At 46.3% G+C, this 69835-nt stretch overlaps 6 protein-coding genes across 11 annotated transcripts in view; 2 read left to right on the top strand and 4 right to left on the bottom strand.

Annotated features, from left to right (window-relative positions):
- lrrc24 (leucine rich repeat containing 24) overlaps positions 1-7431 on the top strand; it is a 12355-nt gene extending 4924 nt beyond the window's left edge. Inside the window, exons 2-4 of the mRNA XM_084481201.1 lie at positions 3219-3497; positions 4632-4800; positions 5982-7431. Of these exons, the coding sequence (XP_084337327.1) occupies positions 3219-3497; positions 4632-4800; positions 5982-7294 (1761 nt within the window). The 3' untranslated portion in view covers positions 7295-7431. The remainder of the gene's footprint in view (positions 1-3218; positions 3498-4631; positions 4801-5981) is intronic.
- A 13919-nt stretch (positions 7432-21350) lies between these two features.
- Positions 21351-28710, bottom strand: pigr (polymeric immunoglobulin receptor). Of its 2 annotated transcripts, none has more exons than XM_084480706.1 (8): positions 28623-28710; positions 26636-26968; positions 25571-25652; positions 24233-24459; positions 23241-23319; positions 22105-22193; positions 21864-22004; positions 21351-21580 (listed from the first exon to the last, which is right to left on the bottom strand). In XM_084480706.1, exons 1-7 carry the CDS (start codon positions 28669-28671, stop codon positions 21886-21888), a joined length of 978 nt encoding a protein of 325 aa, XP_084336832.1. In that variant the 5' UTR covers positions 28672-28710; the 3' UTR covers positions 21351-21580; positions 21864-21885. The 2 variants fall into 2 exon arrangements, with proteins under 2 accessions (XP_084336832.1, XP_084336831.1); XM_084480705.1 differs by having other exon boundaries at positions 21864-21913.
- Positions 28711-29592: 882 nt separating this feature from the next.
- Positions 29593-32092, bottom strand: dad1 (defender against cell death 1). Its single transcript, XM_084481571.1, has 3 exons — positions 31771-32092; positions 30987-31157; positions 29593-29791 (listed from the first exon to the last, which is right to left on the bottom strand). The coding sequence occupies exons 1-2, from the start codon at positions 31979-31981 to the stop codon at positions 31027-31029; spliced, it is 342 nt and encodes a 113-aa protein (XP_084337697.1). The 5' UTR covers positions 31982-32092; the 3' UTR covers positions 29593-29791; positions 30987-31026.
- A 118-nt stretch (positions 32093-32210) lies between these two features.
- Positions 32211-35870, top strand: abhd4 (abhydrolase domain containing 4, N-acyl phospholipase B). Its single transcript, XM_084480683.1, has 8 exons — positions 32211-32371; positions 32851-32936; positions 33037-33141; positions 33290-33581; positions 33938-34119; positions 34418-34529; positions 34914-35100; positions 35330-35870. The coding sequence occupies exons 1-8, from the start codon at positions 32328-32330 to the stop codon at positions 35417-35419; spliced, it is 1098 nt and encodes a 365-aa protein (XP_084336809.1). The 5' UTR covers positions 32211-32327; the 3' UTR covers positions 35420-35870.
- A 387-nt stretch (positions 35871-36257) lies between these two features.
- Positions 36258-55269, bottom strand: tgm1l1 (transglutaminase 1 like 1). Its single transcript, XM_084480473.1, has 14 exons — positions 55084-55269; positions 51222-51517; positions 50591-50782; positions 47462-47713; positions 44360-44478; positions 43409-43516; positions 43037-43214; positions 41767-41905; positions 40104-40296; positions 39596-39749; positions 38880-39164; positions 38373-38533; positions 37910-38046; positions 36258-37626 (listed from the first exon to the last, which is right to left on the bottom strand). Exons 2-14 carry the CDS (start codon positions 51514-51516, stop codon positions 37482-37484), a joined length of 2358 nt encoding a protein of 785 aa, XP_084336599.1. The 5' UTR covers position 51517; positions 55084-55269; the 3' UTR covers positions 36258-37481.
- A 1859-nt stretch (positions 55270-57128) lies between these two features.
- On the bottom strand, positions 57129-67393 carry nop9 (NOP9 nucleolar protein). 5 transcript variants are annotated; one of them, XM_084480550.1, is made up of 12 exons: positions 67353-67393; positions 66711-66975; positions 64739-64984; positions 63648-63824; positions 62936-63046; positions 62513-62654; positions 61970-62162; positions 61635-61775; positions 61310-61429; positions 60673-60885; positions 58404-58509; positions 57129-57447 (listed from the first exon to the last, which is right to left on the bottom strand). In XM_084480550.1, the coding sequence occupies exons 2-12, from the start codon at positions 66961-66963 to the stop codon at positions 57293-57295; spliced, it is 1857 nt and encodes a 618-aa protein (XP_084336676.1). In that variant the 5' UTR covers positions 66964-66975; positions 67353-67393; the 3' UTR covers positions 57129-57292. The 5 variants fall into 5 exon arrangements, with proteins under 5 accessions (XP_084336676.1, XP_084336679.1, XP_084336678.1 ...); XM_084480553.1 differs by having other exon boundaries at positions 67372-67387; XM_084480552.1 differs by having other exon boundaries at positions 66711-66970; positions 67353-67386.
- Positions 67394-69835: the final 2442 nt, after the last annotated feature.

Raw genomic sequence — 69835 nt, 5'->3', positions numbered from 1 at the left:
CATGTTATTTTTTATTTTTATAATATGGAATTATTTCAGGGGAGAAAATGCCGTGAAACAATGTACGCACGGTGTGTTCAGAATTAGGACTGATATAGCATATGTTGGCCTAAACCTAATCAATTGTGTTTTAATATTTGTAGCATTCATATTAGTCTATTCTTTTCATAGGCTACTCTGCTGTTGGCCTTGATGGGGAGATATTTTTTTGCTGCCACAAAATATAGTTTAATCCAACAACATTCCTGCGTCTCCCCCTCCCACAGAGCCCATTTCAGCACCGTGTCAGTGGACAGCTACAATCCTACGACATCGTAAGAGCAGAGCATGCGCGTTCATGTTAAGAGGAGTTTCGGGAAACGCTCGCAAAAAAGTTACGATGCATCGTAAGATCCATCGTAAAAAGGATTGTACGAGTGTGGATCCATCGTTATCGGGAAACGGGGCCCTCGAGTTTATTATTGTTATTATTATTTAAACACATGGCATAGCGTACTCTACTGTGTTCATTCAAGCAGCCCTATGGATTTTTTTTTTCCACAATCCAAATGCTATTTCTATGCAGTTTCACTCATATGAACAATCTTTGACATCATAATATTTAAATCAGGCTAATCGTTTGCATGTTTGTGCTGTGTATAGCCTACGTGTGTGTAAGCGTATGTTGCAGTTCCGACCTACCATGGCACGTCAAAATAGCAACACCAACTGCGCTATCCGCTAGTGAATTTAGACCAGGAATTTTTCGTTCAGTTGCGCAATTGCATTGGCGCAATGTTTAGATCGGTAAAATAGCACCAAGTATCATTTGCGCCAGAACACGCCTCTGCTTTTCGCCGACACGCCTCTCCAGGCGCAAGTGTAGTGGTGCCTGGTTGATGCGGGGGAAAATCAGCTTTGTGCCGGGTGCAAACTAGCAACGATACATGCGTCTGTGTAGAAAGTAAATTGCGCTGGGTGCAAGATAGGGCCCCATGTCTTTAAGGAACACGAGAAATCACACAGCTTTCCCCTGTCACCCTGCAAGTCCTGATTTGAATACAGGACTTGAAGTTCAGACCTCAGGCTCCCTGAATCAAAGTAATGGCCAACCTCCAAAACGATATTAAACTTGAACAAGGAAATGTGGGAATTATGTTAAACTGAAGCAAGGAATTGTGTGAATAAGTGTATGAAATGTATGATGAAAATTGTCTAGCAATTTCGCTAAGCAAATATCAAGAAATAGGTTGCAGTTTGTCTTTCGACTTGCTTGCAAAATCTGCGATGGGACTGAGGACTGAAGAGAGCTCCGGCGACATTTTATAGTTCAAAATCACTGTAACTCAAACGGCAACTCAGTCTTTTGCAGACCCTCCAATCGTCACACAGAAGCCCAGCATCCAGGCCAGCCCACTCCTCCATTCACCCCCAGAGACGCTGAGTGTCCGTGGGAGGGACATAATCACAGTATTATCCAATGACCGTCGACTTTCGTCGCACTACAAAAAGCTGTTCTATGCAGCCCCATTGAAGCGGATGGACACTGAGCTTCAACAGGCAACTGCACTGTGACACTACGGGAATGTATGAGAAGGAAATCGAGTCAGTCGACCTGCTATAAGCAGCTGATTCTGAACAAACTCGTCTTCAAGATGGATGTGTTCTAACACATTTTTAGTCAATGAAAACAGTATATATTTGACCATTTCATTTTTGAAATTTTAGGGGAAGCTGAGCTTCCCTTGCAGTCTTAGAGAAATCGCCACTGCCCCCCCCCCAGTCTGCTCCTTACCGATGTATCTCTCAGCGGCTGTCAGCTGATAAAAGCCTCAGCTAAATGCTAGAATTTGCACAACACGTGATAAGCAACGACTCGCCTGATGGAAGCGAAAGCGGCATGTTGGCGGTCATGTCAGCGACGCCCGGCGAGGGATAAGGGTTTTAGGGACATTGGGGGTTTTAAGGACGTAGAGCTCGTAAGTCCCGCCCCTTCCGGTGGTCCCCATGGGACCTATGAGATCGTAAAATATGAATGGGTTTCAATGGAGAGAAAGTCATTATTTTTTATATGCCCCGGATTACACATATTTTTTTGTGGATTTAAATGATAATTTTTCATGTCAAGAGTTTGACCGTTTATTGTGCAATTGTTCAGTTGAAGGCTGTTAGAGAATACACAATGAGAAAGCCTACATGCATGTGACGTCACGCTCCCTGCGACTGGTGTGGACAAGACCGACAATCTCCCCTTCGGCATAACTGAAACTCTCCACATGCCCCGAATTATAATGGTCTTCACCTCTTTCGATGCTGTTATCCTCCCCTTGGAAAGTGGAAGTGAAGTGGAGCAGAGAGATCACCATGTCTGTACCAGAGTTCCAAGTGTGGGTGGTGGTGACGTGTATCATTCACGTCGAGAGCAGCAAAGGATGTAGTTCACAAAGCGGCCTCACACAAACATTATCAAACTTCTTTGCGATAAATTGTGGTTTTCTTTGCATGAAAAAGTATCATTTAAATCCACAAACAACATATGTGTAATCCGGGGCATATAAAGACTGGGACCAGAAAATAATTACTTTCTCTCCATTGAAACCCATTCATATTTTACGATCTCATAGGTCCCATGGGGACCTCCGGAAGGGGCGGTACTTACGAGCTCTGTTGGGGGTTCCAACACGGTACCCTTGGGCTGGGAGGGGGGGTCAAACACCCGCCCAGAGTACACTGGCCCACTTTGACTCCTTCCTACACAGCGGTCAGGGGACGACGGCTGCTCATAAATCTGAGCCCTTTATTAAAAAGGTTAATAAGTGGAGTACTCCTGTGTAGCACTAACCAATACACTATCCTACCACACACACACACACACACACACACTACCCCTGGGCGACCCTCCAGCACCATGAGTGCTTGTGCATTCTGCCACTCTCAGACTCCATCACTGCCCTGAAACCTCTTTTCAAAAACCCATCTGTTCAAATTAGCCGGTACTCAGTTAAAAACACATTTGCATTCCCACTTGTCAGTTCTCCCCCCCCTCTGCTCCTGCTGACAGTTTAAAGTGTCTCCGTGTCCAGCCTACTCTGTTCCTTTTACCTAATATGTTATTGTTTCTGCACTTTAAAGAGATCCTCATTGAGATCCCTGAAAGTGTTATTATCATTATTACGATTCCAGTCATACTCCTCTCCCCCCCCCCCCCCCCCCCCCCTCCCCCCCTCCCCCCCTCACAGACCTTCTTCCTCCAGGACAACGCCGTGGTCCAGATCCGCCTCCTGGACCTGTCCCGTCTGGGGGTCCTGCACTACCTCTACCTGCAGAACAACAGCATCTCGGCTCTGGAGCCCGGGGCCTTCCTCAGCCAGGGGGAGCTCCTGGAGCTGGCCCTCAACGGGAACCTCATCCACCTGGTGACCGCAGACGTCTTCCGGGGCCTGGACCACCTGCGCATCCTGTACCTGGCCGGCAACCAGATCACCCGGCTGCAGGACTACATCTTCAGGGGCCTGCACGTCAGTACACACTCTTCTGTGCACCCTTCTGGGAGTTAGTCACACTGGGGGAGCTCAGACCCAGAGCCGTTTGGCTGGGAGTCAACCCACCCTAACCCGCCCTTGCATAGCAATACTCGCATCGCTAGGCATCCATCCATCCTTTAGCAACGAGCTCCAGAAGGTGTGCTTAAGCCCAGTTGACTCATGGCGGGGGTGTGTGTGTGTGTGTGTGTGTTTAGTGTTGGATCGTACCCTGGTCCCCGAGGGGAGCTGATGCTGAGGCGTCAGGAGTTGAGGAGTCACTTCGTGTGTGTGTGTGTGTGTGTGTATGTGTGTGTGTGTGTGTGTGTGTGTGTGTGTGTGTGTGTGTGTGTGTGTGTGTGTGTGTGTGTGTGTGTCGGGGGGGGGATGACGCACACTAGCATGCGAGTCACATCGCCGGGAACATGTAGGGGTATGAGTTAATGCATGTTTTTATAAAGAGGCTGGCGATGAGGCTGTGAGAGTGGCTGCCAGGCAACAGGGTAATGAGACACCATGTGGCTGTAATGACGCCGCTCCCACAAACACACGCGGCAGGGGGTCCGAACCGGAAATACCATGATTGGACCACTTGAGGGCGAAATGGCCGTGATGCAAGATTGCCCCGCAAAACTACAGTCGTTCAGTTCTGCCATCATGGCCTTTACTTCTGCGTGCCATTTAGCTCTGCTCCGCACCGCGCCCCCCCCCCCCCCCCCCCCCCCCCCCCCGTATCAAAATGTCATCGGCACGAAAGGGTTCCCTCCCGCCCTGATTTATGAGGTACGAGGATGTACACCTTCCATTATGTTCACCCATGTTTCCGCAGGGTCAACCCACCAAGGTTTTGGCAAGGAGAGCCGATAGGTTAGGGTGTTAGGACTCCCAGCCCGGAAGGTTCCGGGTTCAAAGCCCGGCCTACCTATGGGCATCCCTGAGCAAGATGCCTTACCACTCTCTCCTCCTTCCTTAATAACATGCATCTTAAAAAACCCTAAAATCACTGTCAAGTCGCTTGGATCAAAGAAGCATCCACACGAACGACCGCATAGTGTTAAAATCCTTTTCCCCTCCATGTGTTCACCTTCTCCCCCCCCCCATCCCCCCCTATCCCCCCCTATCCCCCCACAGCGTCTGCAGGAGCTCCATCTCCAGGACAACAGCATCGAGCTGCTGGGGGACCAGGCCCTGTCCGGCCTGACCTCCCTGGCCCTGCTCGACCTCAGCCGCAACCACCTGCGCACCCTGGGGCCCTCCTCGCTGAAGGCCCTGGTCAGCCTGCAGGTGCTGCGGGTCACAGGTGAGCCCGACCGGGGGCGGACGCCGAAAAGCCGCCGCACGCCGTCACTCCGTCTGCCCGTCTGTTCGTTCCTTCGTCCGCCTTCCGTGGGCCCAACCCTCCGTCCTCCTGTCATCCATCGATGTGTCTATCCACCCGTTCGTCCTCAATCCGTCACCCGCCCATCCATCAACCTTTCACCCATTTAGTATGGCTCTTTTAATCCATCCGCCCATCCATCAACCTTTCATCCATCTAGTGTGGCTCCTTTAATCCATCTACCCATCCGTCTAGTTTTCTATCTGTTTCAAAATAGAAAAATACTTTTTGGTGTGGGGAACTTTCTTTCGGGTCTATAAATGATTGGCCGGGCTTGTGCAATACACCAGAAATCCATTGAGGTGGAAAGACATTAAATATTTTTTATTCAAGCACACAACGCCCGGTTCCTTCTTCCTGCACTGCAATGCGTTTATTGTTTGGGAAAAAAAAAAAAAACACCCACAATTATACAAGAGCACTGTACACTTCTAGAGCACTTTCTGAGGCTCTCACATGAACCCGTTTTCATGCTGGAATGGCCCCTTTCAACTACAACATACTCATTAGAGCCAGTAAGCCCTGAAGCTCAGAGGACAGCTAATTAGTGGCCCATTACCTCCCCTATCTATGGGCATACTGCTGGTGATCAACCAACCTTTAGTGGAACAATTTGCAACCAATCAACCAATGCAACTGACCCCGGGACCAATCAGAAGGCACTAAAGCCCAGAGACCCTTGGTCCACTGATTTCCTTAATGTGTTTCAGCCATCGCTCTCTAATGCCGCGCCGCACTAACACGTCTTCCACCTTTAAAAGGGTTGGTTGGCTCTTCAACCAACCACGCTCCCCACGACTCCAGAGCAGTGATTATTTTTCCCTCACAGATGTCTTGTACTGCCACCGACTTACGCTCAATTCAAAGCATGCGGCTGAACTGCAGAAGGAAAGCCAAAAAATCTGTTTGAGGTCAGATTCTAAAATAGGCCACAGATATCTATGGCAACGTAAGCACTGATAAAAGGTCCAAAAAAGTTTTGTGCAGTATAAGATCAGTGCAAGTGAATAACTATTCAAAACCCATCCAAAGGCAGAGGAAACATTTTTTTTTTCCTCTCGTCTCATCACAAAGTCAAATGGCCTGTTGTGTTCCTCCGACAGAGAACCCGTGGCGGTGTGACTGCGCGCTGGGCTGGCTGCGGACCTGGATCAGCGAGGAGGGCCAGCGCCTGCTGAGCTCCGCCGAGCAGCGCCGGCTGATGTGCGCCGAGCCCCCCCGCCTGTCCCACCTCAGCCTGGTGGAGGTGGCCCCCAACAGCCTGGTGTGCATCCCCCCTGTGGTGCAGCTGGAGCCCAGCCACCTCACCGTGCGCCTGGGGGAGAGCCTGCGCGTCTCCTGCCAGGCGTCGGGCTACCCCCAGCCCCAGGTCACCTGGAGGAAGTCCTCCCACGGCCGCACGCAGCTCTCCCCGCGGGGCCTGGTCCAGGAGCTGGGCCCCGATGGGGAGCTGTTCGTCCCGGGCCCGGCGGGCCCCGCCACCGCGTCTCCTCCTCCTCCTCCTCCTCCCTCCCCTGCTCCTCCCGGGTCCGGAGCGGACAAGGCGGCGGCGGCGGCGGGGAGCAGCGGCGGCCTGGGCGGGCTGGTGCGTGGCGTGGAGGAGGGCGGCGAGCGGGACAGCTTCGACCCCGACACGGGCAGCGGCATGCTGTTCCTCAGCAACGTGACCGTGGCGCACGCCGGCCGCTACGAGTGCGAGGCCTGGAACCCGGGGGGCGTGGCCAGGGTGACCTTCCACCTGGCGGTAAACATGTCCTCCTCCTCCTCCTCGTCCCAGTACTGGCCCCGCCTCCACGCCCACCCTCCGTCCTCCTCCTCCTCCTCCTCCTCGTCCGGCGGCTCCTCCTACTTCCACCCGGAGGTGCTGGACGTCAGCCAGGAGCCCCTGTACGAGCAGGACAGCATGGACTTCAACGCCCTGGGCGCCGCCACGCAGACCGCCATCGCCATGGGCATCTCCCTGCTGGCGCTCACCGCCCTGCTGCTGCTCGTCATGATCTACACGCGGCACCGCCAGCGGCGCAAGGAGGAGCGGGGGTCCTACTGCACCAGCAAGGAGGAGAGCATCCTCTACGTCAACGACTACTCCGACGGGCCCACCACCTTCTCCCAGCTGGAGGAGTACCGGGACAACCAGGGCCACGAGATGTACGTGCTGAACCACGCCCGGCCCGTCCTGGGCCCCAGGGCCGGGGCGTGCCCCATGGTGGGCGGGTACTGCCAGCAGGGCAGCATGAAGGACGCACTGCTGGACCACGAGATGGTGCAGACGCTGAGCCGCTCGGGCGTGGTCATGGGGCCCCGGAGGAACCCGGCGGAGGGCGGAGAGGGGCCCCCGACGCTGGACCCCGAAGGGCTGTTCATGGGACAGAGTCTGCTGTTTGGATCGCAGGTCGCCTATGAGATCCACTGCTGAGGCGCTACGAGCGCTCAGCTGCTCCCGGAGACATCGGCTTTTTTGCGTCTAGAGAGTGTTCCGACAAACTGCCACTGCTGTAATAATCAGCGCAAGGTGCTCCGAAACGGTGCGTCCGAAGAAAATAATGAGCTTAATCTCCGGAAGGCAAACACCGGTGTTAACATACAGCTTTCAATCCAGAATTAGGACATCATTGTTGTACATTGATTGTTTTTCGACTTGTTGTGTTTCGTGACGCCAAAAAAAAAGGCAAGAACAAGTCACACCGATGCCGACTTCCAGTGGAACCCCCTGGGTTTTATGGTACTGTACGTACATTAGGTTGACGGAGTCGTGTACATCACGCTGAAAGACTTGACTGAATGTACTTTACATTGACGTATGTAAAGCAGGACGGACAGACTTATGTACATTGTGTTGACAGACTGGTGTACAGCAGGGTTGTCAGACTTATGTACATTGTGTTGACAGACTGGTGTACAGCAGGGTGGACAGACTGGTGTACAGCAGGGTAAGCAGAGTATGTTTCTAAGGATTTCGGTTTTAATGATACAGTATACTGTGAAGGCACAAGTAAAGACTGATGTAGACGTTTATGAAGCGGATGGGAAAACAGAAATACTTTGATTTGAGCAGGATCCTCAGAAAAGCCAGAGTCACCGTAAAGGAGTGAGAACTACTGAGAATGGGTTTTGGGTTGTAAATCCAGTTTTGTAATGTGAAGTATTGATTTTGGACCTTGTGTATCTTTGTGTCTGTGCTTCAACTGTTTTTTAAATTTAGTTTTATTATTATTATTATTATTATTATTATTATTATTATTATTATTTATTATTTTTACTCTTTATCATCTTTCTTACGGATTTGCATTTGTACGGCGTTGAATCGCAAGCTTTGTCTTCGTTCCATAAGCGTGAGTAGGCGGTGAGGGCTGTGTTTTTACCGCAGCGAGTGCGGGTCGTAGCGAGTTTCAATCATTCCTGTTTGCAGTTTTTATAGTGCTTTCCGTCTCCTTTTTTTTTTTTAATGACATTGCCGCGGTGAAAATGTATTTCTGTGTCCGACTAAATCTGGTGTTCTGTGTGTGGAAAATGACCCCAGTAACAGTCCGCTTCTGATGATTACATGTTTTTCTGTCTACCGTCTTCAACTAATAAATTGTATTTTAAAACAGCTTGCCACTATGTTGTTTGTGATTGCGGCCCCCGCTTTCAGGCTGTTGCTACGGGGACACGAGGAGTCGGTGTGTGATGCCAGCCAAAAATAATTTCCCAGCAGCAGTGATCTTTTACAACCTTTCATTAACTACCGTTATCTACCACGAGAATAAATGTTTGTGGTAGATATGTCATAACAACCGAGACAGCCTGTGAATTGAACTGTTGCACTATGGCACATCATTTGCGTCATTTTTGGGATATGTTACATTCTCATGCAGAACAAACGTATGCATGTGACATGATGTGTCTCTTGTGATCCCATGGCAACACGTTGCCTACCTACTGAGGGTTGAGGTATTCGCAGGGCCGTATTTACACTTCAATGAGGCCCTGGGCACCTACATTCAAGGGCCCCTCCACCCTCACAATATTCGTGTTGTGGACATAATCAGTGCTGAACACATGGAGGCAAGTTCATTTTAAAGATAAATTATGATGAAATGTTCAACAATTTAGCCTATTTTATATAACTCCATACAGAGGCATACTGTTGGCCTTACTATTCAATGCTTCAACAGTCATCAAGTGCTTTTTAATAAGGGCAACTTATGATTTACAGAAGCACAAATGCCTAACAGTAAGAGTATTTCATTCGGGCCACGTAAAAGAAAAAGGCACAAAAGAATACCAATTTTATCAGATTATTTGAAGTTCTCTTATCTTTCTATTGAGGCTCAATATTCACTGTCTTCTCCTCAAAAGGAAAAATGCCTCGGTGATAGAATCCTCTCGCCAAAGACTGTCAAATCATTGACGAGCGCGAGGCAATATGCCAAGCACCAGGAAAGTTCACAGAGCGGATGTCTCCCTCCTATCATATAGCCCGCGGCGGTAGCAAACTGCTCTGCTGAAGGCAACCCTACCTAGAACTCTGCAGCCTATATCTCAGACACTGAAAGGTGAACATTTTGATGAAAATGCATTTTTTTGCTCCATCCAGTGCCATTATGTTTTCCTTTCAAGCCCCACAAAGGGCCTTTTTTTTGTCTTGTGTGATCAGACGCTTTTCACTGTTCACAATGGTTGTCATTGGTTACCTGGACTCCTGTGTATTTTCATGGAGTAAGTAGTAATCTGGTCAACCTTGTGCCTGCAGTCTAATGCCTGAGTCTTGGAAGTCAACATGGTTTTTAAATGCAAACTGAGTGCACTCTATTGTTTGTCAGACTCCAGTCCTGGCCGCCTCTGGGTTAGTCATTCAAAAGCATGCAAACCTGAAATTATTATCATAATACGACTGATGGCACAGTGCATTACGCTGAAATTGGGGCTGTAATTTGAGGGTAAAAGCAGTCCTTTTAAAAAAAAACTTTTCTATTAAAATAAAATATATGATAGAGAGACAGAGAGACAGTGATAGAGAGAGGCAGACTCTGACTGAACATAAATGTAAATACAGGTTAACGGGGGTGGGTTATTAGTGATAAGTGAGGCGACCTCGTCTCTCCAGGTGAGTGGGCCATGGAAGAGGCTGGCTCATGATGACGTCCGCCTGTTTCCATTGGGTTTTATTTAATTATCCTCCTAAGAAGAACCACTTTGTTAGAATAAAGGCGGCCTGGCAAAAGTCAAAGCCTCACCAGGGACGAGGAATAATGAACTGAAAATGAAAACACAGCAGCACACATCTGACCATTTCCAACACACACACACACACACACACACACACACACTACTTACTTCCAATTACAGTAGGCATGACATAAATGGCACAAAATCGCAACAAAGGACCAAAACACCCAGCGGCCGTATCGGACATAGCCTCCCGACACCCATTCACACAAGCACAGTAGCAACAGCAGGGTAGCAGGCAAACAGTGGCACCAAGCAGCATGACCGCAGAACCACAGCCGCACACACATGCGGTCAGACAAACAGGCAGGTAAGACAGCAGCAACAGGGCAGTCAAAACATGCAGGAGAGAACAGTAAGCAGCCGAGAGTGCGACTCGTAACCGTGTGGTATTCTTCCGAAGAGAAGCACTCTGTCGGACGCCTGTCGGGGGGCTGCAGAGTGGCTGCAGAGCGGCTCTAGGGAGTCTACATCTGTGGCAGGGCCCCCTGTAGTGAGGCTAACTTCCCTGTTGCCCTACAAAACCATGCAGCTGGCTCACTGGCTGGAACTAATTACCTGGGTTTGACCGCGGCAATTTACCACTTAATTAGACCTCAGTGAGGAGGGAGGAAACCGAGGGTACTTTCTCAATAATTACATAGTAACAAACCCCGTCTCAAATACCTATATGATAGAGAAAATACCTTTTTAATAGAGAAAATAATCAATTATTTCTACTGATTCCGTTCAATGCCATCACCGTACCACTAAGACTAATGAATGATCTGATAAAAAAGTAATGAATGATCTGTAAAACTTCATGCTTATGAATCGTGACTAGCTCATGATGTATTTATGTACTTGTTACTAAATCAATTTTATGATATCTAAATCTTACCTAACCTTGGTTTCTGCTTGGAGAAGCCCTATGAGACTGGAACTGGGATATAGAGTGTGTGTGTGTGTGTGTGTGTGTGTGTGTGTGTGTGTGTGTGTGTGTGTGTGATGGCTGGTTTAAGCAGCCTCACCTGGCCCGAGGGAGACTTATGGACTCTGGGGGTGGGTGAGCCTGCGCACGTGTTGTGCATTGATTAATCAATGTGCAACAGGTTAAACCAGCCGTCCGCACACACAGTCAGGCAGAAATCTCCTGCATGGCAACATGGAGCACCAGGTCATGTTTCATTGTCTACAATCTCAATAAAGACAATAAATCTGTCTTCCCACATCACCCTCCTGTGTCCTTGTCTGGAGGAGGCCAGGTAAAGTCAGCTAGGTGGCGTGTAGCATTGTCCCTGTTCCACTGCGGGGCAAAGAAAGGACAAAGGGTGATGGTGCTGGAAGAGGGCTGATGGCTGGTTTGCCCAGTGCACACTGATTGCTCAATGTGTCTCGGGTGTGCAGACTCACCAAGCCCCAGAGTCCATTTAGTCTGACTGGGGCCAGGCGAGGCTGCTTAAACCAGCCATCCTCCACACACCCTCCACACAAAGGGCTATACAGATAAAGTTGATATTGGCATCCCATGGCAGAAGTGGCCATGGAAGTGCATTCTACAAACAACTAGCTTCAAGGTGATCGAACAAAAAAATGCAACTGTTTTGTTACTTCATGATCCACAGCAACATTTACAGGGTGAACAAGAAGAGAGATGGCAACCAGTCGCATAATAACAAAAATAAACCAAAGGAATCACAATTCCCTTTCACTTTTTTTCATCCACACTATTAACTGTCGACCTTAAGCTTTTCATGAAAAAATTACAAAAAGATTCCCGCCGTAAAGCAAAGCCGTCAAGCTTGTACAAATCTCCCCAACACATCAGTGTCTGAGGCATAGCAGCACTTGGATCTGTCCCTCTCTCTACCTCTGTGGCTCTCCGTCATTGATATTGAAGTCTGTCTTTGATCCTGTCAAACAAGAGTTGGACCAAAGGCATGAGAAAAAGAAAGAGAGAGAGAGAGAGCAGGTAGAGAGACACAGGGGGAAAAAGAGAGAGAGAGCGAGACCTGGTGGATCTCATTTACGGACAATGGATACATACGCTGTTATTCTTTTCCCTTGCTTTTCTTCTCCAGCCACTTTTCCTTTTCGAATGGCTGGGCCCGGCTCCATGCACGGGAATGAGATTCTATATGAGGTCAGACATGAACTATCTCGTGGATGAATGATTTATGCGATTGCCCTTCACAGCAGTCCTTTCTTTCATCAAAACAAAAAATAATACAAAAACCTTTGTTTTTTTTTCCCCCCCGATTTCCTAGAATGCCCTCTGTAGTGCGCACGGAGAGCTTTTAGAGCAGCGTCGTAGTTCTCCTGGCAGTATTCAGAATTACCGGGAAGCCGTTTGAAATTGAACGCCGGTTGGTCACACACACGGCGCAAACAACATAATAAAGCATTGGAGACACAAGCCTCTATTCACAATGGCTCTCAAGGACAACAGTGTGAGGCTTAATTACTGTTAGGAATTATGACAGCCACAACACATTGTGTTGTGGCGCAGAACATCATTTTGTTCATTTTCAATTATTCACTATGACCCTTTTGAGGATGAGTCATTAAGAGAAAATAAGCATTGAGCTAGCTAGCTGGGCGAGAATGTTCCCTTAACAGAGGGGATGTTAAGAAATTGGCTTTTTGCACCACAAATCCTCTTAATAGGTTCACAAAGGCACATTTAAGGCATCCACTTGGCTGTAGCTAGAAGTCTAAGATGGAAAGAACTGGGGATAATAATATTTTTGTATTTTTGTGGGAATAATAAATCAAGTCAGAAAGAAGCGTTTAATTATTTAAGACATAGAAAAAATCTAAGTGCTACCTGACTAAACCAATGGGGATAAACTGCCGTATAAAACCCTGCCTTGCAGGAAGATAATTAAGTTAGCCTCCAAGCATTGCTCTGGGTAGAATATCTGGCAGCCGACCAACAACATATTGAAATAAACAAAAAAATAAATCTAATAATGTCAACAATGCTCACGCCGCGACTAAACTCCACTGGGAGATAAACAGATTTTCAACGGCTGTTTTGTCAACCTGCATTCATAAAGTCCTGCTTTCCAGGCATAGAAAGCATTTTCTGAAAATATTGTGTTTCGGGGGGCAGAAGAAATGTATTTATAATACACAGGTAAAGGAAAAGTAGCCGTTAAAGAACAGCATTCAGACCCCTCACTCACCGCTAACAGTATAGCATTCTCCAACGGCTCCCGACAGAAGAGACATTTGCTTGTTGTAATAAAAACATAAACAGCTTAATGGAGTAACTCCAGTAACACAATGAAGTTTTATTTCAGCTGCTCATTGTTTAAACATTTCCGTCATGGCATGTCTGTTCCAATCACCGACCGCAGAATAGACACTTTGTTGTTCCGGTGAACGTTAAGGTTTAATGGAATAACTCGAGTAACAATTAAATTGCTAATGTAGTCCGCTTATTATTTAAACATTTCAATTAAGAGTTGTCCTTTTCAATCACCGACTGCACAACAGACATTTTGTTGGCATCATGAACGTCATTAACAGAAGGTTGAATGGGATAGTTTTAGTGAAAGTGAGGCTCCTTAATTTCTTCCGTGATTCAATCGGCTCAACCACTAATTGTGCAGTCCAATTCTGTTAATGTCAGGTTACCGTTGAATCATGCGGATATTAGATTGGGGTGCGAGGGGGTTAGACTCCCAGACAAAAAGATACGCTGCTTCGAACCCCGATGTTACACAGCCTACCTGTGGGCATCTTTGTGAGCATCTACCCACTCATTGTATCACATGGTATCTATATTCACTCCAAGTCCCTTTGGACGGAGCGGCATTATGACGGAATATACACGTGAATATAAAAGATTCACAACGGGAATCAATATCGCCTTGTTAAAATCCTATTGTTTTTATTGTATCGTCCACTGAATGTAAAACACCCTCACACGCATACACGCACAGTTCTCCTCTGGGGTGTTTGGGTGTAAAGTGTAGAGCCAGTGGGGGGTCTGATGATAGTACAGCGTTGACAGCAGGTATGAACATGCAGACCTGGCTCAGGGACCGTGCCGTCTGTACACCAGAAGGTGTGAGGGCCATCTCGGTTTATTTAAGCAATATTGATTTTCCTTTTGGAGCCGGTCCGTTGTCCCCGGCAACTCGCGGGCTCAGGAGCTCGGAGGCCCCAGAGTACATTCCAGTGCGGTGCCAGTTTGCCCTGCTGTTGCCTAGCAATAATATCATAAAGCCTACCTGTTGGCTGGAATTTTAATGGGGGAGTGATGGATACACATGGAACAGATGGGCTAATGAATAAGCATTAATTTGAACATCTATATACATATCAATCTTTATATAGATCACACAACTGATTAAAAATGCACGCAATGGCTGCAAGGTTATTCTTTTCTTTTGCTCTGTTTGTACTGCTTCATTTTTACCGGCTTATTAATAAAGGATGGGATAGAGATTATCTTCCTCCTCGTGCTCTTGTCTAACATACAATGCGCTCTCAATTCAGTCGGCTACACTGTTGTTTGGGTTTCAAGTCGTTTAGATTTATTTAGGCTTATGGTTAGGGTTACAGTACTGCTGCCTGCACACATCGTCCTCCTGTTCCTCCATCTGAAGGCGGTGCCCACAGACAAACCCAGCCCAGGGTACGTAAACAAGGTCTTGAGTACTGAGCGAGATAACTTTGTTTCACTTCCATTGTGCGGTAACCACGCTCCACAAAACAAAGAGGATTGTTTTCCAATTCAACCTCTGGCCCTCAAAAAGAAAACATAAAACACAAAACATAACAAGTTTGTCTGGCTTTGCTGCTGTGAATTGTCAATAGGCAGCTCTTTGCCATAATACATAGGCTATCCACTCGCAGTGCTGGGCATTGTTCAGAAAGTATGGATAAGTGGTTTCACACTGGCAGCTTATTCTAATTAGGTGATGAAGACAATCCTATTAATAGTTACTTTTTGGTCATGAATTCATATGAAATGGATAAATACACAAAAAGTGTCTCTCAGGAATGTTTTCAGTTTTTCGTCTCAGAAAGTGATTCACAGATTTAAAGCCACAGACAGGTCAAACTTGAATCCTTGAAGCAGAGAAAGGTTGTTTCACTCCCAGTTTCATTGATTAAAATAATGTGTATTTACCACAATGTAAAAAAACAGGCCAACAAACCACAACAGGGCACAAGTCTGACCTTCGTAGCAAAATAACTTAAACTCGGATAATAAAATTATCCGAGTTCAAACGAAAAATCCATTCAGAAACCGTGGCACGGTGTAGGAAATGGCTACGACTTACACAAGACCTTGGCTTTCGTTTACTGATGGTAACTACAGAGAGGGATTCAGCGAGAATACAGCCGGCGTCTCCACTTGCCTTCCCTGCCAAGGCGTTTGCCTGCTTCCAGGACATCTTGAGCACTGTCCGGCTGTCACGCTTCAGTCAAACTGTAATGGTCTCCATTCTTCTGCATCGCTGTCTGCGGGAAGTCTTTCTGAGCGGAGGGCTTTGAACTTTTGAAGCACAGAATTGTTTTGGCTGATTGGATATATGATGTGGGCAATGCTATACAACTGAAAGATAACGTGAAATTTAATTTTTTTTTTTTTTTTTTAAGTATATAAAATTTAAAAAGTTGTGATGGGATCTAGCCAGTTCTAAACCCCATAAGATGTTAAAAACATGCTTAATACCCCAACATGCTCAGAAGCCCATAACTATAATGTCATGTACAGAGTTCTCTAGCCAAGTCAAGGTACATGATATCATGCTTGGAGACCTCATATGGAAGTCTGTGGAGGTACAGGAGCAAACCAAGACGCCAGAAGGAAACATGGCAAGAACTATTTACAGCTTCAAACCAACAACCTTCCTGCGTGTAAAAGAGTGTACACTCTTGAGTGTGAAACCATCCGGAGTGCCCTTTCTCATGAATTGAAAACAACATTGCGTCCTAGAGGGGACATTCAAATGACTCAAGGCTTACTGCTGCTAAACCTGCAGAACTCCTAGATCACAGCCCGGTCATTGATTTGCATTTCCTGAGAAGTATATGTTAACGATTTTCGTGCAGAGAAAACAACCAAAAAAGCAATTGCCATGGTACCATCACCAGGCCCACTGCAAGGTTGTGACTGTACAAGTCCCCAGGGCAGCATTCGGTGTACAACGTGTCTTTAGTGAGTCAACCTGCTTTTTGGGCCAGAAATACATTTACATATAAATAGCTAATACCCCGGCCTCATATATAATTTAAAAAAGGTTTCTGGGAAATCCAATTTGATTTGTGAATACCTGAGATGGGATAGCCTGAGACAGAACTAATCAGTCGGACATCTGTTGGTCCTTAGATCAATTAATAAAGATGAAGAATAGTGTGCTCCCAGGGTATATTACAATCATATCCCATCTCTACTGAAGTGGAACTGCGCTCGCTGTCCATATACACAGAATTGTATACTCTGTACATTGTTCTCATTGTAGTCCTTCTTGTTCGTCTGGACAATGGCTGCCCAAATAACGGTTGAGATTTTAATGGAATTTGGCACTCATGACCAGGGAACGGTGCACAAATCACTTCTCCAATTCTTGAGGTTAGGGCCTTTATCCTCTGTAGCGAGACCCGCGGAGCAAAGTTGGACTCTGGACTTGATTGGATTCTCCTTGCCACTGCTGGCTTGGGTCACCCTTGAGTTCAATGCACCCAGTCCAATTTTAACTGTATTGCATTGTTTTGTTTTTTTGGGAAACAAAACCAATTGTACACCAATTTATTCCACCCACATATATACACACAGAGAGAGCCCTAGGGCACAAATGTGCATGTCCGTTTTTATGAAAATGTTAAAATCATAATTTCCGGTTTTTTGCAAACCGGACATGAGGTCATTAGCTCGGCAGTACGTTGTGAGTGTGTATTGAACCCCCTGTCCCCTACATCCATCATGCATGGGGGGGGCTGGCTTCTAGTGGCTCTTTTGTTGATGTAGGTTAACACCCATCATATTAACCTCACCGTTTCTCTCTGCCCTTTCAAACAATTTGGAAAATATGCCTCTAAATGTTACATATTGTTCAACCCTGATTATGCAATGGGAGAAGACCCAAAGACATAAAATCTATACATCTAACAAGAGTTTAGATTGTAGATTGCACCGCTTGGTTAAGGAAGAATAGACTTGTTTCCTGAATCGGGATAATAAGCTTTGTTCTATATTAATGAAACCCCGGCCTGGATACTGATGAAACAAGCAGTGTCTTTCTCAGGCGCCATGGGTCGGATAAGCGCTCAGCACTGCACCCAGCTACATTGTTATGTGTTAGTCATTCCACTTTAAATTGGTTACTTGTTTTCCTGTCGGTCTGCAACCACATGGCGATGTGGGAGGAAGTCGAAAATGAACATTTAATTCAAAACGTGTTGCTTGGTTTGGCCAGCTGACCCGCGAGAGAGCAAGTCCAACACAAGTTAAGAGAAGTAAAGAGAACGTACCAGCATTTGGCTCAAGATAATGAGCTACACCAGGCTCTGTGTGAGAATAAACCACTGCGGGGTGTCCTGTTATAGGAGGACGTCCCCCTGGAGGGGTTTAATCCCCTTATCACACAGACCAACCAGGGTTGCATATTAGTAACTTTCATCTATAACCGTATGGGGTTTTTATCAACCTAATCGGCTGCAATTAAAATATTCCTCCAAGGCACTATGGTCATTTCGTTTTTTTTGCGTTAGTAGTTGACCGTTTAAATGTTGGATTTGTAGCACATGCATTCAAGACTGTCGAAAGGCAGTGCACACCAATGCATACCCTTGGACCGTCATTGACCCTGATCAGGGTCAGGTATCAACACTGCTTTGGCATATATAAATATAAAGAGCCCAGTTCCAGATTCAAACCCGGGAGAGACTAACTTCAGCCAATGTAGCTTTATAAGGCTCATCTTTTAATGTGGAAGCCAACGTCGAATCGTCTAAAAACTCCTCTGAAGGAGAGATTTTTTTCAAGTAGTTTGTAGCTTGACTCCTTCTGTGCCAAACAAGGACCCCACCCGTGCCGCGGCTCCAGCCAATGATTGCCTCCAGATTGAATAAGAGGCCCCCTGCTCACCGCCTGCACTCCCTCAGCACTCACCGGGAGGTTTGACTGACAGGGAAGCGGGATGGAGGCGGAGGATGTGCGCAGAGAGGAGCAGCAGTTTAATTTGAAAACCATCGGTGGAGACAGAGTTTCACTCCAGGCCCCTTTCAGATGGACCGCTGGGCCCGCTGGCAGATTATACGCCGGCCTCGGCACATGAAAGTTGAATTTAGACCCAGTATAATTGACCTGTGTGAATGCAGAATATATATATATATATATATATATATATATATATATGAATTAGATGTAAAGCCACATGTAATGTAATCGCTTCCAAATCTATGAAACCGACTATCCTTTATACATGACATTACGATATGGAATTACAACAGCGTAAGCAGGGGTAATTTTAAATATTAATACCACACCGTCTTGGTGGGTGTAAATGATGTTTTATTTAGGCTCACTGCAGGGCTCATTCCAGCTCCGGCTCCTTTGTGCGTCTCGCGGATAATCGCGCTTCCTGCACGGTGAGGTGAATCAAGGTTTAACGGTAATGACGATGGCTGCGAGAAACGGAACAGAAATGGAGCGGGGAAAAACTACAGAGGGCCAATTTATTTTTAAAAATGGCTTGCGATAGCTCCTTTTTTTTGTTGGGGGTGGGGGGTTGTTAACGTTTTCTTTGCGATTAGTGATGAAATTTGCCACGCGCCGTGATGCTAAGACGGTGAGTCACTTAGCCTCACTTAGGCCTACTGTTTTGCCTGTGTGCTGTACAGTAGGACGATGAGGATGAAGTGCTGCGGGAGTATCACAGCATGGGATCAGGTAAACAGTGGTATGAGCAGGTCCTTGCCGTGCCACTCCGGCTAACTGCAGAAGAACATTTAAGGTCTGTAGAAAGCCTTCTAAATAGTTCTAAATAGAGGCCGCTCTCACAAACAACATTTTGTGACGCAGTTGATCAATGTAGGGATTGTTTCAATATAGAACACCCACTCAGGCACACACGCACGTACGCAAACACAAACACACACACACACACACACACACACACACACACACACACGGACACACAGACACACACACACGGACACACAGACACACAGCTTGTCCGGTTAATAGCCAGTAGTTGGAATTCTAGGCACACAGAGTTACCCAGTTATCTGGCTTCAAAAGAAAAAAAACAAGTAATTTATGTGGAGAGAAAAATAAATTCCCCCCAGGAAAACTCCCAGACAACTTTTCCCTCTAACTTTTTTTTTTTTTTTAAGTACATCGTAAAGACCAATTCGCTCATACGGCTGGCTGTTCCAATCCCATCCGGCGTTCAATGGACTCTACTCCATCGCCTTTTCAATGCATTAAGAGAGACAGCGGTTTGATGGTGTCCGTGTGCGGGTCTAATGAGAGGAGGAAGGCCTCTTTGCAACGCCATCACCGTTCCTAGAAAGATGAATTAACCCCTCCCCCCGCACCCTCCCGTTCCGCACCCATTGTGACCGCCAACAATCCGTTCCCGCCATTACGGCGCATTCCAGCTAATGTCACGGTGGATCCCACAGCGGTGGGCGAGCATCACAGCGCCATATGGACCCTCGTTTCATCTCACTAGCGGAGGAGACCACTGTACCACTGCACGGGCCGAGCTGCCTTCACACTGTGAATTAATCTGGGTCCGTCCCCCGCCCATGGCCACTGCATCTGGGCCCCGCATGGAGCGGGGGCGTCTGAAGATGTTTTATTCATGGTGCCGGACACAGTGGCAGCCATGATGGCGTTACCCAAGTTGTTTCTGTTTCTGATAGTCCCCATCTGGGATCAATAATGTATTATCTTGTCTGCTCTTCTGTCGGGGGGTGGGGGGTTCTCTTTGTTTGGATTGGAATGCACATTGTCGTGTCTTGTTTTATGATATCAGTGCTGCTGCGGTTTCAGGAGAACGTAGGCCTACGCATCCTCTTTTCTGGCCCTAATGCATCCATTGCTCTCTGCTTTCGCTCACCCCTATCAACCTCTATTCGTCATCTATTGCTTTGTCCACCCGTTTCTTTGCAGACGACAAGGCTTTCTCGTGAGTGTGTCGCCACCATTAACCGAAGTGGGTAATTTTGCCTTTCTTTGGCTGTCCTTCACTCTCACCTCCTCACTGAGGCAGGCAAGGCAACGCATATTTATTTGTATTTACTGACAGTCTCCTCATCCCCAAATGATTAATGTAGGCCCTATTATTATTTCCCCAAAAAAATAACAAGTAGCACGCAGCACGGACAAAATGTAATCAAAATGTGTAAGTGTAATTGCAATCGAAGTCAAGCAACGCAGAGCCCCTGACACAACGGTTTATCCTCCACGGCTTCCGTCTGGAGATTAAGGAAACTCGAGAACGCCTGTATCACACTTCTGTTCATTTTCTCCTTTTAATTAATTTGCCTGCAGATGACGACCTGCATAGAAATGCAAACTTTCTCAATCTGATTTAATACAATGCACCACTACACATGTATATGTGGGCTGATTTGTGAGATTAAAAACAAAGCTTGTTTCGTGTGGTGTAACACACGTGGGTACGTTTACACACTTAAACTTGTACACAACATTGGAGTACACACGTACACACACACACACACACACACCAGGATCAGAAGCGGCAGTGTGCCCACTGACTGAAGTCTAAAATAATAAGACATTAGGACTAGTAGCCGTCAACAAAAAGTGTTGGTCTCCACCTAGTGGCCATTGCAAATTACTACTCACAAGAGACGCAAATGGAAACGGAATAGAACCAGCTCGTACCTATGTTCCATTCGATTTTGTAGACAGTTACAAACAAAATCAAAAAGCAATCCACACAACCTCCATTCTAAGAAATACACACAGCCGGGTCTCCTTACTGGCAAACCTCTGTAAGAGGTATAGAGTTGGAGACCTGAGTTAGAGACCTAATAGATATTTTATTTGCGTACAACATTCATGTGTGATTGCATCAACGGTTGTAATGGGTGTTCCTGCCCCATCAACATATAATTGCAGAAGAACTACATGACTACATAAAGGTATCGGCAATTACACTAGAGGAAGTGAGGCAGCATGGGGGATGACACCGTGCGGTGTGAAGTACCACCGAAGAAGATTTGGAAATATAGCATTGTACTTTGTAAAGTAAGTATGAGAAGAAAGGCGTCACGGAAAGTACTGACTTTAGATGTTTTTAATGGAAACAAAAAAATAACGGTGACAGAGCAGAACACAAATAAACAATGAACAAACAATATATATTACAATAAACAAATTAAAACCTGATTACTTGAAAACTCTGAAAAATAAAAGGCCTGTATGTTATTATTCCGTACCGAAGATATCCATCTTCTGTGAATCCATGTTGAGAAAGATTATAGAAGCTTCATCTACGTCTTCATTGCACAACTAAGGGAAACATAAGGGGAAAAGAATAGTCAAAAAACACTTAGAATATATCACTACTGTTATTCAAAGATCACTACTGTGCAGGGGAAAAAAAGCACTACAGTGACTCAAAAATCGAACCTGTAGCAAAACCAAATCATTACTATATAACTCAACAAAAACAAAGTTACAAAAATCACAACTGCAGTGAAACAAATCACTACTGACTCAAAAAATCACTACTGTGGCTCAAAAATCTGAATCGCTACAAAAATCACTGAGGTTGCAAAACCAAATATCTTACACTGAGTCTTGCTTTCAGCTCCTCAGCCTGTCTCAGTCGGTGCTCTCTCTCTAGAATAGACAGGGAACATTCCTGCGTCAGCGTTTCTCAGCGAGCACTGCTGCAACAACACGTGCAACGATGGACACCTTTGGGTCCATTCTGTTGAATGTTGCCAGACTAGGTTACAATATTAGATTATGTGTACGGCGTAAGAGAACACAACCACATACTAGTGTGTTTCAATTGCATGATGTCTTACTGTGCTGTTTCCAGATCTTTCTGGCAAATAAGACCACGGCAACGATGAGTGTGAAGGACGCAAACACCACTAATGCCCCCAAGACATGCCTGGAACACAGACACACACACACACACACACACACACACAGAAACAGATAATAAATCACATGGATCAACTGACATCACAGTCTTTTACACCACAATCAACATTTACACACACACACACACAAAACTGAAGAAGTTATACAACCAAATTCAACCTCGTTCTAAACACACTGCGCAAAGCTGTTGCTCTCTTTAACATTGGAGTGAACTTCGGCGTGTGTGCACATGCGTGCGTGTGCGTGTGCGCGTGAGTGTGCGCGTGCGTGTGCTGGCGTGCGCGCGTGTGGACTCTGTGATTAGAATTGCTGCATTAGGGGGTCACAGTGCCGTGGCTGGAGGACACCACCTGAGCTTGTTGACATCGGCTTCTGTCTGCCAACAGTTACAACGACAGTCCTGCTCTCCAGTCCCAAGCCCTCAGACTCCCCTCGAGACGTGTATTCCGTAAACCACAGCCTGGCCGGCCGCGAGAAATTGCTCTCGGCAGATAAGGGCTTTCAAGAGCGAGAAGGAGGAGGAGATGTGTGAAGGACCTCTGAAATTGCGGGATGAGACACTTAAAAGAAGAAGGGGAAGAGGGAGAACCCACTCAGGATGTGGCATGCGAAGGGCAGTGGGCGAAACCACTACTGCTACTGCTAGTGCTAGTGCAGAAGCTTTTGCTTCATTTAAGATGATCACGATGAGTTCTGCCCATTCTGCCTCTGTTGCTGTCTGCGGTCAGACCAAAACACACCTGAGTGACAGGGGCCGTACTGTGAACCTCGACTCTACGTCATATCCCGCCCCTTGCAAGCCAGCCCCCCTAAACACCCCGTTGATTCTACTGATGTCTGCGCGACAATGTCATGATCTTAGGTCATGATCATATATATGGATATGTGTGTGTTATGGGTTATCAGTATCGGTCTTTAGGAGCTGAAAGTTATCGGTTATTGGTATCAGTTAAAAAAAAAAATTCTGGCACTTTTTGGGTTATATCTTCATTGTTGAACGCACCTACTGTAAATCAGCTAAATAAATGTAATGTTAAATATCTATATATGTTACCTGTGAGCCGGCTGGGCATCCAAGGCGATGTGATCCGGGGAAAGAGCCGCGCCCGGGGTCGAGGAGACCCGATGCGGTGCTGCAGACGGTGAAGAAATGGCAGAAATGGCGGCCTCCGTAGTGTAACGTAGTGTTACACTACGTAAGCCCACAACCCCCTCCCCTCTACACTCCTCTTTCTCCGGTTCCCACTGACCGTACCGACAAGGAGGCATGACTCGATTAGTTCACCGCAGCATAACAATATCCTTTTAGCACCCTTATTTTCACCCTAGCCGCCAGCAATGGTTACAGTCGTTTAAAATGGCCCCTATTTTACCACCAGGTGTGTGACACCCATGTAAAACCTTTACAATTTTGCATGGGTGGGTGGACACTGTGGATAGAAGAGAGGTGTTTCAATCCGCTTTTTCAAAAAACGCAAACAAGCACAGTCATGAACACATTTGTTTCATTCGCCAATTACCTTCCCTTTATTGTGTGTTCTAGTTTCGTTCTGGTTTTTGTGATTGTTTGTTTGGAGATGAGGCAGCAAGCTGTGTTATTGTTCCACTTGCATTTGGTTGCTGCATAAAAGACCCTCAAAACCCCCGTAAATAAATGAAAGAAGAACAGCCCTTCAAAATATAAGCAAACAATAGGAGGCGAGGCATCCAAACAGTCCAAAATCAATTGATTTCAAAAAGGGAGTTTAAGTGAATGAAACGAAACACTTATAATCAAACTCCCTGTGTGTTTATGCACGCTTTTCTGTTAATTGCTGGCACCTGTGCAAGTCTCACTGCCGCCCTAGTGTCCTGTTGATTGTTCAGGTAGCCACCAGGAGGCAGTGTTTCAACTATTTACAGTTTTGCACTTGCTTATTATCATCTCACAATGGTGTGAGGCAAAATAGTTGCCCTTTCAAATTATATTTCCAGGTTTTTCTGAAACCCGATCACCAAGCGGAAAAAACAAATGGTGTCTCTTTAAAAAGAAAATCCAGAACCTACTGGTTGAGGGGCGGGGCGTGACCAGGATTTGGACGGCGGTCTTCTGCGATTCGACACCACACCAGTACCAGCCGGCGTCCGCCATCCGCAGGCCGCTGACGGTGACGGTGAAGGCCCCGACCCGGTCGTCGGCGATGGTCACCGAGGGGCCGTCGAAGCAGCCTTCGGGCCCCGTGTAGCGACAGGAGCCCGGGTCCCCACTCCGACACCAGCTCTTCTTAATGTCTCTGATGGAGGAAAGAGGTGGAGGGCATGAGAAGGGCCGACATAACCCTTAAAACAAAGGAGTCGGCCTTCCGTCTTCCATGCTGATCAAGGGAGTTTTTGCTTGCCCTCTGCGGGGCAAGGGTTAGGGGGATGCCGTAAATATATGGCCTGTTAAGCCCTTTGAGAGTAGCTGTGATTTAGAGCTATACAAATACAATTACATTTAATTTAATTTAATAGTCGTTGATCAAATCGTTCAAATCGTTGTTTTTCCCCTAATGTCAAACTGGACGTGTGAGGTCATGTGCACTCATGGACACTTTCCTCTCAGTGAAGACTGATTGAAAGAGAGCGAGGGAAGGACCTGTAGCAAGGTCCACTAGGGTCACTATGTAACGCATGTTGCCGACATGGTAGCCACACTCGCAAGCCACCACCGTAGAGCTTATTTTAAGACATGAAGAGCACAGGTGACCTCTAATTGATCCCTCCCTGGTAGCTACTGCCTGGCGTGCCAGCATTTCCCAGTAACCATCTGGGTTTTGCTTATTAAAATGAAACCCAGTGACGCTAATGATAGAAATCTGTTTCCTCAATGCATGAGTGAAGAGGAACCGACCGTCTCGGACAGAGGTCGACCGTCTCTGTGTGGGTAATATTCGTATTCACTCAGGCATTGAGTAGGCAGATTTACACTCATTACTCTCCAAACTGTATGCAGAGATTGTGTTTCCTCCATGTTCTGGATGCTACATTATGTCACTTGCATATGGATGGGCGTTTTATATCATTGGGATCAGGAGCCGACTTCGATAATGATGATCAGTGTTTTGTATAAAAATGTATTTAAAAAATAACTTCTCATAAAAGCTCTCGCGTACACGAACAGACCTGCCAAATGATTCACAGCCACAAACAAGCTACTACTAATCACTTGATGCGCTGCAGTGAGCACACATTCCCTGGATATTACGGGGAGATAAACGATGAAAAACGATTTGTGTGGAGGCAGAAAAATTTGACGTTTGGCTCGAAAACATTTTCAGAACAAAAATAATCGGGGGGGGGGGGAACCACAAGAACCATGTGGAGTCGGATTAGGTGCAGTGATTGGACGAGTGGATGAGATACCTGTATCTCTTACTGTAGAGGCAGTCCACTGCGACGCTTCCCCCCTCCTCTCCATCCAGCCTGCTGTTCACCACAGACATGCCTAATCAAACACGCAAAGGAATAAAACAATCAATACAGTTAAACATTTACAAGCAGCTCGGGGGGAAAGCGGGCCAGGGATCATGTGGGATCAGCAGGTAGAGCGGTGTGCAGAGAAAGCTACCCACACTAAGGGCGCACTCACACTAGACAAAGTTGCCCTGTAACATACTCAAGTACGATTGCCCTCCCCCCCACTGTGCCACTGGCCTGTGCTCACACTAGGCAATCTCAACTGGGCCTGAGTACGGTTGCCTCTTGTACATATAGGTTGCGTATCCATGCGTGTGCGCATGTCGGCTCATTAGCATCTGTACCGTGGCCTGAGCACACCTCTCCGAAGTGTACTGAGGCCACGGAATTTAACTGTACTTAAGTACGGATTGCGTTCTCACACTAGCCAATGATCTAGACTTTAGGGGGCAAACGTACTCGGGCACGGTACAGATGTGTGAGTGCGCCCTGAGTCACTTAGGCAGACTCTCTTTACCACAGGTGAGACGGTGAACAATCCAGGCAAACAATCAATACTGGAGCAACTACTAAAATACTGCAAGTGCAGCACGACCAAATTAAATAAGAAAAATAAGAAAATACAACTAGACACTAACCACATCTACAGAATGGGAAACGGGACATTTATTGGTTCTATTTAGTTTTTTCCAAAGAACAATAAAATAGGTGGGAGCTAGCCAAGTGGTTAGAGTTAGAGTGGTTGGAGTAAGTGCGTCGCCACAAAAAACAGAGAACGATACATCAGAGACGTATGCCACTGGACCGAGGGCAGAGTAGCTACAGAAATCAGATACAAGAAGAGTTTTCAATCCCCTTTTCAGTTTTGTTCCGTGACATTAGTCACCGAGTGCCTCCCAACATCGCTCAGCTATCCTCTGAACCAGCACCCCTCTCAACGCTACTAACGGCCAATCACACACCCCAATGCCCGACAAGAAGACCCCGCCCTCCCCCGAGGTCCCCACCCACCGTGAACCACGGTGAGGTAGACGGCGGCCGAGGGGTCCTTGCTCCATATCCCCCCCTGCTCGGCGCCGCAGTGGTACCACCCGGCCTGGTCCTCTGTCAGGTCCGCCATGGTCACCGTGAACACCTGCTGGGCGGGGTCGTCCACGATGCTCACCCTGGGGTCCGAGGGCGCCCTGTCGGTGCGAGCCACCATGGTGCACAGGTCCTTGAAGGTGCCCCAGCACCAGTACTTGACGTGGGCGGCCAGGGCGGGGTCGTAGTGGCAGGGGGCGGCGATGGAGCGGCCCTCCAGGGCGGTCAGCTCAGACACGGTGGTCACCCCGGACCGGGCGGCTGGCCGGTGGGAGAGGGTTCGGTGGTTTAGGTTTAGTGGTTGTGAGTGGATTTAGCACTTTTATCCAAAGCAACTTAGGGGTTAGACAGTGAATACAGACACAGGTCATTAAGGAGCAGGTAGGGGTTAGACAGTACAGAGACAGGTCATTAGGAAGAAGGTAGGGGTAAGACAGTACAGAGACAGGTCATTAGGAAGAAGGTAGGGGTAAGACAGTACAGAAACAGGTAATTAGGAAGAAGGTAGGGGTAAGACCGTATAGAGACAGGTCATTAAGAAGAAGGTAGGGGTAAGACAGTATAGAGACAGGTCATTAAGGAGCAGGTAGGGGTAAGACAGTAGAAACAGAGAAAGGTCATTAAGGAGCAGGTAGGGGTAGAGTGAATCCAGAGACTGTTCATTAAGGAGCCCAGTCAAAACACTAACCAATTACTAATGTCCTCCCAAAACGCATACAAATCCAGGTAAAGCCTTAAATTAACCTTGTTAATGGATCAGTTGGTCTGGGACGCATTTTGACCATATCCAACACAAATGGAAATGCAACCAACTCAGCAATAAGAATACAACCGATAGCGTTGTATTGGGGATGGGAAATGGACGCGGTTTCCTAGAGCGTCTTCCTCTTTTAACTCATACTCGTCAGCATCATTCCTTTAACATGAATCATCAACATTTGGAAAATCAACATGGAACAGCGCGCCCCTTCTCACAAAAACCGCAATCATAATTTAAGTATCAGTAAGCGTTAGGCTACGTTGTTAAAAAAAGACCAGTGTGGTTTAGTGGCGAATAAGGGGTCAGGCACACAACATCGAAAACAATACAGCGATTATGCAAGGGTCTGCAATCATCAGTTCTTAAACTTTTTAGAACTGAACTTTCTCTAGCTGGGAACTGACGTGCGAGAGAGTTTCATTGATATGGATATCAATCTGGACACGCTTTCTAACGCCAGGTGTAAATAAAAGGTGTGCAGGCCTATCGCGTGTCGGCGATAGGCCTATCCGAATACGCGATTGCCCAAAACGCATATTAATACCAGATGTGAAAGGCTCTTAGACATTATCAGAGAATCTGGTCTCTACACCATATTGTCAATTATTTATTGACATGGATATTTTCATATCTGTAATATAACAAAAGGACAACCAGGGCTTTGAGAAGAAGGCTCTGGTGCTTCATCTCAAACGGAACTCGAGCCCACTTTCACTTCTCCCTCCAGACTTCCCACTTCCAACATGGATGACCGTTAGGTGAAGAAATGAAACCTAAATTAAAGTAAGTAAGACATAACGCTAATATAGGTAACCATAATAAAAAGCATACAAATCATAAGTTACTAATTTTTTAATGTAATTAAGCCTATATGTAATGAAATTAATAATGATAGGCCTACTAAACTTGTATTTCGATTCCAGGATAACAAAAATTAAATTCTGAAAAATATATAGCAGAGTGAGCATATATTTTATAAATATTATCTTACTTTTTCTTATCTCCAAATGCGGACACAATGTTTTCAAACTTGCAAAAAGAAAAAACTACTATCCAAGGAGCATCTAGAAGAACAGCAAGCTACCGTTAAGCACCACAATAACCAAACATGTTACGTATTAGGTAACAATAAAAGTAGTCGAACATAAAGAGTACCTGGGATGCATGCCAACAGGGTGAACACGGCGGTGAGCAGCTGTGGCATGGTGTGATGTGGTGCCCTCTGTTCTGACCGAGGTTCCCAACGCTGCTTGGTGGTCACGTGACCACATTTGGGACCCAGATGTCGCCAAAAAAAGTTAACCATTTAGGTGCTGAATAGTTTTGGGGGTTTGGGGATGGAGTCAATTAGTTGACTCCAATTAATTTGGAATTGTTAGCATGAGTTAATGACTATGCCATTCACATACAAGCTATACATTTAGCATAGATCACTTCCATGATGGGAATGTAAAAATACAACTGTTGATAGCAAGGGTGAAGAGCAATTAAGGAAGACTAGTTAAACCTAAGAGTAAAACATGTGTCGTCTACTCCCCAAAGTAATCTAGCTTATCTATTTATTTTAGTCTCAAAAGTTGAAAACAGTAAGGCATATTTGAACTGAAGAATTATGCCTGAACATCAACTGTATTACATGACCTAAACGTGAGCGTGAGTCGGTCAAGTCACTTCCAGTCATCAACATCTGGTTCTCTAGCCATTGGGAAACTTAGCTCAGGATAAAGTCCCTTCTTACACAATGAGTTTCAAAGTACAAAGAAGGGCCATATTTTGGGTTCTTCTCTTCTACACACCTCATTGGGATAGGGTTTAGCATTTGCTAATGATCTATATTTTGAATCGCACTACACCGGAAAATGTATGTTTAGATCGGAAGAAGACAAAAAATAATAAAGAAAATAACCAAAAAGTCATGGTCATGTTTGTTTCCATCTAGGATTTATCTAATTTTTGGGTGTATCGCGATAAATGCATCCATCCAGAGTGCTTGCGTGTGTCTCAGTGTACCACTTAGTGGTAGACAGGTAACAATATCCAGTAGTGCGGCTTTAAACTCCTGTTTAGATAATGAACCCGTTATAACCATATTACTTAACTCAACTTTAAAAACACAATACAAAGATATGTTTGGTGTTTTTTATTTCTGTTCGTTTAAGTGCAAAACGGAATGATTTACAAATTGAGAAGTAACAAAAAAAGAAGGGCAAACGTTCAGCAACAGAACAGTGTGTCGGACCATAAACTCTCCAAATTGTGCCAGTATCATCTGTGGCGGTAGAATTTGACGTTTTGGGCCTCAGTGGGTCATCTTCTCTGTAATTCTAAGAGAAAAACACAAAACAGAAATTGGTAAGAATGAACAAGAACTGTAGTTGGTGAACCATAATGAACAACCATTTACTATGGAGTCATTTAAAACAGGCTTTTTTACACATGGCTTTTTGAGCGGGTAAGGCATCATGCTCAGGGACGCCTACAGACGTTCAGCTAAGAGTCAAAACACTCTTTACCTGCCACAAGCCTAGTTAAAACTCAACTTTGCACATGATTTCCATGAACGTTTTCCCAGCAGTAAAAGTCATAATAATTCATCTGTGACCTTGAGATACTGTACCATGAAAATACAGTTGATGCAAATGTTTCTGGTGTAATAAAGGGCACCTATTTTACCACTGTGTGATTGTGACAAGCCATTTAAAAACACTTCCCTGTGACATCACAGGGACTAGTGTTCACCTAATGGCTAAATTAAACCTGGTGCTAAAATAGGGGCCCCTTTAATGAACAGGATTCCATTCACATATCCATTCAATAAATATCCAGTATTTTTTTTTTAAGCATTTTAAACATGTCTTGTTTCACAATTAGTTATCACAATAGTGCTAATTATGACGTATCAATAACCCAGTACCCATTGCCAACCCTGATAACTGATACGCCCATGAATATGTCATACCAATTTAAACTGCATGTTTGCAGCAGAGTGTTGGATAACTCACATTTGATTCCAATACGGCCATTTTCCGATCAACACACTATTGTTCCCTCTGCCCTATGTGTGTACCTAGCCTGAAATCGCCAGACTAGTTCCCAAATGCGTATTAGTCTGGAACCTCTCATCTTTGATTTTATTTTTGTTTCCAAAAAGGTGTCATCAACAGTCACAGACCAACCAAAAGGCCACAAATGGACCTTCAACCAATCAGAGCAATGAAATGTGTGACACATCAACGGCATCCATCTTGGTTGTTTATAAAAATGCCTCAACGTTGCTCCTATAGGGCACTACTCTGTACAGTCATCTTATCAAACATGCCCCCTATTTGAAATCAATTCTGATTGGCCCGAGCAGGGTCAGGTCTGCTGGGAACCTGCCTGAACGGTAGTGGGGCCAGACGCATATGCCAGACCAAATAAAACAAGAGCTTGCAGATTCTCAGGCTATGGTCCCCAGGCTATGGTCTACCTTTATAGTGTAGAGAATAGACAAGGCTTAAGAGAAGATGCTGGACATACCTGCAATGTTTGAAACAAGAGGGTTGGGTTCAGAATGGTATCAACCGATGAAGTTCATCACGACAAGATGGAGGACGGTGTGAGCAAACAAGAAGTCAGCGAAGGCCCTCTCCGGAGAGACCGACTGGAACTCGCCCTTGTTCGTTGGGTTGATCTGGATACGAAGGCACACTGAAACAAACAACAAAAAGACAAACGTTTTAGTTTTGTGCAACGTTTGACGAAATGTGTCTATGCAGAACAGCTTTCACACAGCATACAAAGCGTTCATGTTTGCTTTGCCAACTTGATTCAAATTTGCTAAACCTAGAAATGAGTGAGGAAGACCTTCATCGGTGTGATGATGGTTTGAATAGTTACATGTATGTTTGTTTCTTGTTATGTTAACGGTAGGGTTCGATAATACATGCTACAGTGTTATATATTACAGTCGTGTGAAATAAAATAAAATAAGTGACAATTACATTAAATTCTGCACATTGTGATTAGAAACTCATAGCCAGAACGTGGTCCAGCTTCGCAATCGAGAGATGTGGAATAAGTATTTGATATATATCGTACATCAGCCCAAGCAGGAACAATACTTAGGTACAACTAATTAAACAGTTTTGCGGTAAATTAGGAATACCATGCAAAGCTTTGTGTCAGGTTAGCCAAGCTACTAGGGATGACACGTCCTAGCAAGTCCTCGCATAAGCAGCGTAGGTCCATGCACGACTTTCAGGTTTGCATCAATCCTATGCACATACAAAAGAGATCGTTTTACTCCGAATGCAATATTTACCTGCGAGAATGAACGAGCCGACACACGAGATGAAGCCCGATAAGAAGCTATTGAAGGGGAAGGTTCCCACAAGCAGGCAATACAGGAACTGTAGAGCCCCCGTGAGCAGAATGTAAAGCAGATAAGCGTCCACTACTTTCAGCTTGTTGGGTGTAGTGGTCTTGTATTCCTCCAGGAACCGGGAGATCACCGATATCACCGAGTTGGACATGGTTTCGAGTGGGCTTTGCGGACTAATTGACAAGAAACAATGCCACTACAGGGTTTTTGCACGGAGTCTTCCTTCCTCGAATGAATGACGTGTCCGAGAGAGCGGAAGTCCGGGTTGGTGTCAGCGAGAATACGGTCCGACTCGGGGGTCGCGCCGTGCGTGTTACAGAGAATACGGTCCGACTTGGGTCCTTACATATTCCACCTCCGCCCCGTCCAAGTCAGCTGACCACTGATTTAACAAGTGACGGGACACAAGGCTGCTGGCTCGGTGTTTTGGGGGAAGGAGTTGACATATTATTTGATAGTATATAACAGTTTAAGAGAGATATTGTTAATGTCTTTCGATGGATCCGGCCACCTCCACAGCGACTCTTCAAGACGACTCTGAGTAAGATGAACTTTGAGCAGTGGCTTTCGTAACATCCCAGCTTCCAGATGTAGTGCAAGAGCCCTTCACAATAAGTTAGATACAATCTAAACATATGCGTTTTAGTGTAGGAAACGCTTGTACTGTTAATATCGGACAGCTATCTGTATTCGATTATAGATTATTATAGATGTATGTTTGTATTTATATTAGTTCCGTCATTCTTCAATATGTGTTACAGGTAGTTGGCGAGTTATCTCATTGACTCGGCAGTTTTACACGGCGTGGTTGACTTTTAATTGACTCCCCACCTTGTTTTAAATACCCAGCTGTATGTCCCTTAACAAAGCCATAGGGAAACACTTCGTCTCTAAAACTTAAGAAATGCACCTGGCAGTGTGCAGCTGTCACAACATCCATGGATGCGTGTATATTGTCCAGAGTGCGTTCACCTGACATCGGTGTCCTGAAACTGTATTCCCGTGCGGTATGCTGCTCAGGCCGAGTTCGATATGGGGCTGGTGGCCGTCGTGGCGTCCGACCTCCGCAGCCATCCTGAAGAGCGCAGAGGCCAAGATCCTCACCCGTAAGCAGTTGAACCAGTTGAACCAGTTTCTCTCGATCTGATTTAATTCATTCCTCGATGATAATAGTGTGGTTATTACACAATGTTCTGCTTTTTACAGGTGTTCAAAACGACATGTGGGCCAGGTATGTGACTCTTCCAAGCCAGGAGCGCATATGGACCCTCACTTTGACCAGCAAATCGGCTCCCAAACCCAAACAGCAAGGTGTGATATTCTTCTTCGCTTTGGATGACAAATAAAACCACAATAGCGCAATAGTTTATTTTACATTGACACATTCGAATTTGACTAAGTGACTGAAATCTGCCAATGACTCAATCGCTCTGGGCTCCTCCTTGTCTGTCTTCCGCAGCCCCCACTAAGACCCCCCTGGTGATGGTCCATGGGTTCGGCGCGGGGGTGGGCCTGTGGGTAAAGAACCTGGACCCGCTGAGTCGTTCGCGGCCCCTCCACGCCTTCGACCTGCTGGGCTTCGGCCGCAGCTCCCGGCCGGCCTTCCCCAGCGACGCGGCCCAGGCGGAGGACCACTTCGTCAGCTCCATAGAGCAGTGGAGGCAGAGCCTGGGCCTGGAGGACATGATCCTGCTGGGCCACAGCCTGGGGGGGTACCTGGCCACGTCCTACGCCATCCGCTATCCAGCCAGGTACCTGCTGTTTTTAAAGGGGTCCTATTTGACCAATCAGGTGTTAACCAGGCTTTTCACGCGTGGGAGTGTCCGCAATCAGAGCTTTATGATGGAAAAGTCACTATATCAGTTGGTACAGTCCACCAGGTGACCCCCTTGAGGGGATCCCCGTGGACTGTACCAACTGGTACCCCGTACCGGTCATCCCAGCTGTTCCCTTTAACCCTTTAAAGGCTTTTAATAGCTGTGTTTTTAAGAAGGTTCATAATAAGCTTTAGGAAAACTAACAGACTTCTTCCCTGGGTTATGCTAAAAGTCTGAAATAAAAAAAGAAAACGGGACATCCCATAATAAATAAATGTTTGGTGTTTCAGGGTGAAGCACCTGATCCTGGTGGAACCATGGGGCTTCCCCGACCGGAACCAGCCTCTTGCCGCTGAGGCCCAGGGCACGGAGGTGGTGAAGAGGCCCTCCCTGCCGCTCTGGGCCAAGGCGGTGGTGTCCGTGCTGGGCTTCTTCAACCCCCTGGCGGTCATACGGGTAGCGGGCCCCTGGGGTGAGAGACGCGATCGGGCTAGCACGTGTTTGAACATGGCATGTTGTTACATATTGTAGCAAGGTGTAGAATGACTCGCCGCACCATAGTATATCGTAGCATATCGTGGCATGCTTTAGCTCCTCGTAGGATGCCTCAACATGGCGTAGCATGTCATAGCCTAGCTTGGCATGTCTTAGCATATATAAGCACTTTGAAGAATATCGCACCGCGTCATAACATATGTTGTAGCATATGTTAGCATGTCGTAGCTGCACTGTTGGTTTCATCGTCTCCCTGGGCGGGTCTGGTTCTCCAGGGCCGGGGCTGGTGACCAGGTTCCGGCAGGACTTCAAGATTAAGTTTGAGGATCTGTTTGACGACGACACCATGACCAACTACATCTACCACTGCAACGCACAGACGCCCAGGTGATGCCCCTGCTGCTCACGTTAGTCAAGCTTACGCAGAAAGTATCCCATTCTACGGGTTACACAGTATGTGCCCCTACTGTAATCGACACCCTGTAACTAGGTCACCACGCCCCACCTTGTTTGATTATCAGGGTTTGTTCCTTTTGTTTGTTTTCTTTGTTCCTATTTTTACATTAAATATATATATATATATTTTTTTTTTATTCATCTCACACAGAACATGTTGGTGTTTTATATTGATATAACCATTCAATATGTAAAACAAAAAAATATATATATTTTTAAATATATATATGTACGGTATATCAATAAATAAGACTCACTCCCATCCACCACCACCCCTTCCTCCTCCTCCTCCTCCATATCCCTGCGGGGCTGCAGCGGCGAGGTGGGGTACTGGGCCATGATGGAGTCCCTGGCCTGGGCCAAGAGGCCCATGCTGCAGCGGGTGGAGCAGCTGCCGGCCTCCCTGCCCGTCAGCATGCTGTTCGGGAACCGCTCCTGGATCAGCAGCTCCTCGGGCCACGAGGCCGCCCGCATCAGGGGCCAGGCCTACACCCGGGTGGAGGTGAGTAGGGGTGGGGCAAGTGGTGGGAGCCCATGTGTGTGTGTGCACACTCTGTAACCATGCCACACCTTGTTTGATTATCAGCATTTGTCCCTGACCCTTTCAAACTGAATTTGCATTAAAAAAAGTTTTTTTTTTTACATTGATATAACCATTCAATATGTAAAACTAATTCAAAACGTCATACTTACTGCAGTGTATTTACTTCTCTCCGTCACACTCTCTCTAGCTAATCAACGACGCCTCTCACCATGTCAACAACGACCGACCAGAGATCTTCAATAATATGGTCGAAGAAATATGCAACTCTGTCGACTGAGTGTGTGCGTGTGCGTGTGTGTGCCTGCCTACTGGGTGGGCCGGAAACGTAAACTCTGTACATAAAGTGCACAATTGGGTAAGACCTGGTCACATACTAGTGCATACTGGCACTAGATTTGAGCTATGTAGAAGTTTATAAACTGCATTCACTTTTGTTATCAACTGTATCTGTGCATATACACAATATTGTACTGTTTTTGCTAAATGCTATTTATTTATGATGAATAAGCCTGTATGTGTATGTTCCGTGATGTGACTTGATTGTAAACGGGTAGAAGTGTTTTTTTTCCTTTATTTGAGATATTTGAATACAAATGCCTATGTTTATTTTTTAATATACGCCGTTTGCATCTGTTAACAGAAGCTCTAGACTACCATTGCCTCCATTTCACATATACCTCTGCACACTTGCTGTTTGTGTATTGTATTTTATATTGTGACATTTTCATTTTAATCAATAAAATTATTTGATTACTCTCTTTCAGTGCAATTGTGTTTTAGTTTTTGCAATTATTTATTTTGTTTATCCATTTGCGTTAGAACAACGTTTAAACGGCAAATGCAGCAAATTCTCCTGTGCGGCCACTAGAGGCCAGTAAAACATTATTTATCTTAATTCGAGGAGCTACGCCAACTAGGGCATTCTTTTTTTCTCTTAAGATTACTGCTACATATTTTAGGTTGCCTACTCGCGATTAATGGCTTCTTTAAAAGGGAGGGGAAAGTTACAGGTAAGTACATGTTTCCCATTCTGCTCCAACTTCTGAGCTCATTCTAGGCAAAGCAAGGCAACTGTATTTATATAGCAATTATGACATGCTTGGCCATCATTTTGCTGTATTTGTCTTTATTAGCAACACAATGTAAAAAAACTAAACAAAACACAATTTAGTTGGATAAATACGGTGATGTATTATTAAAAATATATTTGTTCTTTTCACATTTGTTTTTAGTGGCTGAAAAGCAGGAAGTGTTCATGCCTGGTGGATGACCGAGCTGTACAAACAGTAGAAAGTGATTCACAATGAGCAAACTGACTGGAGTGAGTTGAAACAATACTGACATCAGTGTTCCACATATAAAGTGTCACAATCAGGTGGATGGCATAGCATCACATTAGTCTTAATTTTACGACATCTAAACCGGTTGTTCTTACGCAAACACGACCTCATAATACACTCAATTCTTGGCGGATGGCAAAAAATGAAATGTAATTGTATAATGCTTAATAAAAAAACTAGACTAGTCTAATGTATTTGTTATCCGGCTAAGTGATTATCCTTCATGTGAGCTGTGTAAGGCACATAGTAGGTAACCATCGATACCTACTATGTGCCTTACCTAGTCATAAATAAACATCAGTGCATGTGTGTAGATATTAACACACTATATACATCGCCAAATGTTTCTGTGTGACTTCAGTTATAAATGCTACCCTAGCGTTCACTTTATTATTAGGGTTTATTCCTAGACGCGTATCGTGTTCTATATAAACTTATGTGTACAGTTTTTGGGGACAATAGAAAATGCAATACAATGGCCACGTTACACAATGATAATAATACTGACAGTTTCATCAAGGTTACGCATTTCAGAATGGACATATGATCAACCCATGTGCACAGCTTAACCCCTTCCTGTTCTCACCTGGCCTGTATCTGAATGACGCCACGTCAGATAAAAGCCATCTTCCATCCCACACACTCCGTGAGGATGTGAACTGTCAGAAGGTATAGCGGCTGAGGTGTTCCACCTTCCAGCCCCCAAAAAAGTACTGGGTTCGATTCCCCCTTCTCCACGTCAGCGTCGTAGCCTGTAGGTGTCCCTGGCCTAGGAGGCCTTAACCCAGACCTGTATCTGAATTCACTGTAAGTCGCAGGGGATAAAATCCTCTATGGACGACTAAAAAATGTGTAAATGGGACCATGCACCATGGACTGACTTGATGACCAGGTTCATTTCGGTGCTTCGCCCACACAGCGGTGATGGTTGGGTGGGTGGGAGGGTGGGGCTGTGTGAGGAGGGTGGAGGGGGGGGGGGGGGGGTCACCTTCCTGTGACTCAGGCCTCCAGCACCAGGATGTCGGCCACACCGTGGACCTGGCTCAGCTGCTTACAGTCCAGGGACACCACCAGCTTCTTGAGGCCCGCCTGGGTGGGCATGAAGTGCTCCGTCACCCTCACCGTGGATTTGGCACTCACATCTCTGCAGGAGGAGGGGGGAGGGGGGAGGGGGGAGGGGAGAGGGGAGGGGGGGGACGGGGACGCGAGAGAGGTCAGGGGAGATATCACAACACATTGACCGGGAGGGGAAAGTTGTTTGTGTGTGTTTGTTTGTATTTGTTTGTTTGTATGTGTATGTATGTATGTGTATGTTTCTGTGTTTCTGTGTGTGTGTTTCTGTGTGTGTGTGTGTGTGTGTGTGTGTGTGTTTGGGTGGTTGTTAATCGTGTGTAACAGTGTTTATAAAGTTTCTCAAATTTTCTTACCCCACGACCACCTTGTGGCCCTTCTGCAGGCCCAGGCCCTCCACCCTGAAGACCACCCCATGCAGGGTCCTGGGCAACGGGTTGGTGAAGCTGATCTTAGCAGCCATCTCCTTACCCACCTGCGCGTCTCCAATGGGCTGTAGACACAACAACCAGTTAGTCAGACACAGGACCAGTCAGACACACAACCAGTCAGTCAGACATAGGACCAGTCAGATACAGAAGTTGGACACAAAACCAGTCAAGAAAACACAGAACCAACAGGTTGAAAAATAGAACAAACAAACCTAGTTAAAAAGACACCCTTCAGAGCAAGGCAGACGAGAGTTGATATTACAATGTCTGACTACAAGCTAGGAAAAACACGTACATGAAGTAATCTGAATAGAAAATCAGTGCTAATAGCTAACATCATGCTACGTCACACACCATGCTACACTCCGTGCTCTTCAGAGGGGCCTACCTTGACTTCCAGGTCGGGTGTGCGCAGCCGGAAGGTGGTCTGGTGGGCCAGGACCTGCTGGGTCTCAGAGACCCGGCCAGACAGGGTGAGCATCAGGGCGGCCTGGTCCACCAGCTGGTCCTGGTACTGCTGGTAGGACAGCACCCAGTCGATGGTCTTCTCTGTTGGAGACCGCACGGAACCAATGGTACATTAGTCCTGTCATTTCCTGTCCGTTAACACCACCCCCCGTCACCGCCACCATTGTCTTCAACATCATCATTATTATCATCATCATTATCATCATCACCATCCTCACCACCACCACCACCACCATCATTATCATCACCACCACCACCACCATCATTATCATCACCACAACCACCATCCTCACCACCACCACCACCCCCACCCCCATTATCATCACCTCCATTGGCATCATCATCATCATCACCCCCACCATCATCTCCACTCCACCATCACCCAGCATTATCATCACCACCACCACCACCATCACCACCAGCTCACCTTGCTCTGCCAGCAGTTGGATGGTCAGCGCCTCCTTCTTCACGGTGCCCTTCAGCACGCCCGTGTAGTACATGACGGCCGCCTGGCTGTGCAGCACGGTGGAGCGTGGGGAGGAGCTGAGGTTCTTCACCTTGATGCTGAGGTGGGCGTCGGCCCCTATGAGGGGCCCCTCCCCGTCCATCGTCACCTCCAACTGCACGTCCTCCGCCATGGCCGCCGAGTACGTCTCGGGCTTGCTGCCGTAGCGACTGGCCGTCTCCACGGAGATGCGCTCCTCGTCCGAATCTGAGGGAGGGAGGGGAGAGGGGAGAGACGGGTGAAACTTTGGTACTTCTTTTATATTGGCCCCCTGAAATGAATTGAAGAACTAGGGGAAATATGGAGAAGAGGAGATATGAAGGAGAAATAGAAGTGACAAGCAGGAGAAATAGGTAGGTACGGAAGGTACGGAAGAGAAATGGAGGAGATACGGAGGAGAATAGAGGAGATCTGACCCCTTACTGGAAACTGAAGGTTGGAAACTTGACACCAAATATCTCTAAAGGGCAAGTGAGGACCCCAAGAGGGGCAGAAACCTTGAGAAGGAACCCAGAAGAGGGATCCCTCCTACCAGGACCGGCCACGGGGGGGGCAAGAGGTCCCACATGGGCAGACATACGGTGGCTCCCCCTGAATCCCCTGAGCTGGCCCTGAGCCGGTGGTGAACTCGTCAGTACCTTCTCTGTGCTTGTAGAGCTCAGTGATGTCGGCCCGATCGTCAGAGCCCACCGCCTTGGTGCTGATGAAGTGGCCCACCGCCTTCTTCTCGCTGTAGACCTGGAGGAAGGTCCCGTCCAGGTTCCTCTGCCAGTAGATCTTATCGCTGTTCACCTGGTGGGGCGGGGGGGGGGGGGAACGGTGAGCAGACCGACACTGCTCCGTAGGCAGGAGCCTTCTACTGTGGTTTCAATGTTGAGTGGCTGATGCTCTGCAGCTCCAGCTAATTAAGGTGGAAGCAGATGTTTGCTAATCACCGTTTTCCTTTTTTTTATTTCAGGATTATTCCAGGATTCTATAATATGACAATAAAGACTTCAACCATAACCGCTCTAATCTGAATTTGCTGCATAGTCAGCTTTGGATGAAAGCCTCTGCTGGATGACTGAACTGTAAATTGAACGTAAACGGATTAAAGTCTAGACTCTGCGTTTTGAGTTTTAAGCGGCGCGCGTCCGCTGCTCTCACCTCGGCGAAGACGAAGGGCGTGTCGTACTTGAGGAAGACCTGTCCGGTGCGGATGGCGTTGACGGAGGCGGGCCCGCAGCAGAAGGTGCCCTGGCTGGTCTCCTGAGGGGTGGAGTCCACCGCCTGCCAGCCGCCGTGGCCCGGGGGCAGGTCGGGCCGCGCCATCCAGCAGTCGTTCCACACGTGGAAGTTCCTGTGGGGTCACGTCACGTCACGTCACGGATTATGGTGCTATGGTTACATCACGATGTCATGGCGACGCGTGAAATCCACCATGATGCACAACATCGTGTTTTTGATGTCATTCAAACGCAGATGTGACCTGACCATGTGTTACTGATGTGTTAAAGGGGTAGTTCAGGATTTTGGGTCTCATTTCCAATGAGTGAATGAATGAATTTCAACACTTTTCATTCAGTCCTTCTAGTTGCAGAAATCGCTGGTGCTAGGCTAGCGCAAGTCGAGGGGAACCGCTAGCCTGCCAATAAAAACAGTTTTACCCACTCCAAAGTACACCCGATGCAAACCAATTATAATGCCTGACTATCAATAATAAAATTAAAATAAATAAAACTATCCTTGTATCGCAATGATCACATTACATTTTGGGGGACTACTTTCTCAGCAGCAGCGGAAGGTAAACAGAGAAGTGCACTCCAAGTAATATCAGCCCACCGCTGCTATAGCTTGCTTACAACTACAGGGATTATAAACTAAATGCAATGCGATGTAAGAGTAAGTTTATTTCTAACACTATTCTATCAACACAGACATTTACATCGATAGTTGGGCATTATAATTGGTTTGCCTCGGGAGTGGGTAAAACTGTTTTCATTGGCAGGCTAGCAGTTCCCCTCGACTTGCGCTAGCCTAGCACCAGCAATTTCTGCAACTAGAAGGACTGAATGAAAAGTGTTGAAAACGGTCTCCAATGATTAATAACACACTGGCTCACTTGGAAATGAGACCCGAAATCCTGAAGTACCTCTTTAATAGTTAAAAAATGTAATATAATCCAGGGTGGAACCAAAAAAACGGCAAATGCGTTCCACATGCGTGACTGACGACAGCACGATCTCCCCCGGACGAATGGGTTCATTAAGAACCATAAGTTGAAAACACAATGAAACCGCCACCAGGCAGTGCGGTTCTCCCCCAGCTGTGTCCAATAACAAGCAGCAGGCCACCCTGACGTCGATCAGTGGTGCTGGGCTGTATCAGAACACGTGGTGTGAGAGAGCCGGCTATTTAAACCCCTTGGGGGAGGGGGGGGGGGGGGGGTTATAAATATACAGTACATTCCAATGCCCGGGATTCCTCTGGGTCAGAGGGGGGCACCCCCACATGACATCTCAGCGAGGGGGGGGGGGACAGGGGCCCACAAACTCTTGCTCTGGAAAGGGGTGTTGGCGGAGTTACGTTGGTGTCTGATTATGTCATTTGGATGATACACATCGTGAGTCACGAGAGGCTCTTACCACACAGAGAGACGGTAAGAGAGGCTCTTACCACACAGAGAGACGGTAAGAGAGACTCTTACCACACAGAGAGACGGTAAGAGAGGCTCTTACCACAAGAGAGACAGTAAGAGACACTCTTACCACACAGAGAGACGGTAAGAGAGGCTCTTACCACACAGAGAGACAGTAAGAGAGGCTCTTACCACACAGAGTCTTTGTTGAGGAGGTTGATGGGCTCCATGTCCTCGTCCAGGTAGACGTCTGTGGTCAGGGACACGTCGGTGTCGTGGGCCGACTGGAAGTTGGTCACGCTGCGGGTCGGGATCCCTAGGCACCGGAGCACTGTGGGAGGGGGGGGGGGTGGGGGGAGACGAAGGCATAGGTTCTGGAACGGGTCTGGGTTCATTGGACCGCAAGTCTGCAAGCCCCCTCCGCTCAAAGAAATGTAGCTAAAATAAAAATAAAAGCGATCACTTCGGCCAAAAGCATGTGCAAAAAGGAGAAACGTTAGTCCTCCACTAGATTACTGGCTCCCTGGTACAGTAGGGCATTAACAGCGGCAGGTGTTATGGGGTTCAATTCCTACTGGGGCGGCCGTCCATGCTAAAAAATGTATGCACTGCAGTGGGGGATTGAACCAGCGACCCGTTGATTGGAAGACTTAAGGTCTCTAACCACTAAGCCAACTGACCACAGCCATCGTGTTCGGCAGTGAGAGCGTTCTCAAGGCTTATTGGAAGTGAGGAAGAACCCTGTCACACACTCTGTTACACACACACACGTTACCAACGCTGCCTTTGACAAAGCTTGCATGGAACTTGCGTGGTCTCAGCTCAGTGAAAGCTGGTCACAGGACCAGTGTGCGTGAGTCGATCCATCTGTCCCTAGCAGTGATGTTAGGAATGCAGAGGAGTGGTATTTTGAGTAGATAAGAGCTACGGCTAGCTTCCATCAGGGGCCACTGTGCTATGTGCTAAGTTCAGCTAGCTAGCCAGCCGGCCTGGGATTGGTCAGAGTTCATGTGCACATGTGCACAACAATGATTATCAGGCTAGCATTGTCTTTATAATCTAATCTACATCTATGCTAGTGACTTGCACTAAATACCCTGGGTTGAAATGCTGGTGTAGCGTGCATGCAATTTTGGTGCAGGGATTTCTCAGGTTTCAGTCCTTGGAAATTTGCTGGAAAAATGTTACACACACACGCACACAGACAGACACACAGTAATGTAGTCCAACCAATTAACACCCACCCAACAACACCCCCACACACACACCCACGGATGTAGTCCAACCGATTAACACCCACCCACCTACACACACACACACACACACACACACACACACACACACACACACACACACACACACACACACACACACACACACACACACACACACACACACACACACACACACACACACACACACACACACCCAATCATGTAGTGGGACAGACGGACGCACATACCTGTGGTGGTGACCCCAGAGAAGACCCAGCACTGTCCGTAGGCCACGGGCGTCCCGTCAGACTCGTGGTACTGCCTCAGGATGTCCACGCTGCTGCTCCAGGCCGCGGGGCTCGTCCCGTCGCTGTAGTCCCCGCTCCAGTTACCGATCAGAACCCCGTAGTCGTCCTGCGCGTTGACCTGGGGAAGGGGGGGGGGGGGGGGGGGGGGGGAGTCAGGGAGTGAGGTCAACCAAGTGATCAAGGTCACTAAAGGACGGATGGGATGGAGGATGGAGGGTGAGGAGCGTGTTTGATTGGATCGCCGTCTGTGTACGACGCACAAAGAAAAAAAAGGGTGTGAGGAAGTGTATGTTGAAGATGTTGCAGTCTCACCATGGCGGAGATGACCCGCACCACGTTGATGGGGTCCCAGCGCCCGGCGGCGGGGATGTCACTCTTCTCCAGCAAAAACAGACACGCCTCCAGAATGCCCTCCTGGAACTGCACAGCACAACACACAGGAACAGCTTAATAACTCACTCTAGTGGAACACACACAGGAACAGCCTAGCTAGCTCTAGTGGAACACACAGAGGAACAGCCTAGCTAGCTCTAGTGGAACACACAGAGGAACAGCTTAACAGCTAACTCTAGTGGAACACACAGAGGAACAGCTTATTAACTAGCTCTAGAGGAACACACAGAGGAACAGCTTATTAACTAGCTCTAGAGGAACACACAGAGGAACAGCTTATTAACTAGCTCTAGAGGAACACACAGAGGAACAGCTTATTAACTAGCTCTAGAGGAACACACAGAGGAACAGCCTAGCTAGCTCTAGTGGAACACACAGAGGAACAGCCTAGCTAGCTCTAGTGGAACACACAGAGGAACAGCTTATTAACTAGCTCTAGAGGAACACACAGAGGAACAGCTTATTAACTAGCTCTAGAGGAACACACAGAGGAACAGCTTCTTAACCTTGTAACTCAAGTGAATTCCTTATGATGTGAATTAACTCTTCTTGCTTTGCATGTACATAAGACGCATTACAACTCTTTAGTCAGAGCTGCCAACTCTCAGGGTTTCACCGTTTTGCCTGTCTACACACGTTCACACGCCACACATCCAATTTCTCACGGCAATAAAAAGCCGAGGCGCGTTGCACGCCCTTCCACCCCCTATGGTATGCATTACAAGATTCTACAGAATCTCACTCTGGCCAAAACCCAAAAGTTGGAAGCTCTGCTTTAGTTGATGATTCATGCAGGCAGAAGGCCCACATCCAGGCCAACAGAGCGGATGTGCGTTGGGCACAAAAGCACTTCTGGGATGGCGGTCGCACCTGTCCAAAGTTCCATGTCCGGGCGCCGATCTGTTTCTCAGTACCGTAGTAGATCCTCCCGGTGTCGTTGAGAACGTACTCTTTCCTCTCGTCATCGTCATCCAGGAACACAGAGTCATCTGCACAGACCCACAAACACAAAGAAGTTGAGGATTTGAACATGGAGGTCATTATTTCACCTCCGCTGGCTGACGGACACGTGATCCAAAGTGAGATCAATGTCAGAACAATGCAGGTCATTCAGGAGCAGCTAGGGATTGAGAGGGCATCTTGCTCAAGGGCCTACAGGGAGACTGAATCTTTCAGCTGGGAGTTGAACACATTAACCATTCCACTAGTTTCCCTTCATTGTAAGGGCAAATATTAACAAACTAGCAAAATAATAATCCACCATTAATAACAAAACTAATCATTAACAAATCTATATTTAGCAATATTCATCTTTATCTATCCATACATCTATCTTCAACCATCCATACCTATCTATAAATCTATCTCAATCCATTTTAATCTATCTATAAATAATATTTGCTACCCATCTTAATGTATCCAAACAACAAATTAGAGTCCAATAATACCTTTAAGGGCCCCTACGGCCCCTAATAAAAGTGACCTCATGTCCCTGATTCAATAGGCCAGGAATGTGGATTTCCTTCTCACAGAAGAAGTGAAAGTGGCCCCCGGGGCCAGGAAACGCTGGAGAAACACAATGACAGCATGGTGCTATAGGAGGAGGCCCCTCACTTTACTAGAGAGACAGGAAATGATGCGTACCCTTGGTGACGCAGACCCACCCATGGTGGACTTGCAACTTGTGGATTTGAACCAGTGTCACAGGTTTTATCAACTGGCGACCACTCTTTGGCTTCTACTTCTTGACGGGCACGCACACACACACACAGCCTCTTGGCTCTCCTCCTCATCCCTTCACAATACATTGTAACTGTTTTTAATGTCCCCCAGTTGGCGCTCTCTCTCTCTCTCTCTCTCTCTCTCTCTCTCTCTCTCTCTCTCTCTCTCTCTCTCTCTCTCTCTCTCTCTCTCTCTCTCTCTCTCTCTCTCTCTCTCTCTCTCTCTCTCTCTCTCTCTCTCTCTCTCTCTCTCTCTCTCCTCTGCTGTTTGTTTGCATGAGCATGTGATTATCAGGGAGAGGCAGCCAGGGAATGTTTTGCAGAAGGGGGGGAGAGAGGAGGAGAGGAGGAAAGTGGGGAGGCGAGGAGGAAAGAGGGTGAGTGTAAGAGGGAGGGTAGCCGAGGACAAAGGCGGGACGGGAGGAAGGTGAATAGGAGGGAGGAGAAAAGCAGAGGAGGGGAGGAGAGCAAGGGAAAGTTGGTTTAAAGTACAGCACTGTGTGTGTGTGTGTGTGTGTGTGTGTGTGTGTGTGTGTGTGTGTGTGTGTGTGTGTGTGTGTGTTTGTGCTGGGGGTTTCACAGAAGAGTGAGTGAGGGCAAAAAGAAGAAAAGGAAAGCAAAGCTAAAGGGCATTCGAGATGAACAGGACAGAGGAGAAAGAGACGCCAGGGAGAGAGGAGGAGGAGGAGGAGGAGGAGGAGACACAGGGAGCTGTAGAGCGAGGGAGAGGAGGAGGAAGAGGAGGAGGAGCAGACACAGGGAGCTGTGGAGTGAGGGAGAGGAGGAGGAGGAGACACAGAGGGGAGAGTGAGGGAGAGTGGAGAAAGCAAAATGTTGAGCAAGAGCGGGGTGGAGGAGGAAGGAGGAGGTATAGAGAGAGGGTCGTGGTAGGATATGTTCGGAGACAGCAGAGGAAGGTACAGAGAATCTGGAGTTATTTCACAGTATAGCTCTGGAATTACGTGTGTGCTTGTGTGTATGTGCTTGTGTGTGTGTGTGTGTGTGTGTGTGTGTGTGTGTGTGTGTGTGTGTGTGTGTGTGTGTGTGTGTGTGTGTGTGTGTGTGTGTGTGTGTGTGTGTGTGTGTGTGTGTGTGTGCTTCAGTGCGTGAAGCATGATGTAAAGCAGAAGACAGACGTCTGGATAAGGGAGAGACGGAGAGAAGGATGGGTGGAGGTCTCAAACAAGAGAGAGAGCGAGGAAGAATGAGAGAGAGGGAATATCTAAAGCAGAGAGAGTGGAGAGAAAGAGAGAAAGATAGAAAGTCACAGCTGCAAGATGGCCATGTGCAAGACCCATGATGATGATTCACACAATCAATGTGGAATTTGTTTTTTGTTTTTTACTTTCATGAGTGTAAAAATAATGATTGAGTGAGGGACATAGGAAAGGAGAGAGAGAGACGGAGAGAGAGCAAGCGAGTGAGAGAGCGCATCTGCCACACAGCCAACAGCAGCACATAACTCAAGACGCACTCTTTGTTATTCAGTCTCCCGAGCCTCTAACCACCGCTCAAGTTTTGCTTTGTCAAAAACATAAGCGGTTGAATTAATAATTATGTGGAAATAGTTTACATTTTTTTTAAATAACGACCGCATACCAACTGACAGAAGAGCTCGATAGTGCAAAGCTAATAATCAACGGCTGAAGCCCCCTCTAAGTCCTCTATCGAACGACCAGGACAAAGTTCTAGAGTTGATGAGGGACGAGAACCAGAGTACAAACATCTGGCATGTTTGTTTTATTGGATCCCGAGGGGAGTGCCAAAGTAACTTTGGACATGAGTGGGAAGAATTCAACTGACTCACAACTTGTCGCTATCCGTCACGTAGCCAAGAGAATCTCCCTCTGTCTGCGTGAGTGTGTGATTGTGTCACCAAATGTTTCTGGCGTCACTACAACACATTTGTTTCCATTCCCGTTGCATAGTTATTCAGCGTGTCTGCAGCCCCACTAACAGCTGAACCAACTGTATTGAAACACGACAATCCTTCTTTTATCTGCATCAAGAAAACGTTTTTCAGACAAAAATATAAGTCTGAAAATGGTCAGAATAATAATATTTTTGTCAACAGAATTTTTTTTATTTTCGAGACAAAATAAATATTAAAAACAAGAATTTGGTAAACAAAGGGAATTGGTTAGAAGGAATTCGGTTGGAACTGATTTTGAGGACTGCTCCAAGAAGGTTGACGACAGATGGTTTTGGCCCACCCAACACATTCATGTTATGGGACTGGACGACGTGTTACCTTCACACCAGGGGTTGAACAGCATCACCACCTTCTCGCCGGCCTCATGGACGCTGACGTTGTCGCCCTTCGCCGAGCAGGTGGTGACGGAGAGCGCGTACACGCCCACCACCGCCTTGGGGGTGGAGTTGACCGACAGCTTCACCGTGTTGCCGTCCTGCTCCACGATCTTGGCCTCCCAGCGGTCGTCCTCCAGCTCGTCCACCAACGGCACGATGATGTGGGTGCCCTTGGACACGATGGGCAGAGGGCCTGGGGGAGGATGGGCGACGCATTCAGTATTTTTTTTTTTTTTTCATAGTTTGTTTATATGCATTTTTTTCATATTTTCTACATTCATTTGAAGAACTAGGAAACACATTTCCTTATTGTTTGTAGTGAAACCAAACAGGTCTTTTCCGCAACTGTCTGACAGTTGACTGGCATTGTGGGTAGAGAGCGGCCATGTTTGCTCTTGAACCATGGAAGTGAACCACCACAGACGAAGAATAGAAGGGAGTATGGCTGTGATCTTAGATCTTAGATAGTTTTAGTTGCTGGTTGATGTATATTGTGTATTGTATGTTGATGGCGTAACATTAGGATCCATTTAGAAAATATGATATGATGCCGAACGCAGTGTTGTTGACAGCTGATTGTTGTCCACACATTCCCTGCCAAAACAATTACAAGGAAGAACAAAGTCAATGACTGTAATCATGTGGCAGGGAGAGGGAAATCCATTATTCCGCTGGCAGTGTCCTCCATAGATACAGAATATTATAATTACTACAATTCAAAATCGTACAGCAGCATCGTACATAGCCAACAGCGTGGATAAACAACACTCTTCTCTGTGCCGTTTCGCTCGATAAACAGAGAGCTGCAGACCACAGACACGTTGAAAGTAGGAAGAAGAGCTAGAAGAATCTTTATCTATTCTGACATAGCAGTAAACAGACTTTGGCCAGATGTGGAGCGGGGGGGTTGCATGTGAGTCAATGCAGATGTTGTTTGGTTTGGAGAGGTGAAGAGATAGAAATGGTCTTAAGCATACCTCAGCAGGGAGGAGGTTCGGACTCAAGCTTCCCAAAAAATAAAGGGATCCGGATATTTTCGTGCAGAACTATTTACTTGGGCTGCTGCACCCTGCAGTGGTGCTGGCGGCTGATTGTCGTCAAGGTGACGGGGTTAAAGAGAGACAGCATTGTTCGGGTGAGATCTCCCCCTCCCTTCCTCTCTCACCACTCAATACTTGGAAGGAAGAGAAGAAAAAAAAAAAGTCTCCTTTACCAACGACTTTGGGAAACTATCATCTACTGTTCCGATACCTTCATCCATAGGTCCTTGTCATCAATGATTGAAGTGCAAATTCTACATTGGGATTCAAAGCCAGAACCTTTCGGGCTGGGAGTCAAACACCCTAACCACACTAACACATCGCTCCCCTCACCGTAAATCCTTCCTATTGGCTGGAATAACAATAACAATAACAACTCACAATAGCATATGTACGACAATCGGTTTTTGCAAGCGATTTACGCACACACTTAAACAGACATTTTTATTTCCCTCTTTGGAATGTTTTGGTTTGCTGATTGTTTTCATTTTTTTTCCCACTTCCTCCCGTTCCCTTCCTGGAGTGTGACCTTCCCAACACCCTCTCTCATCTCCCCGTGACGGGGAAGAGTGCGTGTGTGGGTGTGCCTCCAGCATGGAATGCTCTCCCATGGGTTTAGTGTGATGGGTGAGGCCAGTAAAATCCAGGAAAAGGAGGAGGAGGAGGAGGAGGTGGTAGAGGAAGAGGGGCGGGTGCAGGCAGTGGAGGAGAGGGAGCAGGTGACGGAGGTGGAGGAGGAGAAGGCGGAGGATGAAAAGGAGCAGGTGAAAGAGTTCAAGGAGGAGCAGGGGAAGGAGGAGACGGTGAAAGAGGTGGAGCAGGTGGAGGAGGAAGATCAGGTGCAGGGGCAGGAGGGGGTAGTAGGAGAGGAGGTCTGGTGTTCTGTCAAATGATTTGGATTAACACTGGGTTGGAGAGTATGAAGTGTTATCCTGGACGTTTACGTGTGTGTCGTTCGCATGTAAGTGTGTTTCGGTTGAATGTGTGTGTTTCTGTGTGTGTGTGTGTGTGTGTGTGTGTGTGTGTGTGTGTGTGTGTGTGTGTGTGTGTGTGTGTGTGTGTGTGTGTGTGTGTGTGTGTGTGTGTGTCCTTTGAGATTCTCTCTCGGCCTGACGCCAAAGTTGTCAACAGGTAGGATAAAGAAAAGAAGATTACGAAAGATTACGATTCAGCCTATAAAAGAGAACATGGAAAATAAATCAAAAGCTGTCCTGTTTTGTTTCACTGTGTTCTTAATCGTCTTCTTTGTTGTCTTTAATTCGTCTCTATAGTGCACTCTATAGCGCCAGACATTGCGTGTGAGTCACCGCCTTATTATATCATCAACACACCCTTAAACACGCCTTAGCCTCTTCATCTGTCTCTCTCACTCACACCGTCGTCTCCGTGCAATATGAGTTGGCACAGCACACCTCGAGTGTAGGTCTGCTGGGGCTTGGGTGACAGCCATATTTATCACTTGTCACTCGTTGCCTTTCGTGGTTTTTGTACATTGTGTGTAATATCTTATTGGTATTTTCATTTAGCAGGCAACCTGGTATTTTATCAGATACAGGTCATCAAGGATGAGATAGGGCTGAGTGAGGCTACCTGCTCATTAATGACATGTATCTGTCATTACAGGGAGACATTGGGGATCAAAATACAGACCCAGTAAGAACAAAAATGACGTGAAGGCAGAGAAAACGAACAAACGCAAACCTCGCCATCTTCTGCGACACTTCCTGCACCTCCAATATTTTGCAACTTGCAAAATATCGAAGCAGATGACGAAATCTCAGCAGATGACGAAATCTCAGCAGATGACGAAATCTCAGCAGATGACGGAATTGGAAACATTGTGTGTGATGAGTCAGAAAAGGCGTGATTTGTTTTGATCAGATTTCCCTGTCTCCACGGTGACCCCACTGGTCGTAACCAACGGAAGCTTCAGTGACCAAACTGAAACACCATTGAGTAATAAAACAAGTTTTTCCACAATGGACTTCTTCTTGGGTCTTGCCTGGCGGTCCAAATCGATTCACTCCTACCTGTCTTGAGATTCAGGTGCATGTTGTCCGTGTCCCGGTTGTAGGGCCGGCTCAGCTCCAGCTGGATCTGGAAGGTCTGGCCTCGGCGCAACACCAGCTCGTCCCCGGCAAAGGCGTCGGTGTGGTGCTCTGTGCGGTTCTGACCCGACTGAGAGCTCAGCAGGTCCAGCGCCCGCACACACAGCTTCACCTCTGGTGGAGCCAGGGGAGGGGGGGGGGGGGGGCGGGAGAGAGGGAGAGAGAGGGAGGGGGGGTTTGTTGTTACAATCGATCACAACCTGGAGGTCCTTCGAATGAATGTGATAAAATGACAATGTTTACTTGTCATTTTCATACTTTTATTAGTTATGCAAGGCACGTTTATTCATTCAGTTAAAGTGCTTTCATATTGCTATACAAAGGAAGAAAAAAAAAACAATCATTAAAAGTGAAGCACGACATTTCGACTGCAGACACACCCCAACGCTCTTTCAAATTATTGATAATATGGTTATTTTTATAAATAGAAATCTAGTAATGAATATAAATGGCTTGCTCTATTTGGGCCAATAAAGTTGATATAGAAGTATATAACAAAGAAGGATTGCTCCCACCAAAGGAACGATCATCATGAATGGCCCGGGTATCTCACCCTCCAACTCGTTTCCGTTGACCAGGGGAAGGAACTTAGGCGGGTCCTTGTCGGCGCTGGGAGTGAAGGGGACCACCTCCACCTTGTCGGTGACATCATAAGAGTCGCTGGTGTGGGGCTTGCAGCAGCACGGGCACATTTTGCGGAACCAACGGCGACACCCCCCCTCTTCCACCGCCTCCTTCTTGCTGCCGTCATTGGGATCGATTGACACCTGCACCCGGGTGGGCGGAGCCGCGCCGGCAAACCGGCCCACTCCGGACACGCCCCTCACTGACGGACGTTCATTGGGCATTCTGGGAAAAGGAAGGGAGAGGAGATGATTTAAGACGATCAAAAGGCTGCGATAAATGGAATCACAGGAGGAGAGAAGAGGAAAGGAAAGGAGGGGAGAGAAGAGGAGAATATAAGAGAGGAGAGGAGAGGAGGAGAAGTGATCAGCAGTGGAGAGGTCACGAGAGGAGAACACAGGAGGGGCAAAGAGGAGAGAGGAAAAGGGGAGGAGAGTGAAGGCTATGTCTCGGCTGGAGGTTCTCATTAAGTGCGTACACGACACGGTTCAAACACAGTGTGTCACATGGCAACGCAACCTCCACTGCACCAAACACGCACTACAGACTCATGGATGTATTTATTTACCAGTTACTAATTCTACTTTTCATTGCGTCTCTCCACTTTTGTTTTCCCAACGCCAATAACCCTTCTTATTTTCGTTTTACATTTCCCACAATTACCGCATTCCTCCCTCTCTCTCTCCTCAGTCTTCGACTCTCCAAAAGCCCTGGGCATTTCTCAGCTGTATCTTTCCAGAGCAAACACACTCTGTGTGATACACTAACAGCTGCAAACAATCTGCCCCACCTCAGCTGTTAGACACAGAGAGAGAGAGAGACAGAGAGAGAGAGAGAGACACAGAAAGACAGAGAGAGAGAGACGGGGGAGAAAGGAGCACATGTAGATTTGCATGCAGGCAAGAATTTATGTGCAGATATGCATGACTACCTGTGTTTTTTTCTTGTGTGTGTGTGTGTGTGTGTGTGTGTGTGTGTGTGTCCCTCCACATCTCAAACACTCTGTGGATCAACCAAACATGACTAGGCTTGTGTGTATTTTTCTCAAATCAAACAAAGTGGAAGAAAGATCACAGAAGACGAAATCAAGCAAAGGAACCAACAAACGGCGCCCTTTCTCTCGTCCGTGTAACACCCACCATGGGACTCAAGGTCAAAGGCCAAATGCCCAACCGCTGTTTACAGAAAGTCCCCCTCTTCGCCTCCCCCTCTCCTCCCTCCTATTCTCACCCTCAGAGTATGTACACACACTGCCTCTCCCTTTCTCTCTCTCTCTCTCTCTCTCTCACACATACACACACACACACACACAAACCACCAAAGGGACCTAATTTAGTTTTGTTGGGTTCTAGTAAAACACAACTTAATCTAATACTCAGCCAGTCAATAAAATAGAACTAGAGGCTAAAAACACACACTCACATGCATGTGCGTGTGTGTGTGTGTGTGTGTGTATGAGCATATGAAACACATGCACGTACAGAAGGCTCTGTAACACACGCACGGAGGTCGCTCATCGCTCTAGTGGGTTCCTCAAAAGACAAGAGGGTGGGCTGTCACAGGGTTGCCGCAGCCATGGGCATGTGTGTTTGATTCTCTGGCCTGGAATTAGAACAGCATGGATGCCTTGCCCAGCGGCACCATTACCTAGTACCACCCACCACTGCCACCTCCCAGTAAGGCCTGGTTATGATGGTCAAGAGGTTGAAAGGGGCAAGGGGTCTGCATTCTGCTGTAGCATGTGTGTGTGTGTATGTGTGTGTTTGCCACACATGCAGGAACACACACACACACACACACACACACACACACACACACACACATTGAGTACACTATGCAGAGACTGACACAGACACACACTATGCTGGGACACGTGGACACACACGCACACACATTTCTCGAATGGTTAAGTTAATCACTTTCCCCTCTCTATAATAACGAATATCTTCTGTTATATTTAATGAACTCATCTATTACATTTGATGAGTACGAGTGGTAACAAAGAGCTCTGATGCACTCTGATGAGGATGATTGGATGAGAGGGATTTAGATCGTGGATGTGAACATTTACAACATTGATTGGATAGAGGAGGAGAGAGCGATCAAATGCAGTGATCTGACCTGAACACAAGCAGGACAGACAACCGCTGATGTGTGTGTGTGTGTGTGTGTGTGTGTGTGTGTGTGTGTGTGTGTGTGTGTGTGTGTGTGTGTGTGTGTGTGTGTGTGTGTGTGTGTGTGTGTGTGTGTGTGTGTGTGTGTGTGTGTGTGTGTGTGTATTCAGGTATGTGAGAATGCTAAAGACATGAATGAATGACAGAGAAAAAAATAATTAGACTTCACACCTTTAGGAAAAGGCATAGACTATATAGACAGAGAGAGAGAAAGAGAAATAAAGGGAGAGATATGTAACAAAGAGAGAGATAAAGAGAGCGAGACAGAATAGAGAGAAAGACGGTTGTAGAGTGAAAGAAAGAGATATAGAGAATGACAGCGGTAGATAGAAAGACCGATTTAGAGAGAAAGACATAGAGAGAAAGTGAGAAAAACAAAAACAGAGATATAGGGAGAAGAGAATTAATTCAATTCATCTGATGGTCAGATTAAATCACTCTGCGTCATAATATTTCGCCATCACTCAAATATTTGACCAAACCCTAGTTATGTTGATTGCGTCACGCCCAGCAGACCAAAAAAAATGTTTCAATTTCTTCCTCATAAAAGGGAATCATTCCAAGAAAAACAAGTGACAAGACGCCGAATAATTTCTCAACAGCGCGTAAAATAGCAGTCAGTTGAGACGTCAATAAACCTGGCTTTGATTGATCTACATGGCAACAGTTCAGATCGAGCCAGACTGACCGCAACACAAGACAAAGCATGTGTCAGACATTTACTTAACCAGTGACAGAAGAAGTTCATCTCTGACCCTGATACACTATGTGGTTCCGTTTCTCGCAATGTGATCACAACATTCATTATAAACCAAAGCTGATTATAAACTAACCATCCCGGCCAGAGCACATTGTTTCACTCGTAACTTCGTAACTTCGTAACTTGTCGGCATGACAGCAGGGACGGAATGTCTGCTGAGACTATACACATAGCCACCTTATCGGGGCCTGGTGGCTCCTAAAGTCACTATTAGAAATATGATGGTTATAATAATTAGAATTAACATTTATTATAAGAATTATAGGCCTACTTTATAACACATATATAAATAATAGGCCCTTAATCGGATCAAATAAGTAAGAAATATATATATAACATAGTATTCAAGATTAAGGGTATTATTATTAATTATTAATACGATACTTCTACAATATAAAGGTTTTAATTTAAAGGGCTATGATTTTATTCGTGCAGGTCTTAGTTCAAGTTTATGAGCAGACTATAAACTTTAAAATAACTGTGTGATTGCATGTGAAGTCCCCGGGCGTGGATCAAATATGTTCTTAAAAAAGAGTTTACGAGTCTCTGGCGCACGTGCAAACACTCGCAACGCGCGGTTTACGGACTGGACAACAATACTAACATTAAAGATAAGAACCTATGACAGCGTTATAAAGAACAAAGTCAGCCCGTTGTTGTTCTCCAAGTCAAGTTTCACGTTCCAAATGAAATTTGGTCACGTCGTTAATATATCAAGTTGGTCCTCCCTCAGCACAAACGCGCTTCAAAGTTCTGCAAACTCTCAACAAACTTATGCATACAAAGACTCAGGCTATTAAAAAAACGTTAAACATTGGAAACATGTCTTTCGTTAAGAATAAAGATTAAATCCTTACTTGTAGAGTACGTTCTTTAGTAGGTTTCTTGTTGCTCTGTAGACCTGTAACTCCGACTGGAATAACGGGAGGTGTTATAATGCACGCTTGCTGTTCGGATCGTATATATACTCGTGCCAACCCTGGAATGTACGCGAGAGCCTTTTTTAAAAGCGACACACCCCTCTGTCTCTCTGAAAAGAGAGATCTTTTCCCTCGTTCGACCCCGATGGCCGAGGTTACTCATGCCTTTTATTGATATCCTCAAGAGTTGGGTGCGGCATGCATACGTCTGTGTACACCCGGGAATTTCTAAAGAACCAGATTGTAGGGGGAAGCAGCAGCACCCATGCGAAACAAGAGGAAGAGAGAGAGAGAGAATGACATATTACAATGATCCAGCTCCGTGTTCCATGACGGGAAAGGAGTGGAAACAGATGGAGTCAGGACGACAGAGTTACTTTTCATCACTAGAGCGGCCACAAACAGTTGGCACCCATGCCCGCCTCGAGGGCCAAGTCTGCCTTTCTTGTGCACTATAAGTGATGAATGCACAAGCACAACTATAGCTACTACATAAAGGCCTCTATTTGGTTAGTTTGCCATTCAAGGGCAATAAGTAGCTATGCAATAGATAATGGTCTACAAAAAAAGTTAAGCGTGAAAGTGAGACTGTGAACTTCCACTTCTCTTCATGTGATGCGGATGTGGGACTTTTTTTAGGTTGACACTTGGTCACAAGTCTCAATTATTTTATTTCGGAAGATATTGGTTTTAAATGATTTTTTAAGTAAGTGAGGGGACAAAATATTCTGAATCACAATATGTTAATCCTTTTCATGATTGTTTCTCCTCATTCTGAATCATTTTCTTAAATTCTGTAATCCTGTAATTATATGTCGCAAGTCACTCAAACAGCTTCCCCACAGACAGCTATGATGAAATGCGTGTTGATGCCAACCGTACCTCTGAGTGAATTTGCAAAGAATCCTTGATGTCATCCGGTGGAAACTGATTCTTGCCCAATACAAATGTAAGCACATTGGCACTGAACGCCGAAGCACTATACATGACCTGCCAACGTGTTTGTGTTCATCATTTACAATTTAACCAGCACTATGCATCGTTTTTTTATGTCATAGTCTTTGAGAATGTATGTTTAAAAAGATGCAATGTTTGTAGGATTAAGTGGCATAGCAGTGAGGTTGCAACCAACAGAATAAATAATTGATTTAGTCTGTAAAACTACATGTAGTATACAAATAAAAGAGTCCTTTCTACAGCTGTTTGTCAATGCTGGGCTACTGTAGAAACATGGCGGTGCAACATAGCATCTGTGGAAGAGAACCCGCTTCCTAGATAGAAAAGGCTCAAACTAAGGTTCTTATTTTCATGGGATTATACATAAATTGAAAAATACTTGATGACTATTATATTCAATTTCTGCCAAGTCTGTTACGCTAGATTCCACTATATTGTACACACTGCTCCCTTAAAAGTATTGTTATTTTCAACAACATAACCACTTTTATCCAACGTGACTTACAGTGAATTGTTGAGTCATCAAAGAGCAGGTAGGGGTTAGAGAGTAGAGACAGGCCCTGTAGGAGCAGGTAGGGGTTAGACATGTCATTAAGGAGCAGGTAGGGGTTAGACAGTACAGTGACAGGTCATTAAGGAGCAGGTCCATCTGGGAATCAAAGACCCTTGCCACTAACCTGCAGTGGTACTAACCTCTTCTGACCCCCCTCATCTGCCTACAATATCAATCTCACAGGGACATAGTCTGTAGTAGTCTGCTCATGGCGACGACTCATTAGGCAGTCTGGTTATATACAAGGGACCCTTACTCTTAAAAAGGTTTAAATTACAACAATGATTGCCTAATATCCCCATAGCTTGAGGCAGGAATCTGACGCAACCCCAAATGCATGTTCCACTTGTTCCAGTCAGTTTTATTGCATCGTTTCAGTTCCTGATAATCTTACTAATCAGGAGCTACCGTCATTCCGAACAACAATAACAAAATACACTGGAAAAGACCACAGACAGCCAAATGGCCTAAAGACATCGCTTTGGATAAAACCCTTGTCTAAATGACTACACATTCAATAATAATTACAGAGAAAGGTATACATTTATGTTATTCCAATTTATTGGGAAAAACAAAAGATCACAAAAAACATCCATACATACATACATACATACAGATCCCTATGAATTGTCCACGTTAAGCAATAATATCGTTAAAAAGTTTGCGTTTCTTAGACTCCCCTGTCTGGATCTCCTTCCAGCGAGGACGGCGGCTCACGAAGTGGGACAGGGCAAAATTGGACCACACGTGACGCGCAAACTGGTCCGAACGCAGCCGGGTCTCGCTGGGAGCTGGGACGAGAGGGAGAGGGAGAGGGAGAGGAAGAGAGCACAAACCCTGTTTGTGCTATTTAGAGTCGCTTACACACCAAAGTGTGTACCAAACTTCAAACACCAAACTTCCAGTTTTCCTAACTGGGGTATCAGCATGTTAACAAATATATACACTCCTAACTAAGACACCAAGAAACTAGGATACTTTGGATAATATTGTCTACCAAAGGGAATATATATATGATGTAGATATCTACTAGTTACGACAGAAACGATAGCTAGGTTTGCCAAAAAGAACTAGCCTAATTAATACATAGTGAATGAACCACTTCTCATGTCAGACAGGATAGCTAGCACTGTATCTACTTCCAACTTTGGTTGAAAATTTAACTTTTGCGTCAATCTGATTTCCTATCCACGTCACTTGCCATCAGAGCAGACGGCCCACTCTGTTTTTCCAGTTTGCGGTTCGGTAATGTGAGATCGCTTGAGGAGGTTTGCAACTACTGTATGTTCATTTGAACAACATCTTCAAAAAAAAAAAAAAAAAATCACAGAATGGCACAGAATCTGTGACTTTATGCAGACCATACTCAGGGTCAAGAACCATATATGCCATGAACAGCATAGGGACCGACCAGGATACAAACAGCAGAAACTTCCCCTAAATCACCCTGTATGGGTTACCAGGTAAAGTCAACCTTGCATTCTGGCTACACCGCCCCAATCTGAATGTAGCGAGCGGAGTCAGCGGAAAGCTGAACAGCAATCTAGCCCCATCCAAAAAAAAAAAAAAAAAGTGTCTACCAGATGTCTGCCATAAAACAGTCAGTTTTCTTTTTTTTATGTGGGTGGGAACTAACTCAAAGAGGTTGTTTTCTTTTCCTTCCACATCAATCAGTACAGCTAGAACTGTTAACATCAGTTGATCAATGTAATTGGGCGTGCCGTGTTCAATCGTGGCGGTGCCTTACCTAGCTCCGTGGCGATGCTCTCCCGCTGGCTGACCGAGGCGCTGTTCCAGGCCGCCTCCAGCAGGCGGCTGCCCGTCCTGGAGCAGGCAATCTGGACGAACTGGCCCTGGATCAGCAGGACCAGGGGGGGGGGAAAATCACACATCACTGTCAGGAAGGGGTTGTGGTGCAGAAGAATGTCATAACAATGGAGGATTATAAATATAGATACAGGACATTCATATAAAAAATATCACAATTATTAAAGTCAAAGTGTGTGCAATTTTGCCCCTCCCAGTAAGGAGACGGGCCTTTCAGAATAAAAGAAACAAAGCTCTTCTGGCTGGGAGGCGTGAATGGGAGGGGTTTTCTGAAGGTCAATAGTAAGATTATTGTAAACAAATGCCGCTTTTCCACCTCCAGTACCAGCTCGACTCGACACGCCTTTTTTGCGTTGCCATTAGCAAAAAAAGTACCTGGTACCTAGTACCGGGTACTTTTTTTTAGTACTACCTCCGTCGAGGTTCCAAGCGAGCGGAGTAGGTACTTTTGTGTGACGTAAACAGGCTGCTGGTAACTGATTGGCCAGCGGCTGTAAATGGGAATAATCACTCAAAGTTAAGTTGTGTCCGGTGTGGTTGGAGTCCACGAACCCGCTCCCGAGGGGGACACTGATCAGCGTTTCGCGTGTGTGTCGCTCCTTTCCCGGGGCTAGTTAGGCTGCGCGTGGTTGTGTGTGTCGGGCGTGGTTGTGTGTGTCCAGCGTGGCTGGAGTCCACGGACTGGCTCCAGAGGATCAGCGTTTCGCTGTTTCGTTTTAATGTCGTTCCTTTCCTAGGGCTCGAGTTTCGCCTCCATCAACGTTACCATATGACAACAATAGACGCGCAGTCATTGCGCTTTTTATTTTATTTTATTTCCCATCATAACCTTTCCCGGGAATCAGGAAATAGTCTTGATCAGATTCAGATTTCCCGGGAATCGCGTCTCCCGTGATTAAAACCTAATGACGACCCACCCATGGTGGAGAGGTTATTTTCTACGACCCGCCCACATTGAAGAGGTACTTTTTTTAGATGGAAACGCGCCTGGAACCGAGTCGAGTCGAGGCGAGTTGAGTTGAGTTGAGCTGATACTGTTGGTGGAAAAGCGGCAAAAGAGGTACAGCATTTCTTATTTGTAGAATACATCAGTTATAAGATGTGAGTTTATAACCTCATAGTCAACATTATTGAAATCCCAATCAATCAGAATTGATCATATATATACACAGGTTGTATTAAGCCACAAGCTATTGCTTGCTATTGCTACCCAATCCAACCCTAACCCAACCGGATTGGGCAGCAGCGTCACTCAGGGTCCCTCGAGTTTTCTGAACAATGCAAGGCTACGCCCATATGAGGAAATGGTTCCTGCCCAGCCACTATACTGTTCATTCATTGCGAAACGCAAATTAAATATGTGGATGTCATAGGAGGCTGGCGCTGACAAAGACCATATAACCGTAGGTGTGCGTGTTTGATGATCAAGGACATGACAACATAGGTGTGGCTGGAAATGAAATGTAACGTGTAGTGTGGGTGGCTAGTGCTGATGGGCATGTAACCCTGGGTGGGCGAGGCTGGTGATAAAGGACATGTAACCCTGACGCCTCGGGGACACTACCTCCGCGTGTCTGACGTATGGGGGGGGGGGGGGGGGTAGTCTTTGTGGACGCAGCCTGCCACCAATCAAATCGCTCCCCACTTAAAGCCGGCTTTTTCCGGCATCTTCCTGCTTGTTGTTGTTATTGCAAAATGGATCCCGGAGTCGCAAGGAGAGCGTTGTCCCTGTACGTGTACAGCGACTGGTCAAACAGAAATGGGGGATTGCCCACAGCAATGATAACTTTCTCCACCATTCTTAAATCCCCCGCTGCCGACCGGCTTTTTGACATATCCATGGGGGGGTTGTATCACAAAGATGATTTGATCTGATTGGCTGACGATCTGATTGGCCGACGGATCCGTCGCTGCCCGAAAAGTTTGAACATTTCTCAACTTTTGACGCAGGCGACAGAGCCGACTGGACGGACGGACCCACAATGCATTTCGAGAGCGCCCCACGCAAAGTCAATGAGATCCGTCGACGGACGGAGGTAATGTGCACGAGGCGTGAGTGGGCGAGGCTGATGGTAAAGGGCATGTAACCCTAGGTGGGCGTGGCCGGCGATAAAGGACATGTATCTCTGAGTGGGCGTGGCCGGCGATAAAGAACATGTGACCGTAGATGGGCGTGGCTGGTCTCCTACCTCCATCCTGCGTAGGATCTTGCCCCGCCCCTTGTCGCTGGACACGGTGATGAGCGCCTGCATGACGTGGCTGCCGGCCGGGTCGGAGCTGAGGGTGGCGAGGTCGGTGGGGGCCAGGGCCCGCAGGCTGCTCATCAGCAGGGAGCGGTCCTGGAACCGGGCCAGCGCCTGCACCAGCCGGGAACCGTGGTAGCAGATGGAGGACAGGGGGACCTAGATAGGACACGCAGATGCGCACACACACAAATACAGGTTAACCAAGAGTTCTAAGCAGACAGCAACAGGGAAGAGATAGGAATAAAGAAGAAAGCAAGCTAGAAAGAAAGAAAGAATGAGAGGAAGAAGAGATAAGGAGTTACTTTATTCATCCCACGAGGGAACTGAAGGTGCAACAGCAGGTGTAACAACAGAAGCAAAAATCAATACAGGAATAAAAAAGAAGGGATGTTCGATCAATTTAACATAGGTCATGAAATAAAAAGAGACAATGACATTAAGACGTTTAAAGTTATCGAGTCGTCCCAATCCAATGTCAACGATAAGCGTAATAAAAAGGCTGATGCACAAAGATATGATTTAACTGGCGACTTATTTCACTGATGACTGAGGGGAATGAGTGGACAGCCACAGGTGATACCTCTTTCTTTAGGTCGCCCCCTGCTGTCTCTGAGGCGTAGTACACCTCGTGGGTGAGGAGCGAGAGGAAGAGGGGGAGGCAGCAGGCCTGTCTGGTGGCGGGTTCCTCACAGTGGAACGCCTGTTGGCAAGGAGAGGAAGAAAATACATCACAACCATACACGGCTCAATTCATAGTTTCAATTTGCATCAATGAATAAGACAACTTCTTCTAAACTAAGGTCACAGATCAAAGACTCCTGAGGTCATTTGGTCGCTTCATCCCGAGAACGCGCAGACAAAAGCTTTATCCAAACAAACGCTCAACTTTATTGATACACACTTACACTGAGGAGGTGCTGCATCAGCTCGCCTTGCTTCTGCCCGCTCTCGGCACAGCTGTCGGCCAATTGGACGATCACCCCCATGTGACCCGTAGCCAAGATGGCCTCCAGGCCCTCGTTGAGCTCGTCGAACACCTTTAAGAACTGTAGAAGAAGAAGCAGGGATTGGAGATGAAGGCATGACCTACAGTGGTTTTCCTTTGAGCTCAATCAGTGCAGCAAGGCATTAACACCGCCATGGTGAGGGGTATGATTCCCACCTGGGACCAACAATGCTAAGACTAAAATCCCTGGTATTTGTAATGCAACACGGCATACTATGACATCATCATGCCTACCACTTTGTGATTGGCCGAGGCCGCCACAAGCCTCTGGACAGGGAAGTTGGCGATCTTGTGGAGGGCCAGGTCCACCAGGTGGCCCCGCAGGTGGGCCCTGTAGAGCAGCCGGAGGAGGGCCTTGGAGGAGAGCTTGAAGACCACCTCCAGGAGGCGGCTGGACGCCTGGTCCTTCAGGAACACCAGCAGGGGGCTGGGGGACGGAGGAGGAGGAGCAGGAGGAGGAGAAGGTTCATTACATACAATGCCAGTTGTGTTTCATTGTTGGTGGTTCAAATGAGCAACTTACAAACATTTCTTTACTTGAGTCCCGGGGAAGAGGGTCAATTGCAAAATAAAATTAAGTTTTAGAAGCTAAAATAATTCATATGCCAGTGCAGTGATACATTTGAATAAAATCGAAGCTGTTGGAAAACAAATTATTATAGAAACCAGATTTAAAAAACCCTGAATGTCCCTAAGAGGATTATCGTATGCTCGGACACCAGTTACCAGTATAAAACTGGTAGTATGAACCCGTTCCCATGGGCCACCGGGTCTCACCTGGTTCCCGGCGCGGCGCTACGGGTGCCCAGGTACTCTGTGATGCCCGCCAGGAGCTTCCTGCAGAGCTTGGGCCGCTTCCTGTGGGCCACGGTCAGCATGATCTGGAACACCACACTGGCCACCGTGTCCGCCACACTCACTGCAGACAGAGAGGACAGACTCAGGACACGTCTGTAGGCTCAATCAGACCCATCAGGTCATGATGTCATCAGCAGCCCTCCCATTTATATATGAACAAGCCACATGGTGGGACGATATTATGATATAAGATGTGTATTTGTAAAAATAAAAATAGTTCAAGTTACGGATCTGCCGTTTTTGGGCATCTACCGATTCTACACACTACACCCCCGATGTTTTCTTCATCATCATTCTTCTCCTTCTAGTTGCCTAGAAGGAACATGACCAATCAGGACTCACCGTTGACGTTAGTCATCAGCTCCTCGGTCAGACTTTTGAACTCGTACCAGAACGACACGGGAGCCTCGAAGTCCGTGAGCTGCGGGGGGCCGGGCTTCCCTTTCGCTCCTGCTGTGAGGGAGAGAAAAGACCCAACTTATTAAAAAATAACCAGTTAAGTGGGTGTTCTGTGTTATGAGTTATTAATCCTCTTGCCCTGCAATCCTCCCCTGGCTCCGTCTACTCTCACCTCTCTACAAACTCCCTGACAGGATCTATAAATATTTGATGGGCTTTTTTTTTTTTTACTTTCTTGTCCCGGGGCCGTGAAGACAGACCGGTGGAAAAGGAAAAGTAAAAGGAGGCACAGCACCGCAGATCAGGAATACCACCTTGGTTGCTGCAGACTAAATACACAACACCAAGCGGCCTTCGATTCTGATTCATATTCGCCATTTGTCTGTTACTGTTCAACTTCTGTGACGCCAATTCTCTTGGCACCACACCTCCAACCCAGAGGGACGAGGAACCGGTCGGTTATTTGGCACCACACCACCTTAAAGTGGGGGCTCAAACCGGTGACCGCAGGATTGGAAGATGAACACACTGGACGCTAAGCCTAATGACTGCAGAGTCTCTGGTCCGCAGTAATACATACATATACGCATGACTGTCGAAGAAAGCAAAGGATGGTCCTACGTATGGCAGGACGGTAGACCTCTACACTGTGTACCTGGGCGTGTGTCGATGCGGGGCGGGGGCACGCAGCCCGCCAGCACGTGCAGCAGTGTGCGGACGGCGTGCGAGCCGTACGTGTGTTGGATGAACTCCACAGGGTCCTGCCTGACGGCAGCACTCAGCAGTAACACTTGGCTCTCCAGGGCGCCGGCCTCGCTCTCTTCTGGTGAGTCTGGAGCAGGGGCGAGAGAAGTGTTGTGTGTTTTTTTTAGTGTGTTTTTTGTGTTGAAGTAAACTCAATTGCATTGAATACATTGTTACTCATGAGCAGGTACAGGGTGTGTGGAACTTGCTCAAGGAGGCCTACAGGTTGACTGCGGACACTGGGAATTGAACCAAGAGCCTCTAGGAGTCTATCAACTTAGTTGTAGTTAAGAAACTATCCATCGCAAATAGTACCCAACCTTAGCCTGGCTATTGCCAGACCAAGTACAATTGTAGATTGCACGTTGGTCTGGTAAGGGTGCCGTCATTTTCTCCTGCACAAGAGGCGGGCGTAGTTCAAATGGCTGCAAGCAATTGGCCACCAGCGGGGCTAGCTGGTAGATTAAACTTTTACCAAAACCAGTCGGCAGTAAAGCAAATACATCCTTTCTTTGGAGGAATTCCTCCAGGGCAAGTTTCTGCTCAGCTTTCAAAGAAAACTTGCCCCTGAAATAATTTAAAACAGCAGCGACAGCTGCATCAACAGGTAGCGGTTGCTCCGCTTCGGCTGCTTGCGACGCTTCTCTGTCGTCATCGTGTTTAACCAGCCAATAGCGCGCCAGGTGAAAAAAGCCAGCTTGGTGATTGGTGCCAAACGGATTGGGATAGGAAACAGGAAGATTGAACATGTTCCTTGCCATCCCCATGTGCAGGGCGAATTCCAATCGCCGGCAGTTGGGGGTGGGGATACCCAGTCTAACCCAACCTAGGACAGTTGCACCTTTCTCCAAAAACGTCTACAGAGAAGGGGTCTGCTTTAATAGGGTTTGAATCCCTACCTGCTCATTAAGGAGACACATCTTAATTGATTGTCACTTTGGATAAAAGTGTCTAATAAATTCAAATATCCAGCATGACATCACAGAAGGGACGTAACCTCACCTGTCCAGCGGCACATCTGTCTGAGCGCACTCTCCACCACATGACCCGCACAGCGGTCACATGACATTGCCTTGTAAGCTGCCGACTCCTCCTCCTTCCCTGTCCACAGCTCGGCTAGCACCGCCCCCACCTGGTCCAGGCTGGCTAATGGCATGAGCTGCTGCAGCGTGACACTCCCCGTCTTGTCCATGGCAACCACCTTAGCCTTGCCCTTCACCTCCGCCAGCACATTTTCCACAAACATACCTGTGGATGAGATACAGTACATGTATTATGTATAACATGTGTATAATAGTGGATATGTTGTATATCATAACACATTAGATGTAGTTTAAGGCACAAATGTGGGAGGAACGGTTTAATGAAAGTTACTACACTATATACATATAAGCTGCTTTCACATATGACCTCTGTCTTTTCTCCGCATTTGTGGAGCAGGATGTTTGACCGTGAGGGTCATTCACACTTATTCACACTTGATGCCCGATATGTGGAGATCTGTGTCAGTAGAATCTCCGGCTGCTTAAGGGGGGCGGGCTTGCAAGGGGCGGCATATGACGTATGGTCGCAAGTGGCGGGATTGGGTTTGTTTTGGTTTGACCGCAGACAGCACGCAGGCAGAACGGGCAGAACTCATCACGATCATGTTAAATGTTGCTGCAGCGATGCATATATTCTGTTGCATCCACAACATCTGCATCGATCGATGAAAGATTGGAGCATGAGTTACAGACAAATAGAAGAAACGACGAACAAGAAAGGCGTCACAAACGACTGCGTTACCGGAGGAAGAGTGTCTTTTTTGGCTTCATTTCACATCTAACAAACACTGGGACAAATGTAGTTGATTTCTGGGTTTAACTGAGAACTGAGTGGAAGGATGGGACCCTATAATGTTCAGCTAACTGTTGTCAATAATAATTGTTACGAAAGTAGCGCATGTGTGTGCGCGAGAATGGCAGTGTGTGTGTGTGTGAGTGGACGAGCAAGGAGAGCGAGCGGTAGCGTGTGTCAGTTTAGTGAGGTAATGAACGAGTCTGGTTGTGTCTGTGCAAACGTGTAGGCCCTACTGTAAAGTTAGTGAAACAAAGAATAAAGTACACAGCCTGTCAGTAATCGGTGGCCGCTTCCAACCATATTCAAACCTATAAGCAGACCCACTGCCGGTCAAAGTGAAGGGTGTTACTCCCGAGAGAATCTACGGAGCGGAACGTCACTTCTGTGCTCCTCGACTATGGTCTGGGAGGCGACAGCAGGAAAGGTGTAACACAATAATAAAAATATTTTTTAAACCATTCAGCGAACAAAAGGCAATAGGCTGATTATTGATTAGGGTGCGGGTGCCACTCAATGACATGCAAAAGTAGACCGAAGCGTCATCAACACGCCCACTCAACTGGTGTGAATGCCAACATCCTACTGCTCATTCACATATAAGCTAATTAGCATTTCCTACAGAGAACATACTACCTCAGGGGTAGTATTTTTTCAGGAGGTCCAACGTCAGGATATGTCATTCACATATACGGCACCTCCGTAGAATAGACGGAGAACAGACGGATGCACGTCCATATGTGAAAGCAGCTATAATAAGGATTTTTGATTTGTTATTTTCTCGTTTGATTTGCCCTGTTATTCTGCTGCTGTTACATTTGAATGTCCTCTACTGTGATTAATAAAGTTAGTAATTATTTGATGAACATCTCACTGAAAAAACGTTATTTGAAAGTTATACATACTTGGAATAAGTACAATTATCAAGTTTCCGGACAGGTTCAAATGAAGCCAATTAATTGATCTTGTTTGTTATGTGACTTATCGCCTCTGATATCAGTCTAGGTACAACGCATTTAGAGATCCATACAATATACTTGCCAACCGATGGTTGATCAAGGGAACCCCAACATATTCACTTGTAGATTGGGTATTAATTGACAAATGTTTCTTATACAAAATTCTGCAACCATATTACCTCTTTCTTCGTCGTCCTCAAAGTCCTGCCCGAGTCTATCTCCAACCCGTCGGAAGTAGCCCACACTCAGGGCGTCTAGGCCCTTCCACTCTCCACTGCGCTGCTTCGTCTCCTTCTCCCCGGCTCCAGCGGGCTCCGCTGCACCGTGGAGCCTGCTCTTCTTCTTGTCGTCTCCTCCACCTCCATCTTCACCGGGATGTGGTCTCTTGTTGCCTCCCTTCTCCCACGGCTTCTTGTCCCCTTTCTGCAGCATCTCGAGACTTTCCTTAAACAGTTGTCATGAGAACCTCTTTGTGATTAAGTTTAAAACAGAATCAAAGAATTCAAGTTAAAAACCGAAGTAGGGGGCGGGCCGCAGCCAACTGAGCGATGTGTATACTTTGTTTGATTTTGATGAACTATTGATTAACTTGATGATAATCACCGATCTTTAGATTACTTACAGCATATGTTGTGATTAGAAGAGTGGTGTAACGATACAGTACAAGATCACATAGCTAGTAGGTGGTGATTTCCACGGCAAGGTATGACATGCAACAATACGGAGACGAACTTGTATTTAACATCCAAAAGTGGCCCCTTTTCGTATTATAAATTCAACATGTCAACACAATATGAAGAAAATGAACCAGCGTAACTCACCAAAACAAGCACAACTCACGTGTGAAATCAACGCACAGCGCTATACCGACGCAGAGTGATGACGTAGGCACCGAAACGTCATCTCAAAGCGATCTCGGAAAGTATGGCTTTTTAATAATACGATTATTATTATTATAATACATATTATAATACATATATTATCATTATTATCATTATTATTGATTATCATTATATAATATATGTATTATAATAGGTACAAAATATTATTATTCATAATACTATAAGATATATGATTGTAGTCCTTCTTGTCTCTTTATTTTTGGAAATGCCAAAAATGATTTTAAAATATTTGAGGATAATCCTTCCCCATAGGATTGTTTCTTCATTTGAGGGATCAGAAAAACAACCATCAGCCACTCAGAGCATCCCAGCAACCACACAGGCACCCTAGCAACGCTTCATCAACCGTTGTTGAAGAGGCTACAGAGATGCTGTGTGACGAACGTACACAAACACTGAGTGTCACGACAGTTGTTATTTTAGAGCATGTTGTTAAAAATATATAGATAGTCATATGTGGTTATATATCCTTTAAAATGTTAATGTGTTTAACTTAATGCTTTAAAATTAAAAAAAGAAAAGAAATTATAGCCTATCATAAACTACAAACACGACATTTTACTGCAGTTTAATTGGACTGAAAGGGTGTCTAGTATTTCAACATGTCTATTCTTCACCTGTGCAACCTAACCTGGCCCCTAGAGGGCAGTCTTGCGTAAAGACTCAACTCCGAGTATCTAACGGGGTCAGAGTTCATACCTTTACTTAGCTGTCATTTTTTATTCAAGGTTTGGACCAGGACAACGCGCTGCCGATATGAAATCCTACGAAACCCCGAACCAGCGCACGTCCTGCACACGTTCCCAGACGTCCAACCTTACTTTGCATTTGAAAATGTGTTGCATTTGCAATGCGAACAGCTTTTCTCTTTTTCTCTTATCTCATTGCTTTCCCCTTCGGTAGGACAGTTAATGACAGGCCTACTCGTAAAGAATAGCCTATTGCAGTGGTTCTCAAACTTTTTACCATGAGTACCACCTTAGAAATGATTTGGCTCTCCAAGTAGGCCTACCACCGGAATTAAAAAAGTTTACAAAGAAGGCATTAATATTAATAATATGATTTATTATTCACATAACTTTACTTGACTGAACAACCAACTGTAGACTATGTAAACTCATGTATTGTATTTAAACACTTGCAACGAGACAATACTAACAGGTCAGAATATAATGTTTAGGTTTGAAGGAGAATGTAGCCTACTCAGGCACAAATTGAAAATTAAGAATAGTAGGCCCTACTGTGACCTTCTCAAAGTAATCCTGGGGAATGTACCCATAAGAATAATAATAAAAAAGAAATTGGTAATGGCGACTCTGGGCCTATCATGCTTAGTGAGAGGGGTGTGCGTGGCTCTGTGAACAGAGTTCTGTGATGTCTGGGTCGATTGAGGTTAGCTTTAGCCTCAGACTTGGTTCATGATGTTGTGTCAATAAGCTCCACCTGTGTTGCGCAACTTTACCGTGCATTCACGTCGCAGCCGCGATTGCATTTGGATCACGGCAGTGTTTCCCACAGACCAGGATATTCCATCAAAGTCGCTAACGAAAGCGGCGATTAGTTGATTAAGCCTGGTTAGAACTAGCGCCAACTTCCACTTGAGACTAAAGCCGTTCCATCAACGCAGTTCAGCCGCGCATTGCTCAGGTTAGTTCAAACCAGGCTCACATTATCGTGGATTACGCGCGTTCACGAGATATGTAACCAGCCCAGAACCGTGAATGTCGAATCATGGATCAAATGTCCGAAAAGGACCGAGCGGGATCTTTTCCAGCGGCGAACAGAAGCTGCTTGTGGAGGTCTATGAGGAGTACACGCATATAATAACTCAAAAAGAGAACACCGTAACCATTAATAGAAACAGGGAGGCTGCCTGGCACAAAAATCGGCGATCTGTTGAATGCATAAGCCTAGTATTAAGCGTAACATATTTTAATTTAATATTGACCATGGATTTAAAAGCAGCATAGTCTCGAGTTAATGTGTCGGACTTGTACCCGGTCGTCCGGGGTTCTATCCCCACGCAAGTAGGCTAATAGTAATATAGGAAGCATTACTAGAGAAATCAAATAACTTTTCATGCCATTTCTTTGAATATTCTTAATTAGGTAATTAATCAAATTAATCAAATTAATAAAGGGAATTACAAAATGAAGCCAACGCCAAGAATACTACACATTAGAACTCGGGTCGCACTCACAGGGCAAGTGCTAGACCATTCACCCAGCCGCTGATTACTGATAACGCGATAATACATAGATTTGTGTAAAAATGTGTTGAACAAATAGCCACAGTAATAATAGATAGAAATTCATTGAATTATTTCATTTGCGTCATTTAATCTTAGACCCTTAGTGAAAATATACGCTGTTTGTAGGCTACTTCATATGACAAAATTGTGA

The sequence above is a fragment of the Micromesistius poutassou genome, assembly GCF_964030765.1.
Source record: "Micromesistius poutassou genome assembly, chromosome: 16".
NCBI classification, from domain to species: Eukaryota; Metazoa; Chordata; class Actinopteri; order Gadiformes; family Gadidae; genus Micromesistius; species Micromesistius poutassou.
The sequence above is the reverse complement of the archived record's forward strand: the minus strand, read 5'-3'. Positions and strand labels throughout refer to the sequence as shown.

Excerpts from the sequence above, each read along its gene's own strand:
- abhd4 (XM_084480683.1), top strand. The coding sequence starts at position 32,328 with ATGGATCCGGCCACCTCCACAGCGACTCTTCAAGACGACTCTGA. Across the intron at positions 32,372-32,850 it reads ACTCTTCAAGACGACTCTGA|GCCGAGTTCGATATGGGGCT; the intron begins GTAAGATGAACT and ends TATGCTGCTCAG. Across the intron at positions 35,101-35,329 it reads AGGCCTACACCCGGGTGGAG|CTAATCAACGACGCCTCTCA; the intron begins GTGAGTAGGGGT and ends CACTCTCTCTAG.
- tgm1l1 (XM_084480473.1), bottom strand. The coding sequence starts at position 51,516 with ATGCCCAATGAACGTCCGTCAGTGAGGGGCGTGTCCGGAGTGGGCCGG. Across the intron at positions 41,906-43,036 it reads CTCTGGGGTCACCACCACAG|TGCTCCGGTGCCTAGGGATC; the intron begins GTATGTGCGTCC and ends CCCCTCCCACAG. Across the intron at positions 40,297-41,766 it reads CTCAACAAAGACTCTGTGTG|GAACTTCCACGTGTGGAACG; the intron begins GTAAGAGCCTCT and ends GTGACCCCACAG.
- pigr (XM_084480705.1), bottom strand. The coding sequence starts at position 28,671 with ATGCCACAGCTGCTCACCGCCGTGTTCACCCTGTTGGCATGCATCCCA. Across the intron at positions 24,460-25,570 it reads CTCTACAGTAAGAGATACAG|AGACATTAAGAAGAGCTGGT; the intron begins GTATCTCATCCA and ends TTCCTCCATCAG. Across the intron at positions 21,914-22,104 it reads AAAGATCTGGAAACAGCACA|AGAGAGAGCACCGACTGAGA; the intron begins GTAAGACATCAT and ends TGTCTATTCTAG.
- nop9 (XM_084480550.1), bottom strand. The coding sequence starts at position 66,963 with ATGCTGCAGAAAGGGGACAAGAAGCCGTGGGAGAAGGGAGGCAACAAG. Across the intron at positions 63,825-64,738 it reads ACAGATGTGCCGCTGGACAG|ACTCACCAGAAGAGAGCGAG; the intron begins GTGAGGTTACGT and ends CCCCTGCTCCAG. Across the intron at positions 62,163-62,512 it reads AGCGCCGCGCCGGGAACCAG|CCCCCTGCTGGTGTTCCTGA; the intron begins GTGAGACCCGGT and ends TCCGTCCCCCAG.
- dad1 (XM_084481571.1), bottom strand. The coding sequence starts at position 31,981 with ATGTCCAACTCGGTGATATCGGTGATCTCCCGGTTCCTGGAGGAATAC. Across the intron at positions 31,158-31,770 it reads CGGCTCGTTCATTCTCGCAG|TGTGCCTTCGTATCCAGATC; the intron begins GTAAATATTGCA and ends TGTTTGTTTCAG.